Below are 72,089 nucleotides of genomic sequence, written 5' to 3' on the forward strand. Positions count from 1 at the left end.
AACTCCCTGAATGAATTTTGTTGTTGTTAGGTTCATTTTTGGTTATAGCGCTCCTTCTGTGTCTTCTTCTGAATACAATCGTGGCGTTCAAATGTTTTGGTCTGAATGTTCTTGATAAAGGTCAATCCAGAAAAACTCTTCAGTCGCACGAAATTTATAACGTTCTTTTTTCATCTAGTGAAAACCTTTTAAAAATGATTTGATTCGATGTCTTAAACAACTATTACAAAAAGGGTATATTTCCAAAGCAAAAAACAAGGTAAGCATTGCAATACGGACATTTGTACATTTTGCATTATGTGACTCGATTATTCGCTATTATTTTGACTATTTGGAAAATATCATAATGTTCTACAAAAATGAACTACTATGTCTTTACACTTAATCCATTGGATATGTATTGATTGATTGTTTAGTTCTACAAACAAGATGTTTCATTCGTTTTTTTTGTATTGGTTTTGAACTAGCTTTCAGTAACTGCGATTACTCTCATATCTGTACTTTGTGTCTTTAGTGTTTTAGTTAATTTTTTCGATCTGATGTGTTTAGTCCTTTTAAGCTAATTTTTATAGTTTTTTCTGAAGTTGTGCTGTTACACCACTGTTCCATATTAGGGAAGGAATAGGCGTTCGTAAACATGTTCAACCACCCCTGTTTAAAGCCAGGAGCTTGCAATGCAGTGGTTATCGTTTGATTCTGGATGCCATATCACTTTGTTTTTCGTTGATAATTTTGTACATAAATCAGGCCGTTAGTTTTTTCGTTACAATTGTTTTACAATTTTCACGTCAAGCCAGCTTGATTGTATGGATTTTGCTCTTTGTTAATGGCAGCAAGGTAACCAATAGTTGCAATCTATTTAGTCATTTGGTCTTTGTAGGAGGTTTGTTTCATTTGCAATCATATCACATCTTCTTTTTACGGTTAAAAGCTATGTTTTTGCACTTGAACTATCAGTCATGTAACAATTTTAACTTTAATGTAAAAGATGAGCTATTTCAATTGGATGTGGCCCGTGTACTGGAGTAATAAACAATTAAAATTACACACTACAACAGGTAATAATCATTAGTTGTCTCTGAAGTCAAATAGTTACTGTGATTATTGGTGATTTATTTGTGATATACAAATAAGCTACATTTTACAAATGCAAGATTATAAATGTTTGCTTGAAATGTACTACCGAAAACAAAATTTGACAGTACAAATATGCATCTATAAGAGGAATAAATCGTTTTATATTTCAAATTTTAAATTTTAGAATTTAGCCTTCTAATCCAGATTTCTAATTATAAATACAATCTGTAATATACCGATGTAGCTTTCAATAAACAACAAAAAGGTTAGCTTTATGTTTTTACAAAATGATACTAACACTTAAAGACATCCAATAGTAAGCAGAAGTATTCCATGAAGGTCGTGAATATGCGGGATGTATAGAATTGCTGTGATCAAGATTTGAATACCCAAACCATACGATAAAGTCTTTCTATCCAATGGTAGCTAAATAATCCGTTTATTTCTCTTATAATGTAAATAGTAAACTTATTGGGTTTTTTTTCTAAATTTATTGTTGCGATGCGTCTTTAATATACATATGATGTGAAATGAAATGTTAAGGACATAAAAAATAAATTAATTACACAACAGGTGTGACGCTGTAGTGGGGTGTATTCTACAGACAAGCATTCCAACGATATCTACTACATATACAGGTAAAGACTACCGTCATTCAGAATTTGTTTCGTTGATAATATCACTATTCACGTATTTGTATTAGTTTTGTTAGTATTGAGAGACATTGTAATAATAAATAAATATCATCCATTTTATCATAAACAAGGAAAGAAAGAAAGTACTAGGGTTGTAAAAACGACATATTTGACATCACTTTGGTTAATTTTGGCAGTTATATTCCATAAGTGTTACCCACACCATAATGACATTCGTAGACCAATGGATTAGGACGCTTCAAATGTAATATAACTCACTAATCGAACATGACAAAAGAAAACTAAAGGAAAACACTTTTATTGCAGTTCTCCATCTCGAGGTAAAGGTAAAGCCTTCAATATGTACTTAGAACCCGATTCTATACAGTAGGAGGTACAAATAATGCAGACATTGATGAGCACTGGAAATATTTTTTTTTTTTTACAATGTAAACTTAGTGCATTTATGCCTTAGTCAATATACTTTTAGAGTTTTGGAGACTTTCAAAACATATAAACAATTAATTATCGAAATACTTGAGATCTCTACGGTGTTTGAATGTGTTCAAGTGAAAGAAGGATATCGATAAAAATGCATACGATGCGTTTTTTTCCAAATGACAAAGTAATTTTACTATAGTCAATGATGCAACTGATGTCGACAATGTTTCAATCAAATTTTTATAGACAAAACAAGAGAGAGAAATACAAAAGGATACCAATATAAGTACGAAAGGTATGGTACCTTAACAGAGACTTTATTAGAAATTCAAAATGCAAAATAAAAAAGGTTTTTAAGCTTAAAATCATTTCTCTGTAGGAATGACTGAACCAGTTTTATTTTCAAATGAAAGAGTCACTGCAACAGAAACAACAGTCACAATGAATGGTAATTTAAACGATGTCAGTATGTATTTTTCTTTTTGATAAAAGTTATAATAACTGCATTCAAATGTGCTTTCTATAAACACACGAGCATTTTACTCGTTGTAATAGTTATACATTTAAAAGTCTATAAATTGTGACCTATAAATATTCCCCTGTGACTTCTTGCCTGATTAAATAAAATCAAGTGTTGATGTATGAAAATCTTTCAAGTCATTTTCAGTGATAAATCATGAAAATGATAAATGATAGTTTGTGAATGCAAGAAGAGAGGCGAAAGATACCAAAGTTGAAAATAAACAGACAACGCCATGGCAAAAAAAAAGACCAAAAGGTAAACAAGGCAAACACAACAAAGAAAACTAAAGACTGAGAGACACGAACCCAACCAAAAACCAGGAGTGATCCCAGGTGCTCTGGAAGGGTAAGCAAATTCTGCTCCATATGTGACACCCGTCGTGTTGCACATGTAAGTCTAATTCGGTAGATCCCAATCGGGGAAAGGAGGGCGGGTTTGAAACAACTAGCGTTCTTTTTGTGCTCCTGCTTGAGCAGTATAACGACAGAGTGCCGCGCATATCGGTAAAAATAAAGTTGCGATCCAGATTTCGGGCGGAAAATTTTTGTCTCGAGATATTCTCATAGATTCCAGGATTGAAATTGCGTACATCCGACACGCGTTTCGTCTACAAACGCCGCATCAATGACGCTCTAATAAAAGCAATTGAAAAGGCCAAATAAACTAAGAAGTTGAAGATCAAAATTTAGAAATAGATCATAAAATATTCATTGAAAAGCTTATAAACAATATGTTCGCCTACTTATTCCTCTTACTCCAATAATATGTACCTTGTACATGTTGTACATCATTTCACCAATTCCATCCTGTAGCACAAACGAAAGTATAAGTAGTCAGACGTCAGACAAATTTCGGAATAAAAAATTAGTAATTATTTACTGACTAATATGAGAGACTATACAATATCATTTTTGATATATTTGTACTCTCCTATTATATGGCTTGAGATTGTTAACAGGCCATAAGATAAAACACCCACCCGATGAGACCATTATTGGAAGTCATGGTTGTTTAACATTTACGTAGTAGTTGAAAGCAGGTTAGTTAAGTGGAAGAATGCAAAACAGATGAATACACGTATCTATGGTTTTATTGTTGACATCTCTGATTTGATTATTACAATAGGAATAAAATTTTCAGATATAGCGATATCGTGGCCCAAATCCACCATAATCCTGGTGTACAAGTGATGTCAAGGAGAACAGTAAATGTGCGTAATTTGTATTTGCATGTGAAATAAAGCTGATTTTTTTTTCAATTTTCAAATAATCATATTATTTCTTGTTATAAATTCTCATTATAGCAGGAACTTCAAAAGCTGACTGGATGATTTATACACTTTGTATTACTAGTTGTTTCATTCTCACTGCCTTGTGCCACTTGTTTCGTACATACAGAAATCGACACGCCTTAAGCTTCGAAGCAGTAAATGAAGAAGTGATCTTAAAACCTTTAGAACTAACTTTATATAATGACGACATATATGATGAAGTCGATGAGAACTCATTAACATTTGTTACGACGGGATCAAATATTCCATCCCAAGCATCTCAAAATGAAACTATTAACTTTGTTTTTAACGAAAGACACTCTAGTACAACAGATAATGGGAATGATGAAGTTGGATATCTTGATCTGTATTTCACAATGAAAGAAGACAAGAATCGCCAAGTAGAAGTTCGATCATCGCAAACCGAAAGTCTTTCAACTAGTTCTTCCAATTCAGACATTGTTGTTCAAGAGAATATGGAATATCCTAAACCTTACATACCACTTCAGCAATATTGCCAAGACGATTCACATTCGTGTAAAGTAGCTGTTATGGTTCATCAGAGTATCAAACGTTCTCCAGGTATTGATGATGATGCTACAAGTAATATATATTCTAATGTGTGTATACCGCTGCAGAAAGACAGGCAAATAAAAAGTCAGTCGAATGAAAGTCGTCTCTCTTCAGACAGTAAGATAGTACATGAAACAACGCTGCCGTTTATTATTCCATCGACATTCAGAACATGTTATTTACAGGATTGCATAAACATGTATGCCGAATCGGAGAAAACAATTGATGCTTGTGGCGCAATTGACTCCTTCGAAGACAAATCAATTAAAAAGGAAAAATCAAAGACATTCTAACATGACCCACTTCGTGATGACTTTGAGTCTAAAGATCATTCAGTGAAAGAATTTTTAAACAACCTTTTGTTATCCATATAGTTGCATATAGTAGTTAAGATGTCAGTGATTTTGAATCATGTAAAAAAGCGATTGCAATTATATTTTAGACTGTCAAATCATTGTGCAATTCGATTATGTTTATATTTTACAGGTATTCATAAAATCGGATGTTAATCGAGTAATCAAGGTTAAAATTGTGGCACGGCCAAATGAATTTCTTGGATTCCGATAGGTTAATTACACGGCACGAAAAAACTCATATCTCTGGCATTGCTTATCCATTTATTGGCTGTTTCTGTCAGTGCCACAGCGAATATTTATTAGCATTTGTTCATTGAAATAACAAACTTCCACTCAGGGTGTATTGAAATACTTCAGGGTATTAAAATCTCCATATCTACTGATATGAACACAATTAACTTACTTTTAAGCTTAGATTTTCCACTACATGTAGCACCCACAAAAGTCAAGTTAAGCAGCAGAAATCTCAGCAAAACATGGGGATTAATGATATGTTTTAACCATATCGTGATGATCACATATTGCATTGGATGCAAACTTCTGACTTGTTGTCTCGTCAAGCATTCCATTATTTGGGTTTATTATATCATATTGTATCTACCTTATCTATTAAACATTGGTAAACCACTGCTGCCTCAAATCTATCTAAGTATTTTGTTGACACCTGTTTCATTGACAATTGCAACACAAAACTTGTTTTCATTTTTAACTCAGTGCTGTCTTAATAACATCTTGTTGTATTATGTATTGATATACGATTCATGTATATATATATATATTATATATATATAGATTATAACATGGCTTTTTTCATATCAGAGTCCTTATCGAGGGATGATATTGACCATGGGCTGATAAGGGGTCTGGTATGAAAAATAGCATTTTATTATCTTTTTAATATATACATCAAAACTGTTGTTTCGAATGTCCCAGTTAAAATTCTGTTGATGTGTCTGAAATGAAAAAGGACTAAATGTGATTTTTATGTCATTGCGTCATCATATGGATACTGTCATGGTTTAAAATTTATTCTTAACAAATTTAATATGAAACAAATTCATAACAACATATCTGATTTTCAAAATTTTCACTAGATGAGTAACCAGTATTTTTTTTTATTCATTTTTTTTTTTTAGCGTGAGATTTAAACCGGAAACAGTTGATATAAACGTGAAGTAGTTGATAACGTAAGTCATAATATACGGTTAAGACAATTCTTAAAATTAAATGAAAACAGTTTTATCAAGTGGTACAAATATACCATTTCATCCTGCAATGTGGTGTCTTTTCATACATTAACAGCCCAACAGATATCGCTAGCCTGTAACTGTATACTATACAGATATCGCTTTAAAGCTCCGCTCACTGCCGAACTACGTTTGTGTATTGCTGTTGACAAGTGTTATATGAACCTCCGTGACATCAGAATGTGTATTGCAGTCGCATTCCAATGCCATATTTCTTGACCTTGTGTGAACTATAGATTAATTTACGTTCTGTTTGTTTTCATGCGTTTCTTAAAAGCAATATGAAATAAACCCATTGTCTGCTAAAAGACAAACATGAACAGCAGGATTAACTCCATTTTCTACGGCGACATTCTTCAAGTTCAAAACTTGAATGTGTACATGTGTAACACACATAATCAACCATGCAACAATGTCAATTTCAGCATGTTCAGTGAATGTCATGTTCAGTTCAAAATTCTGAAGCGTATGACAAATCATATACTTTTGTTTTAAATCGGACAATGTTTTGTTATTTGTTTTTACTGTTGAAATTAGTTGTTATGTTATAATAAATAATTATTTAATTTGAGCGATGTATTATTGATGACAATGCGAGGTTCTTTTGAATTTTGTGTAATATTACTACGCCTTTAAAAGTAAAATAAACAGAAACTAATATATTTTAAATCGAAAATAAATGCAATAAATGTGAGTTTTTCTGTCTTTCAAAGCAAAAACAATGTACAAAATCCATTGCAGGATAAAGACAATAACTGTTTAGTGTCTTTAAATATCAGCTGTATTTGTAATCGGCTCGAAACAGGAGCAGTGCTGAAGCTCGCATTACACCTGTGTCTTAGCCTCGTACAAATACAGCTGATATTTAAAGATACTAAACAGTTATTGTCTATATTTTCTATAACTTTATAATAAAGCAAATCAAAATAAAGTCAGATAAGGAAAATGAGAGTGTGTATTTTCAATTTTTGTTTTATCATGTCTTATTGTTTTTAACATATAAATGCATTTTGTCTTAATAAATGTATACAAAATATTGCATTATGTCTTTTTTTAATCAGAAAAACAGTCATATATAGACTCAAGTTAAAAAAAAAGCACGACAGTCGATGCTTGAATTATCATGAATATTGCTGTCACTTTGACGTGCATGGTCTACTTTGTCTTCAACTCATATCATGTTTATTCCCATCACGACATTTGTTGTAGATAGATAGTAGAAATAATCAACAAATCTAGACTTTAAAAAAAATGAAACAAACACGTTATAAATTGCATGCGTCCGAATGGTTTTTCTGGATTAACATTCATCAAGAACGCCTAGGGGCGAATATTTGAAAGGCATGGATACAAAAGAACCGAAACAATTGAAGAGCTATATAATCAGAAAGGACCTAAACTGTTTTAAATGATTACAAAACATATTAGAGGAAAAAAGTTCGGCTTACATGATTGGGGTTTTTTCACGCAGGTAAACAGCCAAATGAAAGTGTCTCTCTTGAAAGCAACCAAATATATTTTTATAATGCATTTGAATAAGTTAATGGAAATCAAAAAATGTATTTAAATGATCAATTTATAATAAATGTTTTTTAATATCTCCCATATATACAGGACATTTATACAGAAACATGTATTATCTCTTTCCTTTTCTACTTAGCACGTTTCATACATCGGAACAACACGAATCAATAGTTGAAGCCAAACACGCCTTTGTTTTGATAAAAAAATACTTGTATGTATTACATTGTAATACGCAATAACGTAATCTACGTATACTGAATCCTAAATTCCCAACAGTAGACAAAATATACCATTCGACAAGTCCTAAAAATTTTCATATTAGGCAAGTTGTGACAATAAAACATTCTCTAACTGCATTTCTGTTACGCACAACTAAATTTGATTTCAAGCGCTACATTAAATTTGAATAGCTACTTTAGATTTGAAATGTTTGAAGAGTACCATTATATTTGAAGAGTAATTTAAGTTTTTAAAAAACTTTAAGGCAATTAATTAGTCGATTTTTTTTTACTTATTTCCGTATATTTAGAGCAGCTTCTGTGATCGTCATGTTCGACTGACTTTTTTTAATTACCTTTTTTTAATATCAAATGTTTTGACTGGACGTTTACGTTAAGGAAATGATAATCACTTTATTCTGCAAATTTATCGAACATTTGGTCATTTTTATACTACTTGACAAAAGGTATTTGCATACTAAGGGTACGTGTGTAATTGCATCAAAAAAACATAAACATAAACAATCCATATGCTTGTCTACGACACAGTTTGATTCCTATTTCTTCTACCAATAACTGTGACTAATTATGTTTTACGTCACATAAATGCAAACACCAGACAATACATCCAGACTCCGTCGTCACAGCAAACCTACAAGTTCAGTTCAATACATGCAATAAAAGTACTTAAATATAGTATATTTTACTGCTAAGACACCAGATAAACAAGTGCAGTGCATGTGGAATCCCCATAATTTAAAAAATGCACGGTTTAAATTCTGGCTGAAGGAAGAACAAACATGTGTCATTTTAAATAAAACAGATAGGCTTTTATATTTTTTGTTTTTGTTTTGTTCTTATCTTTTGCTTAAACAATATAAAAAAAGCACAAAATGGCAGTATGGCAACCCAATATTTCAAACGAAACGGTATGGGTCTGGGATTGTTGATAAAGAATAAATACGTAAATAACGATATGAAGGGATGACAACTGGCTTTTAAAATAGTCATCAACAAGTCTGATTTCATGTATTAACCTCAGGGGAAACCCGCCCAAAACTGACATACAAATGGCTTCTTGTATCATGTTTTGTACTGATCATAAGGATGCAGTGTGAAATTATTGAATTATAAAGCGTCAATATCAATAGTAAGACGGTATCATTGCATGCCAGATGCCGTATATCATCAAACACCTTGGTGTTGCTCTCGGTTTGCAAGAGGATTATTTGATATTTGATGCGCAAAAAGTTATCATTGTTTTACCTTGTTCCTGCGTTTTTCTCGTGTTTTGACAGAACCGGTATTGCATAGTTATGTGCTGTATCTTAACTTATTGTTTTTTGTTTAATTAGATGATGACCAAAGACAAAAACCTCGTTAATTATGTTTTTAATATATTTTGAAATATACTGATCTTAAGGGAGTATGATGTTTATGAAAAACATTTGAAGGCGTCACTCTGTAAGATTTTTTCACCATTTCTACTGATTTTAGTCGATTTAGAGAACTGCATCCGGACTTCTGATTTCATTTGACTCCCAAGTTAAGTTTTGTCATTTGGTTGTTGTCAAATCCATGTGTTCTTCCATCTTTCTTCATTAGTATAAAACTTTCATTAAATACATATAACATATACTGACACGCTCCACATGGCAATTTTATTAGTTTCCGAATAATAGATTGTTTAATTTCATATGATGCAAGTGGTTATATCTCGCTAGTTCTGGAATAAAAACATTACTTACTCAAGGTCCTAGGTAAGTTACGTTCTGTCTGAAAGTAATATACAATGTCACAATAAGGTGAAGTGGTAAACATGCTTTTTGGCAAGTTACATTAAAAAAGATATATAAAGTTGTCAACAAATACAGAGCATCGTCCGCATGAGCAGAAACTATACCATATAGTATGACCTCGGATTTATTAAGTATGAAACATTCCAAACCGTTCAAAAGAATAAATCAACAGTTTAGTTTATATAACATTAATAAAGATAAGCAATTATGAATAATAGTATCTAATAAACCGTTGAATAACAGTATCCTGGCTTGAAACAGGCACACATAATAACAAATATGACAAGGTTAAACATGTCAGGGAGCTCTATACTACCCATCTCTCTCCTCCCCCATAAAACCCACCCACCCTTGACTTATGACAGTTTTAACACAACACTTCAAAAACCGAATGTGTAAAAATATGATACAAAGGCTTAAGTACACAGATTGATCTTAACTGCAACAACAAATATAAACAATCAGAGGCCCATAAGTGCCTGAATCGGTCACATAGTTAAAATATTGCATTTTTACTCTTTTTGCTTATTTGTAAAGGTCATTTTTAAAATGTATTTTTTATACCTATTAACGTTTTCGAGAGAAAGACCAAAATTATAAATATAAGTTACAAAAATCACGATTGAAGGGGAATTTAATCCTATAAGGAGCCTGACAGTTTGGTCATGTTGATTTACTTTTGGATCTTATTTTAAATAATTTTTTTTAAGTTTTTATCTCCTCCTATCTGCAAAAATGACAAAAGAAATTAAAACATCACCTTTCAGGAGATCTTATTTTATAAGGAGTTAAAGATTTGCTCATGTAAGGACAAACTGAGTGCTAAGAAAAAATTTGGTAGGTCACACATTCTGGGAATTGGATTGTGGTTACGGCGAATGTAACATATCCATCGTCATCTTAGAAATCGAAATTCCATGATAGTCAACCAACTCGTGATGGTGTTCGTAAAATTTTTTGAAGGGATGATTTGAATTTCAACACTTGGAACTCTTGTGTTAAAGAATAAAACAACTAATTTGGACACGGACTGAAAGAACGTACAATAACGTGGTACATACTTAAACACAATAGTTAGTAAGCATAGCTGAAACGTTGTCAATAATGAAATATTTGGGTGTTTTGGTATAAATTGAATTGGACTTTGATTCAACGTAGAACCTTTATTTAAAGTTTCTAATTAATAATAAAAAGATATGACATTTATATAGGAGGGCATATTTGCAGATTTAGTTTTCTATTTTATGTTTTATGTTATGTTTTTTGTCTGTTTGTCTGTTGGTGTTATTCTTTTTAGCCGTGGCATTGTCATTTTATTTTCGACTTATGAGTTTGAATATCTCTTGGCTTTGTTCATCTCTCTGTTGCCTTGTTTGTCATACATGTATTAGAAGTACCTGTTTTTGTACTACTAAACTTCTGGGAACCAGTCAGAGGTCTGATGTGCAACTAAAAGTATGTTGAATTTTTCAGCACAAGTCAAGGTAAGCTATAGTGTTGACATCAAATAACAGTCACTTTATTTGAACTCAAGACAAAATAGCAATGAATGCCTGAAATTGCACAATTTAACATAGAAAGCAATACGGCTATGAAATAGTGGATTTATTCCTGTTGCTGAAAGGCATATTTTACTAAATATAACGAATTCTTAAAATATGTTAGAAAAACATAAATAACGGGCAATAACTCCTTTGAGGGGTCAATTGACAATTTTGGTCATCTGGCTCATTTAAAGATCTTGTCTTGTAAAAAAAAAATACTTTGCCATCTACCATTTCCTTCTCTATTAATTGAACGTTTCTGCAAAAAATTGAAAAATGAGAAAACATTGTCTTTCAATAGCATAAATAAAGGCAACGGTGGTATACCGGTGTTCAAAAGTCATAAATCGATTTAGACGAAAACAAATCCGGGTTACAAACCAAAATCGAGGGAAACACTATACCGGTGTTCAAAAGTCATACATCGATTAAGAGAAAACAAATCCGGGTTACAAACCAAAATCGAGGGAAACACTATACTGGTGTTCAAAAGTCATACATCGATTTAGACGAAAACAAATCCGGGTTACAAACCAAAATCGAGGGAAACACTCGACAATTTTCTCCAGGATGTCTCATTTGTATATCCTATTTTGCTGGTTATTTTAACGTTGATTTTTTTCTATGTATCATAGAATTCGCGAAAAATGCAAAGAGGGGTAAAACATTATTCCAAAGCAACAAAAAGTCATTTATAAAAGATCAATTCACGATTTCTGCTATGTTGACTTATTTATAGATCTAACTGTTCTTGTCATTTCTACCGTGTTAAATGATAACAAAAGCTTTTTTAAGGTGAGCTAAAAAAATACTGAAGTGTATCAATGTATAAATGTAAGAGTACTTGTAGTTACTGAAAGCTAGTTCAAAACTACTTTCAACTTAAGTACAACCCTTTTTCATCCAGAAAAAAGTGTAAATAAGTACCTCAACTAATTAATTCATAAGCAGTCTAAGATAATCATGACATTAATATCCGTTGTATCTATTTAGTAACGATTTAGTGAATGTTTCTAGTTATTCAAAATCCCCATTATTCAGATACTTTAGTTCATAATCAACATTGATAACGTTCAATAAAATGAAATACATACCTATAGACAGGGGCATATCGAAAGGATTTTAAAATGTATACACCATGAAAGGGGATCACAGGAACACCGTTAGATTATTAAAGGTACTTATTTTCTTCTTTACTACACCAATGTGCGTTTTCTCATTTTTATTCAATGGAAGTCAATGGCAGGGTAATCTAATTTTCATCGATTGCGGCATCTAGTAGAATACATCAAAGTCAGGCCATTTGTTTTGTCATATTACGTTTTTCCATGGAATTGTCAGTTAGTTTTAGACTTAAAAGTTTAAATGTCCTTTTGGTATCTGGTACATCATGTACATCTCATTTTAATTCTTTCAACTTTAGTCAACGGGGCCTTATATTGATTACTACACGGTATTGGTTGTTTTGCATGATTGAAGGCCATATGGTGATTTACAACACCATAGTTGTTCAAATTTTCTTCGATTTGTCTTCTTTGAATAATTGTCTTATTGATAAGCATACTACCTCTTATTATGATTAAATTGTAAGGGTGTTGTTAAGAATCACTTGTTATGACATAACCTATAAGAACAAATGCTGAATGAACATAATAATATTGAAGCTTAAAATAAGGTGCAAAAAGTCTTAGGTCAGTCCACGTTCAACACAGTACCAATTTTGATGAATAATTATAGTTAAATTATAATTCAAATGACACTATTCTTATAATTCTTCCGCATTTTTTTTTTTTTTTTTTTTTAACATTTTACGTATGCATTCCCGACGACAAATTTGTTTTCCCATTTCCAAAAGCAATGAAGTATCAAGTGATATTTTTCTTAATTTGTGACGTTGAGATTTCATCACAATTAACGGGAAATGTATGCAACTATGAGGGGTAAGTTTTTATAAAGGTAAAGTATAATTATACTTCGACGGCTAAATCAATTGAGCACGGATCCTTATCTGCAATAGAAGAGTGACGAAAGATACCAGAGGGACAGTCAAACTCATAGATCGAAAACAAACTGACAACTCCATGGCCAAAAATAAAAAGACAAATAGACAAATAATAGTACAGATGACACAACATAGAAAACTAAAGACTAAGCAACACGAACCCCAATAGATATACCATGTACTCCTGTCAAATACAGATATTTGAAAATTTAAATGTTCACAGTCACTTATTTTCACTTCCCAGCCATTTGATTCAAACGCATCTGATGAGTATTATTTAGACGAAGAGCGCTTCTGGTATAAAACATATACACACTCGCATGTTTTATGAGTTTTTTAAGTAACAAATTGTCAATTACTAAATCTAAATATCTCTACGTACAAAACAAGAAAATTCTTTTCAATTGGAGTACCGATAATGTAATGTTTTAGATATTGCTAGTTAAATTTTTCGAATATAATAAAACAAAACAAGGCACCTTGTCATTCGTCCCTTGTTATCTAATATATAGTTTTTGGCTATATAACGTCCAAGGCCTCGTCATCTCAATTTGTCAAAACCACCTGTTTTAGTATTTAAAGAAATTAATTCGTGTCAATTATATCATATTGAAGGCGATGAACCGATTCCAAAAATGTTCAGACGTGTCTATAAGCAATTATGTTTTACAGCAGAATCGCATTGAGACTTTATTGTATACGTATGCACCGACAAACAAGTTCAAGCAACAAGTAATGTGTCTTTCTATTGAGCTAAAATTTCATAAATGTGTGTAGTTGCGTAGTTAAAACTCTAATGTTTGAGATTACGATAGCGTATAACATAAAACACTAAATTGATAAATAAGGTAGTTACAAGGGGAGACTAGTCAACTAACTAAAAAACTATAGATAAATCCTTGACGGCGATAAAAGGGAAACAAATTATCGAATAGCATTAAACACTGCATTGTCAGTTTGTTTTCGACTTATGAGTTTGACTACCCCTTTGGTATCTTCCAATAGTTGTTTATGTTGCTATTTTGTTTTGGGTTGGTTTTTTTTTGGGGGGGGGGGGGGGTGCTAAGGGGGTGTAGGGGTAGGGGGTGCTTTTGAAAAACCTTTACTTGAAGTCAAATATTTAATATTATGAATACTATTCATTTTTAGATTGGAATATTGCTGCTCTGACAGCGAAGAGATCAATGATACATGCATTAGTAAGTTCTATAATTTACTTCCGTAGTGAAAACCTGAGCATACGTTAACTTTATTTCATCTTGGTCACTTTCTCTCTTGTAATGACCAACCAGTTCTTATAGTATCGTAATCCTTCCAGTCACCTGCACTTATGCCCTGTCTTCATTTAAAGGGCATTTTTGCATTGCAAATTTTCCGTGCATTAACCATCAAAAGAAGAGACAAAAATACCAAGTCGCCACTGAAAGACCATTAGTCTGTAAAAACACCATGCAGACAAGAAAAAACGGCAAATCATGATACATAAATTGCAATAAGTTTGAAAACCCCGTAGATATTTTGATTTATTTATTTTTCTGTTTTGCTTCGATTTTGTGTTGTTGTAAGTGCTAAATATTGTTATATGCATTTCGCTTACTGGATATTTTGTATTGGTTGTATGGTTTTAAGCTTAGTAAGTGAACCTTGTGGTATGATCATTTACGTCGTTATTATATTAGTTTCATATTATACTACATGAAAGTACCTATACTTAGCGATAAACTATATGATTACACACCTGTCTGGTAAATTAAACTTTGTCGAATGGCAATCAATGTCAAATATACGTTTATATTGAGCACTCCGTATAAACATATATATTGCTATTTGTCGAATTCTATCAAGTATAGCGTGTCTCTGTTTTCTGTATTCATTGTATCAATTTTTCATGCATTATTTATATGTTTCACTGCTATCGCATACTAGTTTGTTATTAAATGCAAAGCCATCTAGTGATAATTGATATACATTTTAACAGCCTTTGATGACACATTGTACAATTTAAACCGCAACATTTTCTACTTATCAGATAATATATACAATGTACCAGTACTCAGATTAAAAAAAAGGAACGCAAAATGGTGTTTTTTTATTAATTTTATTCGACGCACTAAATGACCTTTTGCAGCAATATTTGAATGGTATTTTATTGGCTAATATTTCACACATGAATGTCATATTGGAAACTGAATGACAATTAGAAAAGAATATTCCCTTACAATAAATTGGTAATTTTTCAGTGACCCATTTAGTTACATAAATAAGTTGGTCCAATGATTGATGTGGGTTGGAGTTGATAGACGCGTATATCAAGTTGGACCCAAATATGTTTTATGGGTTGAAATCTTGCGACTATAAATCCACGAAAATACTGGATTGTTGTCTCGAATAAGGAGTTAGAAAATCTAAATGGACCCCCGGTGTATTGAGCCAGGCATTGTGCTGCTGAAACAAATCCTCTGTCGGTCAATAACATTGATCATATGTTGCTTCAATATATTTTCTCTATAACTTTGAGTAATAAAATTGCCTTTGAGGCAAACTAGGTTTGTTTTGCAGTTAACGCTGTATGAAATTGCTGTCAACATCCTGACGATTTCACCGCTAAATATTTTAATTTCTTGTACGCAGAAATAGACGGAACGTTCATTTTGGCACCTGTATTCGCGGGTTCGTTCATCGTATATTTGAGGAAGAACAAATTACTCATTGCTTAATTCAATTCGGGTATGGTTCTGAAAAGTGAAGCCCGCCAATACGTGACAAATGCTGATCTGTCAACCTTTGTCAAAATTGGTCAATCATAAAGGTTGCATGGCCAAATTCTGCGTTTGTGACGCCTATTACGGACTGTTAGGGCAGAAATTCTCAATAAATCCGGGATATCAGGAGTAGGGGTGTTAGGAGAAATGACTGATAGGTTACTGGGTAATTAATCGAAGAATGTATCGTGGAATATATGAACATCTTTCATCCACTCTTACAGCAACTTTAACCTGACCTATGTGCTTCTTTTTAGTTTTTGTCTATTATTCATGTTTTTATTATTAATTTTCTATATTTTGTTATTAAATATATCAAGCTTTTATTAACGTTTTAAGATGTTAGTTTTATTTAAATAAATTCTTTTTGGAAATATAAAAAATGTCATTTTAAAAAGATATAGGATCACTTTCCTCAGTATTTATGTCATTAAAAGGGATTTATTCCCGTGAACTCCTGGTAAATTTATAAAAAAAAACTGTATTACAGATTTATTAGACCTAATTATTTCCAGGTTGACCATATTGTGCCACATTTTTGTCAGGATTGAAACCATTCATGTTTAATATTGCGCTGCGCTTAAAAATTAATTTCAGTACATTTGTTATCATATACCCCTTTACAGAATCGTTTGCGAGTTTGTTTTTTCAGTGGTTTAAATGTTTTTGTCTTTATCTAAAGCAATCCACACTCTTTAGGAATGTTTCCATGATCGTACCATTGCCTATTTATCATTTAACTGATTCCTGCAAAATGATAAAAGAAGAGTCCACACAGAAAGCTAAAGATTGAAAAACACGAACATCTTTCGTACATTGTGTATTTCTGTTTTTCAATTCTTTCCCTTTGTCTTTTTACAGGGATATTAAAGATCTCGAATAGGGTACATTATATCAATAAATTGGTATCGTCGTGTCAGTCTTGTTTTGTGTTTGAGTACAACTTCTTAATGTATTTTATTTCGGTTTATATACCAAATTCAACCATTGTCGAGAATATCTTTTTAACGAATTGTCCACTCGATTTTGTTAACGATATGAATTTTATAAACTTTGTTTATTAAGGTAAATCATAGTATAAGGAATTGACAAAATATCTGCTTATTCACTTAGAGTGCAGAAAAGGAACGAAAAAAGACGCTGGAGGTCACTGCGTGTCATGTAAAAATAATACGTATGGTGACAAGTGTATTGATAAGTGTGTTTGCGATCAATTTCATAGGTAAGTATTTCTATTCGATGCTACATACATGTACTAGCAGAGAATATCATTGAGGCCAAAACAAAATGTTGATTTCTTGTTTTCTGCATACTTTTAATAGTATACATTCTCCGTTTATAAATTAAGAAATTACTAGGAGTTCCAAATTCCTTCGATAAAGGAGAGGCGAAAGATACTAAAGGGATATTCAAGCTCTTCAAGTCTTAAACAATCTGACAATGCCATGGAAAAAATCAAAAAACGATCAAAAGGCAAACAACATTCTATAAAACACAGCATAGAAAACCAAAGACTGAGCATGTTGAGTATTTTCCGGCTTATGATAATTTGCTATAATTGACTTCCTTCTGCAATCGTAGATTAATTTGTTTCCCCATTTCCTGTTTTATTTCCTTTGTAAACATGTTTGATTGTTACTCCTATATTTTATCCATGCAGTGTTAAATGCTGGTTGGTAACATAAAACAATAAAGAGTGACTGAGCAGCACGAACCCCACCAATAACAAGGGGTGATCGTAAAGTTGACCTTAGATGAATTTTGTTATTTTTGTTCGGTTCATTTTGGTTATAAAGTTTTTGTTTTTACTTTTTAATGCATCTTTAGGTTTCAAATGTTCGCTTTTGAGAGTTCGTGAATGAAGGTATATCTAGACAAGCGCTTCAGCCGCACGGAATTTATATAATGTTATTTGCATTTACTGAAAACCTTTTTCACAATAATTTAATGTTTTGTCGCAAACAACTATTACTAGTTTCAGGTAAAACTCACTTAAAAACAAAGTAAAAATTACAAAACGGACATGTGTACAATATGTTATCCGTTTATTCGGTTTTATTTTGAATATTGGAAAAATATCATTATCTTCTACAAAAATCAACAACGTTATTTTGACACTCATCTTTTAAAAATAATTCTTATGAAAAGTATCCTAATTTTAAGTAAAAATGCATTGTCTAATATATGATAATTGTAAACTGGTAAACATGGTAAACTGGTTTTTAACATTAGCCAATGTCTGTGTACTCGAACAACAAAATCGTGCAATGTTAGAAATGTCCTGGCGTTGTAAGTATTCGAAATGTATAAACTATATACGATTGGTTTGCTTTCATTCGTTTGTTTGATATGGAAAAAGTAAAATCTGTGTTTGATCAACAATGACGTCTTTACACTTACTCCATTAGATGTGTACTGATTGATTATTTAGTCTTATATATATGATTTTGTTGTTAGTTGTTATTGGCTTTGAACTAGCTTTCGGTAACTGAGAATCCTTTCATATCTGTACTTTGTGTCTGTAATGTTTTAATTTGTTAGTTGCTTTTGTGATTGGTATTAATCTGATGAGTTTAAACCTTTTCAGCTGAATTTCATATAAAAATAAAAAGATGTGGTATGAGTACCAATGAGACAACTCTCCACTGGAGATCAACTTACGCAGCAGTTAAGAACTATTGGTCAGCGTACTGCCTTCGGCAATTAGAAAAACCCATAACGGATATTTAGCTATAAAAGGCCCCAAAATGACAAATGTAAATAAGAGGCGAAAGATACAAAAGGGACATTCAAACTTAAAACTTAAAAAAATAAACTGACAACGTCATGGCTAAAAAAAGAAAAATACCTACAGACAAAACCATTCAAATTAGAAAACTAACAGCCTGTTCAGTTTAGATAACAAAACAACAAATATGATATATAATTACAAAAATAAAATAATTACATAAATATAATTACAGCAACAAATGACAACCACTGAATAACAGGCTCCTGGCTTTGGACAGGCACATACAGAATGTGGCGGCGTTTAAAATGTTTGCTAGTGCCAAACCCTCCCCTTAACATGGGACAGTGGTGTAAAAGTACAATATAAAACAAACTATGCAAAACCAGTTGAAATAGGCCAATAGCAACTAACACCAAAAATCATGTATCTAAATTAAAATATGAATAAGTACACACCCAACTTCCAATGGCTTTTATGTAAAGACGTCATTAACAGTCAGAGATAAACATGGCCTTGTGCTATGCCAAAGTATAATTTGTTATTATGTTGTGCTGTTACACATGTTACACAACTGTCGTGGTTATCGTTTGTTGTTGTATATCACTTTTTTTCGTTTATAATTTTGTACATAAGTCAGGCCGTTAGTTTATCTCGTTTCAATTGTTTAACAATTGTTATGTCGAGGCCTTTTATTGCTTGCTACGCAATATTGATTTTGCTCATTGTTGAAGGTCATACGATGACTAATAATTGCTATCTTCTACGTCGTTTGGTCTTTGATGGACAATTGTCACATTGGCAATCATACCACATGTCCTTATTTTTATGGTAGCTGTGAATTGTCAGGTTTTAAAGGGATCTATGCGATCAAGGTTTAATTACTGTAAATTCAGAAATTATTGATATCACTCATAATTGTTTTTTTTTGACAATACCAAAATTCTAGATTAGTTATCGGATTTTCGGGAAATGCTTCATAGAAATATATGTATCATATATCACAATGCGAATTTGTATGTTTGTGATGCTCACCCAGTCGCATTGTTTATATTAATAGAAATCTCTCAATAGTTCATGAACTAACAGTATTCAACCCATACGATAGAGTCCTTCTATCCTATAAAATCCAATTGTTCCGTTTATTTTTCTTATCAATTATGGCAAACTTATTGATTTTCATAATTTGTTGTGTGATGCGTCTTTAATATACCACCCGATGTTTAGGAAATAACTATCACGTATAAAATTACTTACACTTCAGGTGTGATCCAGAAGTAGGGTGTGTTCCAAAGACAAGTATTCCAACGATACATACTTCCTATACAGGTATGCACTTAGTAATCAGTTTCAAGACTTTGTTTCGTTAATCAATTTTCTCAGAGGTCAATATAAAATAAAAAATAACAACAATACCGAACTCCAAGGAAAATTCAAATCGAAAAGTCCCTTATCAAATGGCAAAATCCAAAGTTCAAACACATCAAACGAACGAAAAACAACTGTCATAGACTTGGTACAGGCATTTCCTTATTTAAAAAATGATGGATTAAACCTGGTTTTATAGCTAGCTAAACCTCTCACGTGTATGACAGTCACATAAAATTCCATTATATTTACAACAATGTGTGAACAAAACAAACAGACATAACAGGTAATAATGTCAAAAATAGGGGTACAGCAGTCAACATTTTGTTATAATCTTAATTACTATAAAAACAAAAGTTTGGATTGTTAATGGAAAGAACATCATCAATATATCTGAATGTGAAATTAAATGATCTGGCTTCTTTGATCTTCTTGTTTCTAGTATGTTGTTGTTCAAATTGAAATTGATCTTCTTTCTTCTAGTATGTGGCTGTTTAATTGAGAAAAAAAACTAAAACGTTAAAAAAGTGTTTCCATGAAAGTTTACTAATACTATTTTTTTTATATTTTACAAATGTATTATCGAACGTAAAGTAAAAGACCTTGTACAAGTATATGTGCCTTTGATTAATACTCATCAAATGACTATCATCGGACAAACGTACATATTTTTTTCTATTTGTTATTTTACTGATACATGATTTCCTTGATAGAGGGTTTCTGCTCACAAGGGAGCTATTACAGTAAACCAAGAGTTCCAGGTGGTGAAGTTGAAATCATCCCTTCGTAACATTACAGACGCCATTACGAGTTGGTTGACCGTTATAAAAATATCCGTTTAACAGATTACAAAATATATGTTCCAAATGTCGTATCTGCAATCCCGTCCCCTTTTCCCGAATGTGACCCGACCGAATTAGACTTATTACCGGGTTTATACTAGCATGAGCAACAAGATGGGTGCCACACGTGGAGCAGGATCTGCTTACCCTTCAGGAGCACCTGAGATCTCCCAGTTTTTGGTGGGGTTATGTTGCTCAGTCTTTAGTTTTCTATGTTGTGTTTTGTGTACTATTGTTTGTCTGTTGGTCTTTTTCTTTTTTAGCCATGGCGTTGTTTGTTTTCGACTTATGAGTTTGAATGTCCCTTTGGTATCTTTCGCCTCACTTTTACAAAGATGTGATCAATGAACTTTATAAACGAGCAAACGCCTGTGGAACGTTAACGTTATGCTATTTTCATGAAAAGTGGGCAATTCACAAGTTTAAAGAAAAAAGATAAAAACGAACAGACATTCAGCAGTCCATTTAACACTTTTCCGGACATATAAGATATTGTAAGAAAGCTCCTTCCAAAACCCGGTGGTAAATCCAGGTGCTCAGGACAGACTATCAGTTTACACTCATAAGACATACCCGTCGTACAAGTATATTCAATAACAAACAAAGTTATGCGATGTCGCATTCGTGATGTCACAAAGAATGAAAGAAAAAAATGAGTGTAACAACGAAACAACCAGACATCGTATATTACTTATTGGTCTTCTATAAAAGATATATTCCCAACGATGATGACATTCGTAAACAAATTGATGACGAAGCTCCAATTGTAATATAAATCTATACATCTATATGATCAATGATCAAAATAACAAAAAACAAACGATAACGCCATGATTGCTGTTCTTCATTCCAACGTCAAAAAAATGCTTTAAAAAAAAACCCGAATTCCAAGGGAAATTCAAGACGAAAAGTCCTTTATAAAATGGCAAAATCCAAAGCTTAAACACATCAATCGAATGGAAAACAACTGTCATATTCCTGACTTGGTACAAGCATTTCCTTATGTTGAAAATGGTGGATTAAACCTCGTTATATAGCTAGCGAAACCTCTCACTTGGAAAACAGTTGCATAGACTTCTATTTTATTGAAAACAATGTGTTAGCAAAACAAATAGAATTAGTACTCCCGACTCGATGCCAGTTCCAAACAAACAATAGCATCGTATATAAGTATGTTCCACATCTACCTTAATACATGTAGCAGAAAGAATGTCTAATAGCTACACAAATAATTCAAACAGTCCTTTAAATGAGTATCTTACTAGCCATATGCTTACACAATAGTGTACATCGTACACGCTTAGTGTGTATTTAATTTCATTCTACAAAGATATTGCTATAAGAAAAACCCTAAGAATTAACAGGCCACATTGAAAACCTGCTTCTTTTCAACGAATATAACCATTAGGCTATTTCTATGTAAACACTCATCAGTGCGACTATTCTCATAACTTGGTGCTCCAGATACATGTTTCGTCTACATAACCCTCATAATCGACACTCTATTCAAAACAGTAGAAAGGACTAACCAATATCAAAGTTGAAGAGCGTTTGAAAACAAAATATTAACAAAAAAGCAGTGGAAAATATGGGCCAGTTTTGTCTTATGTCAACATACATTAGTATCTCGAGGGTTTTCAAAAAATTGAAACAAAAAATTACGGAACATTAAATATATCTTTGGAGTTTTTGGTGCATGTAAACGTATTCCGCAACAATATGGGTTTTCCAAATTTTAAGAGACATAAGATAACGGTATTAAAATCTATGATCCAACTTCACCAGGCAACTTTCTATTGCGAAGATGGAACACATTATGACTACATTTAAGCCTGATTATTCCGTCTATTCGATAAATCTATGAATATATTGTTTGTGTAACATTGAATAAAAAATGACAGTACCGGCCAGCATTACATCTGTTTTCCAATTTCGGGACAAAATCGGTTATAGGAAAATACAAAAAGATACATATTTAAATAATCAAGACATAGGGATATGCATATGGAATCGACTTGATCATAAATGCTAAATGTAAATAAATAAAGGTTTGTAAGCATTAAATATTTTTCCTGTAGGAACTATTGGACCAGTTTTACTTCCAACTGATAGAGCAACTGCAAAAGAAGCAACTGGTATAATGAATGGTTAGTAAACCGACACAATTATCTATTTGTTACTTCTTGACATTCTTATAACTGTATTAAGGTTTGCACATTATAAGCAACCGATTTTTTCATTTGTTGACAGCAGATGGCCATCATGTGAATAGATTTAAAAGTCTATGCATTGCTTTTTAACTGATACCCATGTACTTTCTTGCACGATATAAATTATATCCAAAGTCTTGAATTAGAAAATAAATGTAAGAATATTTCAAATTTAGAATAAAAAGCATGATATTAATAAATGATAGTCCGAGTTTGCTTTAAAGTCTGTCGGCCATTGTGTGGTCTTGCAGGGGCCGTATTACTACAGAACGCAGTGCATATAGAAAAAAGTAATACCCACATTTACGATAGCATGTTTCTGTCTCGAAATCAAGAAGATCTATTGTCAAGTAATTAAATCATACAACGTTCGCTTTCTTAATATTCTTCCTCTACGAATATGTACCTTGTAAATGTTGTAATAACCAACTTCCACTCTTGAGCACAAACAAAAGTATATTACGTCAGAACGACAGAACGACTTCTGACTATATAACGATTATCTTTAATTATAAAAAGCTATCAGTGATTAAATAATGTCTTTTTACTTATTTTTTCACTGTCCAATGATATATTGGGCTTAAGATTGTAAACATTCTGTAAGATATTTAAGTCACCGTGTACGATCCTCATTAAAAGTCAATGTCGTAAAACATTTTTAACAAAAATACCGAACTCCAAAGTGCGTTCAAAAAGGGGGAGAGTCAATGAAACCTGACAAAAGCAAAAGTAAGACTATATCAACCAACAGAATGATATATAGCAGTTTACAGACAAATAAAGGAAAACGCCATGATAACTCTGCTTCATTCCAACGCCAATAATTGCCTTCAACATGGAATTAGAACTCCCGACGCGATGTCAGTTCCAAACAGACCATAGCATCGTATATAGCTATGTTCCACAACTATCCGCAATGCCAAAAAAGAATGTCTAATAGATTCTCTAATAATTCAAACAGTGCTCTAAATGAGTATCTTGCTAGCCATTTGCTTACAAAATAGTGCACATCGTACACTCTTAGTATGTATTCAATTTTATTCTACAGAGATATGGCTATAAGCAAAATCCCTAAGAAATACTTCTTTAAGTTTAGTGATGGCGTATAAGAAGACCACATTGAAGACCTCCTTATCTTACATGACTATAACCAATTTAGCTATTTCGACGATTCTCATAACAGGGAACGCCAGATACATGTTTCGTTTACATAACCCTCATAATTGGCCCTCTTTTCCAAACAATAGGAAGGACTAACCAATATCGAAGTTGAAGAGCATATGAAAGCAAAAAAGCAGTGGAAAATGTTGGTCAATTATGTCTTATGTCAACATACATGTCCTTTAGTACCTCCTGGATTTTCAAAAAAATTGGAACAAACAATTTTACGAAATATTAAAGATAGCTTTGGAGTTTTTAGTGCATGTAAACGTATACCGCAATAATATTGTTTTCCAAATGACCTTTCAAAATGCATAAGGTAACAGTATTAAAATCAATGATCCAACCTCAACAGGCAACTTTGTATTGCGAAGATAGAACACTCTATGACAAAATTTAAGCCTGATCATTTCGTCTATTCGATAAATCTATGAATATTTTTACCATAACATTAAATGAAAATTGACAGTACCAGCCAGCAATGCATCTGTTTTCCAATTTCGGAACAAAATCAGCTATAGGAAAATAAAAAAAAGATACACATTTAAGTAATCAAGTCATAGGGATAGGGAATCGACTTGATACCAATTTTCAAATGTTAAGAATTAAAGATTTGTAAGCATTAATTTCTCTTTAGGAACCATAGAACCAGTGTCACCTCCAAATGATAGAGCAACTGCAAAAGAAGCAACTGTTATAAGGAATGGTTAGTAAACCAACATAATTGTCTATTTATTACTACTTTGCATTCTTATAACTGCATTCAAGCTTGCACATTATAAGTAAATGCTCATTATATTTGTTGACAACACAATGTGATACATTTAAAAGTCTATCTATTGCTTTTAAGTTTTATACCAATGTTACTTTCTTGAACGATAGAAACTAAATCTAAAGTCGTGAATGAGGAAATTGGTGTAAAAATATTTCAAATTTGAAATAAAATCATAAATCTAATAAATGATAGTCCGAGATTGCTTAAAAGTCTGACGGCCATTTTGTGGTCTTGCAGGAGCCGTGTGACTACAGAACGCAGTGCATATAGAAAAATAATTAAGTTCTAACCCAGATTTACGATGGCATGTTTCTGTCTCGAAATCGAAAAGTGCTATTGTCAAGCAGTTAAATCATACAACATTCGCTTTCTTAATAGTTTTGCTCTACGAATATGTACCTTGTAAATATTGTTATCACCAAATACCACTCTTAAGCACAAAATAAAGTATAAGACGTCAGACGTCAGAGTAACTTCTGACTAAATACTGATTACCTTCATTTGTAAATATCTATTTGTGATTCATATTTTCACCGTCCAATAATATATATGGCTTTAGATTGTAAATATTCAGTAGAATATTTAACCCACATTGGAAGTCAATGTCCTAAAAAAGAATTAACAAACATACCGACCTTCAAAGTAAATTCAAAAAGAGGGAAAGACCTTAAAACCTGACAAAGCAAACGTAAGACTATATCAACCAACAAAATAATCGATAGCAGTTTATAGACAAATGGGAAAATGCAAACCAGATTTGTTTTTTTATGTTTTGGAAAATATAAGGATTTCCAATATAATCCTGTTTTTGCTGTTGTCACTTCTGATTTGGTTACAACAGCCGAAATCACATTTTTGAAACATTATCTCTGTGTAGAAGAGATGCGGAAAGGGAAAAGTAAATATTCGTGAATGCGTATTTGCATGTTCTATTAGGTACATTTTGTACGTTTTTTTTAGCTAATCATATATGACTTCTTGTTATTTGTACTCATTATTGCAGGAACTTCAAACACTGAATGGATAATTTATACACTTTGTATTACTGGTTTTTTCGTTCTTACTGTCTTGTACCATTTGTTTCGTAAATACAGAAAGCGACACGCCTTAGACTTCAGAGTAGTAAATGAAAAAGTGATCTCAAAACCTTTAGAACTAACTTCATATATTGATGACATCTATGATGAAGTCGATGAGAACCCATTAACATTTTTCACGATGGGATCTAATAATACATCCCAAGCATCTCGTATTGATGATATCTATGATGAAGTCGATGAGAACCCATTAGCATTTGTCACGATGGGATCTAATGTTACATCCCAAGCATCTCATAATGAAACTATTAATTTTGTGTTTGATGATAAACAATCTAATATAGCAGGCAATGAACACGAAGAAGCTGGATATTTTGATCTGTATTTCGGAATGAAAGAAGGCGCCGATGAACAACAAGAAAATCGAGCATTGCAAAAAGAAAGCATTTCAACTAGTTCTTCCAACTCAAACGTTGTTGGTCAAAATAATACAGAATATCCAAAACCGTACATACCACTGCAGGAATATTTCCAAGAAGAATCACATGCTTGTGAAATAGCTGTTATGGTTCATCAGTGTATCGAGCGTTCATCGGGGTCTGACAAGGATGCTAAAATGAATATATATTCTAACGTGAATATACCGCTGCAGAAAGACAGGCAAATGAACAGTCAGGCTAATGAAAATCAGCTGTCGCATAACAGTAAGACAGTACATGATACAACACTGCAGACAGCTCTTCCATCGGTATACAGAACTGGTTACTTCAAAGATCACATAAACAAGTACATCTACTATGCATCTGATAACAATATTGCTAATTGTGGTGAAATAGAATCTTTCAAAGACAAAACATTTGAAAATAGAAATCCAAAGACACTTTAACAGAAATCATTTCGTTGTGGTTTTGTGTATAAGGAAAAGTTTAAAAAAGAATATTTGAACTGCACTGTCTATTCAAAGGAATAAAACAAACAGTAACTATCATGCTAGTTCTTTTAGATGTTATGGTAGTTAAACATGTTAGATGTTTGAGTCTTTAAACTTAATTTGATATAAACAGAAACTTTCAAAGACTGGTATTCTCAGTCTTGTTTTAACTGTAAATCTGGATAATTATATGTGTTATGTACACATAGGCTATGAATAGGTGAACATTTTTTTTATATTTTGTACATTATTGCGTATGCAGTTTTACTTTGCATTCTAGTATCCACAAGTAGGTGTTATAGAAAAACAAAGGATATTGGGTATCTATCCATGACACAAAATCAGTACATTCACAGCAAAAAACACACAAAAAGCAAAGGAACAGCGTGTTTATATCTTACTCTATCCATTTTCGAAAATAGCACGGCTTCAGACTAAGGCTGCAATACATCTAATATTAAGGTCGTTACTGCATATTGTACAACTAAAGCTGCGCTTAAAAGATGTCAATAAGCATGTGTTACCTTATTTGATTTTTAGTAAAGCTAAATCAGCAAAAATTTCGTTCAGAGGGTACTCTACGAAACGGTGCACTTGAAAATCAAGGAAAAATGCGATAAGCAAGTAACACAATATAATTATTAAGCCCGCCGCAGTACTTTTGAAATAGTCATGCCCTTCGTTTTTACAATTACACTTTTGTATCCGAAACTGATCCCTTACCGACTTAAATAGTGTAAAGTAAAATCACAAAAATACTGAACTCCGAGGAAAATTCAAAAAGGAAAGTCCGTAATCAAACGGCAAAATCAAAAGCTGAAGCACTTCAAACGAATGGATAACAACTGTCATATTCCTGACTTGATACAGGTTTGGCAAGCCACAAAACCAGGTTCAATCCACAAGTTCTTATGTAGAAACTTGTGGATTGAACCTGGTTTTGTGGCTTGCCAAACCTCGCACTTTCATGGCAATGTTAAATATAACACTAAAATGACTGCGATTGTTTTAATCAATTTCTTCTCGCCTGATATACATTTGCAACTTTTATCCCTTTTAACCAACGGAAAAAAATTGCGGATAAACTTTGGGTGATCGTCATTAGTGCACTCGAAAGTACAATTTCAAGAAAATATTACCGGTCTCGGCTCATGAGTTACTGCTCATGCTTCGATCACACCAGACCCAACCATGTTCATGGGAGAGAAAGAATTATCGACACCGTGAAATAACTGTCTATAATCAAATGATTCCCAAGATCTCTATAAAAATTGAACAAAAACAATTAACTCAGAACCCGGTAGTCATTTTACCTGCGTCGCTGAAGGCGAAAGCAGGTCTAGTATCCGCTCGACACTGTCCGTCCGTCCATCCATCCGAAATACCTTACATACAAAACTTTTCTCAAAATTTTCCTGGCCTTTATCGAAGGGAATGATTTTATATTTGGTCTGCAGCTTTATAATTATGAGTTGTGGCTTGTAAACAATGTTTACATCTGCAGCCGTGCAGCCACTTCCTGTTGCCAATAGTTTGAAATTTGACAAGATAAATTTTCGGTTTTTTTTTTTTGGCTTGTTTGGAAGGGAATTATTTGATATTTGGTCTGCAACATAATAATTATGAGTTGCAGCGTGTAAGCAATTTTTACATCAACCATGCAGCCACTTCCTGTTTCCCGATAGTTTGAGTTTTTACAACACTCATTGTTTAAGAAAAATTCTCTTTCAATGATAGGGAATGGTCAGGTATGATTCAGTATACATCCAACATCAATCAATTACATGCAGTGACGCAGATCCAGACCTGGTATTGGTCTTGTTTAATGAGTTGAATAGAAAGATAGTAAAATTTCAACTTTTTGAGTTCACCTATTTAACATTTCTACAGAGTCAGACGAATATTCGACACAGAGATGTTCATTGATAACGCTGTTGTATTTTTTAGTATACTAGTATTCTTGATTTTTTTATACCAAAAACGTGGACAAGATTGTTTTCCCAATTCGGAAAATATAAAAGATAATAAATATATACGAATCGGAAAGTATTATTCCATGAACAATAAAAAGTTCTTCAGCACCCCTACTCTGTATCCTCATTCTCTAAAAAAGATATGGAAAATGAATGTTTTAGCATAAACATTAAATATTGTCTACATGCTCCTAAGTTTGATCGCCCTTTCTTTACACATAGCCAACGACAATACGATTTATTAATGTCTCATGTAAAATTTATCTAATGATGTTTGTCCATTCCATCACACTCCGTACATTAACAGCATTTTGAACCTGGATAATACCATATACAATAATTAATGTGTACACTTTACTTCATATATTTCTTAAAAACCCCGTTGTTCAACTGTAGAAAAACACTTTGCTTTGGAACGACGATTTATATATGCGCTTTGAGACGACCCAAGATTTAAGTACTACATGAAAGTGTAATTGTAATCCTAATGGTAGGTGTATGACAGTTTCCGCAAATGTCTATTAATTACTATCGTCCCTCCTATCCAAAGATATATTTGCTTCCTGTTTTATTGAAAATAGGACCATCAACTGCTTAAAATACGAGAAAGATTTATCAAATAATAGACGGATTTAAACAGTTAAATTGGAAAAAACAACACGTTATAATTTCATGCGTCCGAAGCGCTTTTCTGGATTTACCTTAATCAGGAAAGATCAAAGTTTCTTTAGTTTCTTTATAATTTCAAAATTTATATATGGGCAATTTTAGAAGGTTTGTTATAAATATTGTCAGTACCGAAGTATTTAAAACAATAAGATTTATATGCTAAGCAAATTTTAACTCACCAAAGAATGTCAAATTTTATGTTGTGGTTTTCTTAATTCTCCTAGAAATACATGCATTCTAAACTAAAATGTGCTCTCTGATGACTGCTTAAAAATTTGCTCTTTAAATAATTCCCTTTCATAACTAAAAGTTGTGTTAACCCTGTCTTACTGATCATTTTTACTGTTTAAAGATTCTCTCTATGTACTGTATAGTTGTTTGTCCAAAATAATATAAAAAGGGGGTGAAAATCGTCATTGAAGGGCAATAACTCCTATATGGAGTCGACTAACAGTTTCGAATATGTCTTCTATTTGCAGATCAATTCTTGTCGATCATTTTTGCTGTCTACAGGTTCCGTCTATCTATTATAGTTTTTAAGTTAATAGGCAGAAAAAAAACGCAAAAAGACGGTAAAAATCGTCATTAAGGACAATGACTCCAATAATGACTCTGACGATTTTGGCTATGTTGACTTATTTGTAAATTATGACATGTTAATCATTTTTCTATTTAAAGTTTTTTTTCTCTTTCTTCCAAGGTTTTCAAGCTTATAGTTGCTCTAACGTCTGACTTTATATACTTTTATTTTTCTAAACAAATATGACTTTCATTGAAAGGCAATAATTTCTGGACGAAGTCGCCCGACAGTTTTGATGTAAAAATACAGTTGGCAGATCTAATCATACTGAATATAACGGTCCCTTTCAGATTTTCTCTTTCTTAAGCGGTTTTAAAGTTAATCAACAAAACTTGCTTTTTACCCATAATTAGTTATAATTTATAGCCATTCCGGCCATGTTGGTTGGCAGCCTAGACCATCGGACATACATTTTAAACAATATATTGTAATGGGAATTATGGCTAATTTTGGGTCCAATTGGCCCAATAGTTTTAGAGGAGAAGACGTTTGTTAAAGTTAACAAACGACGGACACGAATACGATAGACAATGGACGTCATGAGATGAGAATAGCTCACTTGACTCTGTGGGTCAGGTGAGCGAATAAAGAGACTGTGTGATAAAAAGCTAAATAATAATGAATAATTTATAGATAAAAGAATAAGAAGACACTAAAATAAACTAAATGTAAAAAGGAAACAGAAAAAGATAACAGAAATTTGAGAATGTGTGTTTTAGTGTGGTGAAACTAATGGTCTAAAAGACCGTTTATGTTCGCCTCTGCTAAATGGCGCTACCTCAGAATAAATACTTTAAAAATATTAACAGTTGACACTTTACAAAAAACTTACATGATAAGATATTGGATATGGCAAACAATTTTATAAAGATGATAAAAATCATACTTCAATTGATTTTTACGGATATATTTAATGTCGAAAATTTGGCTTTTTTCTAAACAACATAACTGAAACGCCTTGTTATTTTATTAGGAACCCGATCAATTTACACTTCAATAAACCCCCTATTGCGTTCGTTTTTAGAACAATTAACCAATGTTTTGAAGAGGGGGGGGGGGATATCTGTTTCGCATGTGATACTTGTCGTGTTACAAAATATTTTGATAATGTATATCAAGTGATTAGGCATCACGAAATAGCGGATTGATAGTTGACTCCTATTTAACCCTAAGACGTCGCCAGTCAGTAATTTTTCTAACCCTCAAACTTGAGCGAACTTGAATACGTTTTTCATGATACAGGAGAGCCAAGACTGTTACCGATATTAACAGCACAGACATTGAAAAATTAAAGAGAACCAAGAATAACACTTAAACTTATGCAGCGTGTCTCCTATTACCCTGTCATCATGAAAACTTGTCATCTATTTAACATTGTTAAAAACTAAAACCTTAATTATTTGAAACAAGTAGAAATTTTTCATAATAATCATTTCCTCGGCTAAGAAAATTCAATAACTAAAGATATATGAGATTAATTTTGGGTTTATTTGGATTAAAGTACCTTTTTATATGTAACACCTTTTAGTAATTATTTCAGAACAGATCGATTATGATTGTATCATGTTTTGATTATGAGCAAAAACAGGAATACTGAATAAAAGACTTCGTTTATAGGCAAGTTCTCAAACCGGACGCCAAATAAAGTATGATGTTGAATTTACATTTGCTGATTTAAGGTAAATAATAAAAAAAAAAAAGGTTAAGTCACAGAGCCTTTTACAACCAGGCTCTAACTAGGGGCGTGTTTTATTGGTCTCTTCTGCACATCTCCAGAATGTCTTCTGGTGAAGAGTCCAAAAAAATGAATCAGGACCTCTTCTGGAGATATTCTACGGAAGATCCAAAAAACAAAAATTCAATTTGCCGTCGAATATAGCAGATTTTTGTTATGTTGGGTGATATAAATGAAGTTTACGATGATTTTATAGAAAATTAAGATACGTCCGGTAGACATGACTGTAAAAGTGTGCTCTGTTCGTGACATTTTTCTTTGTTCTTTCTTCTAACTCAATTTTGCTAGACAAATCACCATTTGATTTTTAAGAACTATCTTAAACTGCACAAAAATTCGTCAATGTTTGTCTCGAATATGATAAAAAAAGGACATCTTGTCTATCCAATTTTTTTTTAAAGTAACCAAACTGGATTACTTTTGTATAAAGCAAAGATATCGGAAAGTTCTCAAAATCATTTTTCTCTGGTGGTCCTTGAAGAAAATATTCTGGTCCTAACTATTATTTCTATATCAAAATTTCGATGGTCAAAACCTTCGGACCACCACTTTTCAAAAATTTTCATTGTATATGGATCTTCATATGCAAGTATACAATGTATACCAGACATTTCTCAGACTCTTTTTATTCTTTTTTTTTTAATAAATCCGTTGGTTGTGTACTGATTGATACTTCAGTCTGGGAGAACAAGATTTATTTCAGTACTAGTTGTAATTAGCTTTAAATAATTTTCCAGTAATTGCAAATACTCTTTTTTCGGTGCTTTGTGTCTATTGTCTTATTGTAAGTTTTTTGTGTGTGTCTCGTACCGATTTTTTGAGTTAATCTAATTGCAATTGATTTGTGCAGGTTGTTCTTATATTGTACTATTACACCAATGTCCCAGCTTCGGGGAGGGTTGAGCGCTCACAAACATGTTCTTGTACTGTTACACCACTGTCCAAGGTTAGGGGGCGGGTTGGGCTGGATCCCTCTAACATGTTTAACCCCGCCACATTCTGTATGTATGTGCCTGTCCCAAGTCGGGAGCCTGTAATTCAGTGGTTGTCGTTTGTTGCTGTGTTACATATTTGTTTTTCGTTCATTTTTTTGTACATTAATTAGACCGTTAGTTTTCTCGTTTGAATTGTTTTACATTTGTGATTTCGGGGCCTTTTATAGCTGACTATGCGGTATGGGCTTTGCTTATTGTTGAAGGCCGTATGGTGACCTATAGCTGTTAATTGCTGTGTCATTTGATCTCTTGTGGATGGTTGTCTCATTGGCAATCTTCGTTTTTATATCAACCCTGCCATATTCTTTGTGTGCCTGTCCCAAGTCAGGAGCCTGTAGTTTAGTGGTTGTCGTTGGTTCATTTCTCGACTCATATTTGATATTTTGTAAATTATTTTGTTATGTATAATTAGGCCGTTAATTTTTTCGTTTGAATTGTTTCTCACACTTTTCACGTCGGGCCTTTTATAGACGACTTTTAATACAGTATCGAGTTTTGTTATTGTTGAAGGCCTAAATTACTGTTGCCTATAATTGCTTACATCCACTTCATATTTAAACTCCGGTGGATAGTTGCCTCATTAGCAATCATACATCTCTTCGTTTTTTTATTATATACCTGACTTTTAAACTCGTGTTTTCCTGAACCGAGTCCTGAACATGCATGACATATTTGTCACTGGGCGTTAAAAATTAGCAACAAACAATCAATCAATTTAAACTTGTGTTAAATAAGAAGAAAAACCATATGATATTTATTCATTTATTGGGGTGGGGGACAGGAGGATTTCATATATGAATATGGTTGCCTGGTTAGAGCTGAAAAATAGGCATAATTAGCGACAGATTAAAAAAGTTAATAATGCCCTCTTCCCTTCCCCATCCTTCATCTATAATTTCAACTGACCACCACGGAATAGCCCAACTTAGTGTTGAAAGTAGCGTTAAACACCAATCAATCAAAATCCTTTCCCTAGAATATCAAATTGTCGTCCCTTAACTGTTATTGTCCGTGTAGTTCTTATATTTATCCAGCTTATCGTCCTACAGGGATGTCCTACTAAGACTGTCATACCATAAAAACGTTTATAACACAGCTCACATTCTAATATATCTGCATTCATAAATTTATCAATGTCAATTAGACTAAACGACGCCATGTTTGTTATGTGCCTCTGCCGTCTAAACTACCTATCAAAAAAGAAGAGGTGGAAGAGAGCCAGAAGATCTTCCCTATGCAAAAAAACAGAAATGGACCTCTTCTGGCTCACTACCGAAGAACAAAAAAACACGCCCTAGAAGTCGCCACTTTTAAGATACATCTAAAAACCCAGACGATGCATAAGATTCAATCTCAACAATTAAAAACATCGTATCGAGGTGATGAACAAATGAAAACAATGTCCTTTCGAAGGATAAAAGTTATGACCCGGGCATGAAAATATATATACAATATATGTACATTGTCGGAAAATATAAAATTTATTTGTATGAGCTTTAGAAACAGGACGAAAAGCGAGGCTCGCCGAGCTTTTCTCCTGTTTCGTAGCGAGTACAAATAAATTTTATATTTTCCGATAGTGTACATATATTGTTTTTATCCTGAAATTTACACACAACACTTGAAACTTTAGTTTTTAAAATCTAAATCATTGTCTCTATTTTTTCAAAGAAGTCGACATAGTTTAAACGCGGACCGCGAAGAGGACCCCAAAGTGAACTGGTACGCAAAAAGAAATATCCACATTACCGCTTGCTCAACATGGAAGAGGGGTAACAGGAGACTTTATTTGTACAAGTACAAATAAAGCAAAAATTTATTTGTGTACCTGTTATTTGTAAATAGTTGGCTGAATGCAGGATAAATATAAAAACAAGTACTATCTAAAAAAATATATATACCTGACGCCTTCAGAAGGGAGTATTATTTTAAACTTAATTTTTATGTCTATTTGATCATGTTTAAATAAATTACCTAAATTTGACGTCAAAATCTGACAATTCTGAAACTTGAGTACACGCACTTGTATCGAACAAATACATGTACGTGCCGTTAATTAATTTGTAAAGGGATGTAGACAAGTGAAATTAAAATAAAATGAAATATAAACAATGTAGCATATTACAACTTAAACAAAAAACGATTTAAGTACATTCTAGCTAATAAAGCTTAAATTATGGATTTACTGGATTGATTTAAAACCAAGATTTATCTCTACAGTCGATATTAATAGGCATACATGATCAAGATCGCACGATCGCGATGGCAGTGAAATGAAAACCTGCAAGTTTGGGAATAATTCGCATTAGTGATAATGACCATTTCAATACATTCGTTATGTTTATTTGAATGTTTTCATCTTAAAGATGTAAGATTTTTGTCTGCAAATTAGTCTTTTTATGTAGCGTGTAAATATCTTTTGAATTGTTTAAATGTTAACGTACTCTATAACCCCGCGAAAAATATAGAATGGATGATGCGTTCTAGTATAATAGTTTGTATTGAAATTCAAAATTTTCCACTAGTAAATACGTTTCTGTTGTAGTATAAGAATAATAGGAAGATGTGGAATTATTACCAATTAGACAACAGGTCGACGTACGGCCTTCAACATTGAGTAAAACCCATACCGCATAGTAAGCTATAAAAGGTCCCGAAATGCAGATATCTATATTAAAAAAAATCATATACTGTACATCACTAAATATTAAACAACGTAGGTTCAAACATCGACAGTGACACTTTTGCCCATTCAGAGAGCAGACCAGCGACAACGCACACACTGTTACCATTATGGTTTAACATCATTAAGTTCAAAGGTTACGAATTCGAAACTATATCGACTGAGTCAAAACATGCCAAGAATACGGACCTTTTAGGTCAAAGATAGACGTCTCATTAATGTTATGATAAAAGCAACACCATTGTGTCAAATAGATATGGAAAGTTTTGTTCGGACAAGGTTAAAGAAGAAAATAAAAAATTGAAGAAGAAAAAGAAGAAGGACAAGAAGATCTCGCTTCGTCGAAGGGGGTGTATAATAAAGAAAAATGTGAAAATAAAAAATGTAAAAATAAACATAACTTTTATAAGTAATACATGTTAAAGAAGAATTTCTTTAAACAATCCTTTCCTTTATAAAAGAACATTCCCAGACCAATGCTTTGACAATATTGTCCGCATATACAATTAAATTATTGTGAACAAATGGTCGTCAAAATTTTGATGAAAATTGAAGACCCATCAAATTGGTATATGTTAGTTATAGTTTATAGCTGAGTATCCATTGAATCTAACTACTGGTGTCATTCCCGTATAACTAGCTTATATCTTCACTAATTGTAAAAAAGAAAAAGCCTTCAAGAAATTAAAAAGTAGAACACATATTGATCAGAAACAAGATATATATTATATGATGGATTTGGCTTTTATTTATATGTCAATTTTGGTCATATAGCTCTACAACTGTTTCAGTTCTTACACATCCTTGACTATCAAATATTCGACTTTGAGCGTTGGTGAAGGCGTTTTTTTTTGTTTTTTTTTTATTTTTAGTAAATAAAGATTGAAAACATGACAAGAAGGCCCAATTGTTCAATACATGCACTATGTCAGTGTTTAATAGAAGTGTTTGATCAATTATGTAATACAATACACAGATCAAAATATATCGATGATAAATGCCTAAGATTAATGTAAAAACACATATTTTTTTTAATGTGATTTTTTTTTAATTTGGAAAACACAACACTTTAACTGATCGATGATTGAAATATAATATAAACGTGAGATAATGTGATAAATTCAAACAAGCATGACCTAAGACTGTTTTTGTATTGTTTGATGTTCTCTAAATTTAGATTATGTAGCCATAACTTATTAGTTGAACATGGAATAACATAAACCTTGAAAACAGACAAATGTAATTTATGCAATCTAGTCATAGGTAATAAATTCCATTACATAATGAATGTGTACATTTCAGAGAAAAAAGAAAAACATATATTAAAGAAAGTTTGACTAGAAGGTCAAATAGTTTACCCTTACCTTTAAATATGTCTTTTACAAACAGGACAGAACTAAGAAGAAATCACTGTATTGTATTTCAAGCGAGTCATACTGCATATGTCTATGTATCCGCAAAATACGGAAAAAATAATTAAAGTATTTCTAAAATCATGCTGCCTTTTGATAATTGAATCAAGATTCATAAGTTTCATGAAAGTTATTACAAAGTTATTGATATCTGAAAAACTTAAACCCCAGACTGGAATCTGAACGTTAACTGCTAAAAAAAAGATATTATGGGTAGAATTTCATCAAAACTTTAGCATGGTATAGATGCTTGACGGTCGGATGTTGATGTCGTTTTGATGTTATATTATTGTTGATTGAGCACTTTCCTACTTATGCTTACCCGGCCCATATCTATTTAATAGCGGCATAAGGCACCAGCCATTCAACTTTTATGTATTTGTGTTTGGGGAGGGGCGGGCATTGTATCTTTGATTTTAAATAAATTTATTCAAAATTTCCTCGAAAAATTCAATATGTCTCAGATAGTATGTGCAACAATAGTTTGTTCCATTGAACATTAAGACGGAGAATGTAACATTGAGTTCCAAATACATGTCTTACGCATGTATGCTCATTCTCATTCCATTCTCAATTTTATGCTGTTGAAAAATAGTATTTACTTTAAAGTAGAAAAAGTGTTTCGCGAAAGAAAAACCTATGGCCCCTCACAAAAGATAAACAGTCGGTCTCTGAAGTATACGGAATCCACTATAATTTACAAAAGATTTTCAAGCAATCTATTACAGTTTTGCTAGTTGAATTTGTTAGAATTATTGGACTGATTAAAAAAAATGAAAACAACACTTAATCAATTTCCGGCGTCAGAAGCGCTTTTATGGATTCACCCTCATCAACAGCGCTCAAAGCTGAATATTTGAAAGCCAAGGATGTATAAGAACCGAAACAGTTGAGGAGCTATATGACACAAAAAAACAGTATAAAAACAATAAAATCAACTTTTTTCTGACATTGACCTAATATTGTATATTTTATCTAGTTCGATTCACAAGATGATGCATGAGTATTGATTTATTTGCTAAAAATAACAAAAGTTAATGATGCAAAAATTAAAGACATTAAATAGGACATAATCAACTGACTATGAAATGCCTCATTTCATAATGTCTGGGACAAATTAAAACTAAATGAGTTATTTTCTAACATCAATTTAGTGATTTCTATCCTAATTGATCTTAAAGATATATAGCTTCATAAATTCAAAGAAAGAACATGTTTGCATATATAAATACTGGTAAATATGGAATGAGTCTATCACAAAATTTGACAGACTACTAATTGTACTATGGAGAAAGCCACCTTTCTCTTTTTACTAGGACTAGGAGTAGTTAGCTTTTATGAAGGTAAGGTTTAGAAGATGTTTGGTAGTACTATAAAAAAAAGGAAAAACCGGGTATGGTTTGCATGCAAATTAAACTTATTCTTAAATTAATTTCTAAGCAATTTTATATACTTAATAGAAAAAAAACACAACTTTTTCCTATGCGAAGTGAAAGGGATATCATTTTGCTAGAAAGCAGTTGGTATATGTGGAAAGATGAAAAGGGAGAACGAAAAAGAACAAAAAGACGGAAGAAAAAACAAAGTGAGAAATGGAACAAAATAATGGAGAACAATGACTTCGACAGTTCTCCCTTTAATTTCGGTGATGCATACGTGTACGGATTTTGAAAAATCCTAAACTTTCTACAACTGTACAGTTTGTAGAACAACTGAAAATCATGAACTGCAGTCTCTTTGACATTCTATCTTGTTTCTATACTGCATCTATTAAAAATGAACTTGGAATATAGTATGCCACAAATACATTTAAGTATGCCTTATTTCTTAAATTACATCTAACAAGTTTTAGCTTTCTAAAAAAGCTTTGGAGTGCCTCGCTCTATCATAATTTTAAGTAAGAAGTGGCTCATGTAGTTATCTAAGTACGTGAATGGTGTTATTTATCCCTTTGTGCATATACTCAAAGTGTGATCTTATAAGCCCGTCTTAGATGGGTTTATTATGAATACATCCTATAAAAACTTAAATTTGCTTTAACCAATTCCCACGAAAATAAAACGGAACATTTGGATCGATAGACGAAAACTTTCTTTTGATTCTGATGTGTCGTCATTTCAGGGATACCGTTGATTTTGAAAATTTATGATTTGTCATTCTACAGTTATGGGAATTATGCTAAATATTCTACATGGCATACTCTAGATCTAGAATGTTTTGATTAACTACAAACTTTACACTGGTGTTGGTATTGGCGAATCTAGACTCGCTTTGGATTTAGATATTTTATAGTTTGTCGTTCAATAAAGTTATAAGACTTTTAACAGTCAATTTTGACGCAATATTTATTTTCATATGGATATCCTCATGCATGTTTTAATTTCCTACGCTGCAATGTTACTAAGTTGTTATTAGATGCATAAATATTTCAGATCTTCTCACAATAATTCTAATGCACGAATCGGGGGTATCATGTGGTCTTGACATAGCTGGGTTTTTTTATATATCATTTTGTTTTATAACATGGAATATACATGGAATTCTGACAATTTTCTTGAAGATCACTGGCAGTTATATGTATTTTAAGTGTTGGATTATATGCATATATAGTCAGATGAGCACTCAGAAACTAATTTATCTTTGTCCCTCTTCTAATTTATCAACACGAATTGCCTCGACATTATATAGCCAGGTAAACCAGTAAAGGCAAAATCATTCATTGATCGAGTATCAGATTGGATCGCGAATACCCATACTGTAACTATGTCCGTATCTAATATCTTCTCCTGTCCGGGACATGTTCCCAATTCTATATCTAATTCTAGCCAATAGAATCTTTCCTTCATCAACAGGCAACCAATGAGAACCAATATTTGGTACGTTAATTCAAGATGGCGTGAATATCGCATGAAACTGATAACTTCGCAAAGCAAAATTGTCAATCAGGATTGGTTGAGAACTAAGTTTTAGGAGAAAATGGACGATTTAGATTTTCCCGTTGTGAACTTTCCATTTCTTAATAGCAAAATTCCAGCAGCGCATATGAAATAGGTATCTCCCAGTTGATACGATATTCCAGGGCTTGCGTTTCATATAATGATCTTCTTGATAGGGGGCAAATGCTAACATGGAAGATATTGCCTAGATGGTTCCAAGTGGTTATGTTGAATCATCCCTCCGAAAGATTTAAGGACGCCATAATTATCATTTGGGTGACCGTTGTGGCATATTTGTGGTGCATAATACCACTTGCCGATACTACAATCCTGTCCATGATTGTGACATTACCGAGTTCGACTTATCAACGGGTTTTCACTTACATGATCAACACGGCGGGTGCAACATTCGGAGCAGGAACTCATGACGTGCTACGGCACCTCAATTAACCAACGGTTATTATTGGGGCTTGTGTTTCTCAATCTATAGTTAAGTTTTTGCTGTTTATCTTTTTGTTATTTAATTTTGGCCATGGTAATGTCTATTTTACGGACTTATTGTTCCCTTGGTAGTGTCTCTCTCTGTCTCTCTCTGTCTCTCTCTCTCTCAATGATACGAATAAATGTAAATACCGTGACTACGTCCTTAATCTTGCAACCCAGCAACCAAATAAAAACAAGAGACACCAAAGCTGAACATGCGGTCCTAAACAGAGAGTCAACTTCTAAATCGTCAAGAGTCTTGGCAATTTGTTAATTTTAATAGAAATGATAAAACATGTATTGTCAGTTTTGTCAGACGATAGAGAAGATACGTGTACCGAAGGACAATCAAAAACACACCCCACCACAGAACATAGTCATATATGGAGTCCGTAAAACTATTCAAGGGTTAACTTCAACTTTTAGAACCCCTTAGTTCAATGGCTTTCTTTAAAGCAGCACCGCCATATTATATTTCCCGGTTGATAGTATTTATTTATATTCAATTTCAGCTGATGCAATATGTTCGATATCTTGTAGCTGGATTGGAAAAACCTTCATCAGAATAGAAGATAATGCCAACTTCAAGTTCTCATGTGAAGATACTTCTACATACACGATGTCCTTGGGAAACGGCAAGAGTTCAACGGAACAATGCGTGTGGTTGTCGGGTGCATTTTTGGTCGTAAGGTAAACATAAGTTTAAAATACTGATACGTGTAATTGTGGAGTCATATTGCAAAATATCAGTTTTCCGTCTTCAACTTGGTTCTTCTACTCGGTGCTTATCGTAATAGGGTGAATGACAGTCAATGTAAACTCAGATAAGGGATAAAAAAAGAGTGATAGAAATGATATGTAATTTATGACATTCATTTGTCAACTTCCGAAGCAAGGTTGTCGACTGTTCGAACTGTCCCGAAGTTCTCCGTTTGACTGCCGAGTTTATGAGCTTCGGTCCTTGCTTGGAAGTTGATTCATTTGTGTGTGTTAAAAATGTATCTTCCTATAAATATATTTAATATTTGTCGTAATTATCTGTGTTTGTATGTTTATTTTGGCTTATTTCATTGATCAATTTATTAATATAATAATTCTAAATAAAAGGACATGTGAGGTTTATATTTATGAGACAGCAAACCAACGACTCAAAAATTAAAAATTAAACTTATCTAGGCGTCAATAAAAAAAAGTTTGGGGAATAATTCATGTTACACCGGAAAGAACCCTGAATCTTCATCGACAAATAACTACAAACAACCACGTGCACTGACGAGGTATCTTACATAGGACTGACATATAATCACGTCGCTGTATTAAACAAGATTTTCTAAATTCTCAACTCTTCGATTGTAAATCGAGCGGTGGAATGACAAAAACTCACTTAAAAGAACATACAACACACCTGTTTCGAGGAAGCACTTACTGTACATGTAAGTCTGTAATAGTGGTTTAAAAAGATAAGTGTCCTCATCATCCGTTTTGTATGTTGATAAAGTTGCTACTATTGAACAACGTATAATCGACCTCTATTGATGAATATATTGATATCTTATATCCAGCGGCAAATATTACAGGCATATCAGGACGAAAATAAATGTGTGTTTTATGAAAATTAACCCTGCTCTATACTAAAGACCGAAACGCTGAACTGGTTTTGTATCGTGCTGGTTCATAAGTTAAGGAACCTCAGGAACATATACAGTCAAACATTCTATAAAGATCACCTCTATTTAGGCTTATCGACCTGTCTTGTCGGGTCACCATTTTCTTGTATCTTTGTAGTAATACCTATTTTGAGCCTCAATTAAAAGGTCACCTCTCTTATAAGCTCAGTTTTCTCTGGTCCCCGTGTGACCTTCATATACAGGTTTGACTGTATGTCACTCTATCCGATCACACTATTCCGATTTCGAGCCGACTAGTATTTGCTCGAACTACTAATCGGAGAAGCAGCAGATACCAACTTTTTAGAAATTGGTTCGAAACAATATCCTTCTTCCGCACTCGAGGCAAGCACGCTACCACGAAACCACCTAGTAGGCGATTAACTTCAGTAAATAGAACATATGACCGCCATTATACCAAAACCCCACTTGTTCTTCCTACTTATAGATACCTTCGATCTTAATGCATACACGAGTTCAAATATTAATAACGACAATGATTTCTTCTATAAGATAATAAACTTTCAACGGTATTTAACACGCATTGTAAAAGTGAACGATGATTCGTATTTCAGGAGGAACCAACATGAATACAGATGCTGGAAGATAACACATGATGATAATGTCCATGTATCTACTTTTGTAACGCCATGGCGTGAGTATTTTAAGACAAAGAATCTTATCATGGCCCAGTCAGATATAAACGTTTTGGTGATTTCACATACAATATACAATGTACACAAGCTAAGGTCAAATGCCGCTGAAGAAAAAAAAGAAACTGACGATAATCTGAGGTTGAAGTAGTTTCAAAATTAATTGATCACGTGATCGGTAAGTTTACAAAAAATAAAGTATAGGAAAAAAATGCATTTCTCATCTTCGATAATCTTCGTGTTTTCTCGAGAGAAAAAAAGTGACACAGCATATCATTAAACTAAGTACCTTTGATAAAAAAAAAATACGAAATGCATCTTACTTTTTATGTATGTTTAGTTAGTGATTACTATTTTTATATTCTCTACTTTTCACACGATTTCAAAATCGTGTACACACTTGAGTCAAGTGGAATTTAATTTATTGACTCAAAGTAAAATAGGGGGGTAGCAGGAGGATATTTTCCGGATTGATCATTTATTTTCATCTGTTGCTACGCATGCTTTTTACCACGTTTATACACATTTGTTTCCTACATTTTGTATTGCAGAATATGCATTTTCATCCTGTTTTTTGCAAAGTTATTTGTTTTCAGTTCTTACCAGGCCAAGTTATTCATTTTCCAAAATCCTCCTGTTCCCCTTCACCCACCTCATCCCCCCTTAAAACCTTAAAACTCAATTGGTCGTCCTCTTACAATTAAATAAACAAAAACAATAGAAACGGCATAGTCATTAGAAACGATAATTAAATGTGTGTTACCTCCTCAGCTTTAATATCAATTTATCACTAAATCGGTTTCAGAACTAGTGCATAAACCTTTAAAAGGACACAATAAATTAAATGCTTCCATAGACAAGCAAAAACAATATTTAAAGAAAGGGGAATAGCGCCTTTAATCTTTAGTCTTTAGTTTTCTATGTTGTGTCATCTGTACTATTATTTGTCTGTTTGTCTTTTTATTTTTGGCCATGGCGTTGTCAGTTTGTTTTCGATCTATGAGTTTGACTGTCCCTCTGGTACCTTTCGTCCCTCTTTTAAAAAGGATATAATGGAAGGATAAGCTTGATGTCTAGGTCTTACTTGCAATTATTTCGGCAAAAGGTAAATTCAATTTAGAAGACATATGATTCAAAGAAAATAAAAGCTTCTTGAAATGAAAAATCAACATATTTGAAATGTCCCAACAACAAATATAGAAATAAGAAGATGTAGTATGATTGCCAATGAGACAACTCTCCACCAGGGACCAAATGACGTACAAGAAAGCAATTATAGGTCACCGTAGGACCTCCAACAATGAGTAAAACCCATACCGCATAGCATGCTATTAAAGACTCCGAAATGAAAAACAGTAAAACAATTCAAACGAGAATACTTACGGCCGGATTATTTATAAAACAATTGACGAAAAACAAATGTGATAAACAGCAACAAACGACAACCACTCAATTACAGGTCCCTGACCTGGGACAGGATCATTCAGAATGTGGCGGGGATAAATATGTTTGCGGGAGCTAGCCCAAAAGTTGCTAAGACACTTTATGAACGCTCATAAACACGTATCGGAAATTTAATAACACATTTTCCTTTACGATTAAAGTAAAGGACGAATGCAAAAGTGTAAGGATCAAATCATCAATTTTGAGTTTTCATTTAATGTCGTTACACAAGAAAAAGCTTAAAGCCACAGACCTGTGCTAGGGGTCGTCTTAAATTTGCAGTGAGGTGAGTTTTTGCTGTGTGTTGAAGGACTCACTGTGATTTTGAGATGAAAAATAGCAATAAAGCACTGTGCCTTTGCTAATTGTGATTTGCTATGCAAGTACTGCTTGTGTGTCATGGATGAATATCCTATATCCTTTCTTTAATATCAATTGAATGTAAATTAAATCATTTGGATCATACGGCTTAAAATTTGGAAAAGTCCCGAAACTCGAAATTAATGTAGTAATAAAATATTTCAGGATTTTTTAAGCAGCCACCGGCAACAATATGTGACGTCTGTGGTGGATTTCAGAAGAAAGCAATAATTCATTTTGGTAATTATATTATTATTAAAGTGATAAATTTGCGGAAGAAGAAGAAACTACATGGTCTCACAAGTCTTACAACTACAATACAAAAAAGAATGTGTCCATAGTACACGGATGCCCCACTCGCACTATCATTTTCTATGTTTAGTGGACCGTGAATTTAGGATCAAAATCATTAAGATTAGAAAGATCACATCATAGGGAACATGTGTACTAAGTTTCAAGTTGATTGGACTTCATCAAAAACTACATTGACCAAAAACTTTAACCTTAAGCGGGACAGACGGACGAACGGAAGGACGAACGAACGGACACACAGACCGAAAAACATTATGTGGGGCATAAAAATGGGATGTGGTATGACTTCTTACATGTATGACACAAATATCCAGAGACCACAGGATAAACAAAAACGCATACCGTATAATTAGCTTTAAAAGTGTCCGGTTGCCGTATGACAAACAATGAATTGGATATGCATTCATTTCTCCGATATCAATGTTTAACTGTTTTTAAAAGTGAAATCTAATTTTATTTGAACAACTGTTTTACATAGAATAAACAAATCTGGTAAGTATATGTATTTTTACACAATAAAGTCCTCAATTCTAATTAAAATATAGAACTCTGATTTCGTAATCTCCATAAGAACCAGAGTTCTATATTTTGATAAGATTGTAAAGTCCTCCCACATTTTGATATTTACAATGAACCTATGAACCTTTAGATGGTTTGATGAAAATACAATTGTTATAAAAAATAAACCAATTCTAAAATGGTATACTAGCCTCTTGATCTTAACAAAAAAATCATACCGTATCGATGCATATCTTAGTATGAGAGTATGGTATAAAGTTCGAGTAGGAAAATTAGTTTTTTTTTATCTCGTTCGAATGCTTGCAATTTGATAGTACAATCAATACTTGCTGCTACATGTATTCCGGTGAGACAACGACACTAAAGATTCAGGACAAATACTAGTCGGTTTAGAGTCGGAATGTCCTCTAATGGTAGTCTGTTAGTTTCTATGATTGCATGTACGTACAAATCCGGCTCTGTGTGGTGGTCTAATAGAACTGATATTTTGCTTATTTCATTCTGATATAATTTTTTTGATCTTTGTAATCAAATTACATGAAAACGATTGCAAAGCTGTCCGCGCGTAAACAATTAATCTAAACGTCACATGCACAAATTTAGTTACTTATTATTAACCATTTGTTTTTCAGTTCAAGGAAGTAAACCAAACAGTGAGTATTTTCATGATTGTATTTAAGTTTTTCTAAGGAGGTAGGCATAATAACTCCTATTTGTTCAAAAAGTGCTTGTACAAATTAAAATTAGTACAAAATTTGACTAAAAATCACTTATAACTTGTACAATAATTTATAATATGGATTTGGTAAAAAAAAAAAAGCATTGATACACACTATAGAATTCTTATTTAATGGCTACACAATAAACCTTATTTACAAAATACAAAAAAAGTTCTGTATCATTTGTTTGAGCATATGAGTGAATTGTGGCATCTGGAATTTCACAACATCTTTTGCCTTTTACATTAGCATTTACACGAAAGAAACCCCCGCCACCATCTCTTTTACAGATTGATAGTATAGAATAAGGCCATCTGAATTGAAACAAATCCATAGTCGCACACTAGCCTGATCAATGACATTGTTTGAATAATTCTACCCTAAGTTAAGTCGCCGATAATAGTGTGAAGGGTGACATTATGTTAAAAAAGTAGCTTACAATGAACTTGCTTTTAGCAATAACAGTCAGAAGTTTTACAATATATTATGTATATTCCTTACGTAATACCACTGATTGTATGTTAACCTCTTTATTTTATATTGCTGGGTTGCTGTACAATTGACGTATACCACAGATCTCATTTATTTTTAAAATTGAACCTTACGTACACCATGTACACAAAGCAGCTGTTGTATGAACTGAAATAAACAAAATTTACTAATGCCCCCTTTCTTGGTGAGTTTTTCGATTTCAGCTTCTAGGACATCATCATATTTCTTAGCAAGTATCTATCTTGATCATTTTTCTTCAAAACTGTTTCGGCATACTTCACTTTAGCTATAAGCCCAATAAGCTTGTACTTGGTACATACATATAATTGTGCTTTGTTATATTATTTTCTGCTAGTCTCAGAACTTCTTGGACAAATTTATCCTGCTAATCAACAATGCAGGCCATGTTTAAGCTATTACATCAGTTGATTAAATAAACAAAAGAGTGTTCACAAACTCCTGGGATATATATCTTTGGTAATTTATTAAAACAATTGACCCCAAAATAATGAACAGTTGAAAAGTGTTGAATACAAAAATGTTATCCTCCAGCCAATTAAAATGTATAACTATTAAAAATATACAAAAGGTCATCATTTCCATCGTGTTAAATTATCATTTATCCTTTGTACAAATTATAAGTGAATCTTTCTATGTTGTGATGTTACACTATTGTTTCAGATAAGGGTGAAGGTTTGGTACCATTAAAACGTTTAAACCCGCTGCAATTGTTTGCACCTGTCCCAAGTCAGGAATCTGATGTTCAGTAGTTGTCGTTTGTTGATGTGGTTCATAAGTGTTTCTCGTTTCTCGTTTTTTATATAGATTAGACCGTTAGTTTTCCCGTTTGAATGGTTTTACACTAGTAATTTTGGGGCCCTTTATAGCTTGCTGTTCGGTGTGAGCCAAGGCTCCGTGTTGAAGACCGTACTTTGACCTATAATGGTTTACTTTTATAAATTTTGACTTGGATGGAGAGTTTTCTCATTGGCATTCATACCACATCTTCTTATATCTATTTAGTCAAATTTGTACAAGCATTTTTTTGGACAAATTACAATTGTACATGATATATTAGGCATGAAGATGGAATTGATTGCAGATTAGTTAAACTATCTATCGAAAAGAATCGTAAGATACAGTCACAGAAATAATTATTTGATAAATACGCCTAAACAAGTGACAACTCTAGGATAGATCCATGTATTGGATCACCAGTGAAGGCGATACACGGCTTAAAACACATATTATATTCATAATCACTCTAAATATCAGCACAACAATGCTAAATTGTTCTTCCCTCGCCGGGATTCGAATTCATACTATTTGGATATTGAGACAACACCGCCTGCAATGTGGCCAGCGCTCTAGACCACATAATTACTCTAAATATCAGCACAACAATGTTAAATCTGCAAATTTGCGGAAGCATATATATGAAGTTGGCTAGCTCAGAAGGTTCTTCGTGTATACAGTTCTTCTCATGTCAGCAGCAAGTAAGATAGCAGTGTGGTATCCTAAATGCAGCTAACACTTAATTATATATTATGACTACACGAATATACTTCTCAAAGTGTTCAACATTTCTTTCAATGCCAACCATATATCCTTTTGTTTACTTATTCTTTAAATTAACATTTTTGGCTTCCGGGAATGTGCAAATACTTTTGTTCTTTCTACTAAACCTTTTTCTTTACATTATCTAGAACACACGATTGAACGTCGTAAGTATGAAATATTTTATTGCAATTTAAGGATAATTATCAATTATATTTACTACATATTTTAGAACTATCAAAGGAGAGTTTAAGGTAATATATATATGTCGACTAAACAGCAAACATACGACAAAAAGTAATAGGAAGTTCTTTTTTTATTATAATTGTATAACTAATATTCAACTTTGAAAAAATAACATTGATATATTTTGTGCAAATAAGTTTAGATTATGACTAGTATAATACATTCTCTTATGCCTAGTTCACACATTCACGGATTTGACGCCGGATTAGCTACGGATACGATCCGGCATCATTCGTGGCACTCTGTATTGGTCCGTAGATGTCCGTATTGTAGCCGTAGTCATGCGTAGTAGTACTTGTATATCTGGGACAATTTTTGAACATGCGCAAATTTGACCACGGATCAAGCAACCGTAGTATATCCTTACTAAACCGTATTAGAACGTACTGATCCGTTTTAGTCCCTATTAAAACCGTATTCATCCGTACTTATCCGTAGGCCCGAAGGATTTCTACGGTTGTTTCCGGAGAACTACGTATTAGTACGGTTACATCACGTATTTGTTAAGAATACAGTACGATATGTTACGAATTTGTCACGGAACGGCACTATTTCATTACGTTGCAATACGGATAGCTAGGGATCAGGCAGGGTTCTCAACGTCTTTTACGGTTTACTATGTTACAACACGTCAAATACGAAATATTACTGTCCACGACAAACTGGCATCAGGCTTCTGTAGAAATATTCCCTTCTTATAGGGCCCAAGGTAGTCTGTGTATTGCCGTAGAGGTATACATAACATTATCCAACATGAACAAAAACTGATGCTTGCAATTAACTGACTGGCATTGGTTATTGATATGGCACAAAATGCCAGAGCAGTGGTCGAGATACCTGATGACCGACGTAGACGTGGCCGAAGTCAGAGGACTAGGGACTTGCTTCTCCGAAGACCTATCCATGGCCAGTATAAGGCCCTCATGGCTGAACTTTGTACGGAAAATCCAGCTGCTTTTAAGAACTAGGTAAGAATAGACACAAATATGATTCAAGAACTGCTACATGTCGTTGGTCCGAGGATTACGAAGAACACCACCTGGTACAGACAGACCGATAAATAATTTAATAAAACAAAACAAAAAAATCATCGATTCACTGCCATAAAGAAATGATAAATCACAAGCTTAATTAGAAATGATTGACGGCTTAGAAAATGTGGTTATTTGTACTATTCCGTATCAGACCTTTCTTATTCGTACTATTCCGTCTCAGACCTTTTTTATTCGAACTAACCCTTACTTATACCGTAGCAAACCGCTGTTTATCCGCAGTGCATACGCCCCAACACTTGTCGTTGCGTATAAACCCGTGTCATTTCCGTATTAAACCGTGTTGTACCGTAAGAATCCGTATCACTCATGCCGCCAAATGACCCCTTTCCTACTTCACCCTTGGTAGATACGTCAAAACCCGTAGTCACACCGTTGTGCACCCGTATTGGATCCGTAACAGACTACGGAAACTGTATTCCCGGGATCATCCGTGTGATTTAATCCGTAGTGGAACCGGCGAGGTGATCCATGAATGTGTGACCTAGGCATTATGGTGGTGACATGTTATCTATTTCCGGCATGAAAAGGTATTCTTATATCATAGTGAACGGAGTCTGATATGAATAAGCGATACACTAAATGCTTTACTTTAAAAGTCACATTTTCTCTTGGCAACAGATATTTGGATTATTAAAGATAAGCAAAACACTCACATTTTCACCCGAAAATATTCTTTTTATCAAATTGATTCTATTCTAAAGCGTAGAAAAAGCGTGAAAAACGTACGTTTGATAAGAATAGAAGTCTGGGTTCCGGACACAATATTTTCAATACCGTACATGATATATTATTTGAAGCTTGCGAGAATAAAAAATATTTCACCAGGCAAAGATATTTTTTACCATAAGAGAAATTGGTTTACAAACTTTACAGAAATAAATATTGCTCGATATCAAATCGCGGTATCTAATTTCAATAATAATAACAAAATCTCTAAAAGCTCGTTTAATTTGTCAATATAACGGAACTATACACTATAAACTATACAAGTGGGAGGTTAAGATAGCTAAAATAAAACATGGTTAAACCCACCTTTTTCTTTGTCAAATGCCTGTATCAAGTCAGGACTTTACACAGTTGTTTTCTATTCGTTCCGTTTCAAGTCTCAAGTTTGATTTTGGCAGTTTTATGGACTCTCCCTTTTTGAGTTTGGTATTTTTGTTATACTTTTCTTATTTTTATGTTGAAATTAAATAACTAGACTTCATATCAAGCTTATCCAATTCTCACTCATTATAAAACTTATAGTTCTTCTGCAAAAAATAAAAAGATGAAGTATAACATTAGCCGTTTGCAGTTTCCTATAGTAACAAACAAAAGGCATACCCGTAACACATTAATTAACGAGCTGTAAACACCGATTTATGATCTGATATTGTTTCATATGTGTTACCCTTTTTACGGTTCTAAATATGATAATGTTTATGCAAATTTGAGGAGAGGCATGTTGTCAAGCATTTAAGGCAAACATAAACAAACTTAGATGAAATATTTTTGTGTAAATGTTACATTATCTGTATTGTTTATTGTTTATTTGTTTTATTTAGTAGCAGTTTTATTGTTTGGATTTTATACTAATAGATATCTGATATCTTATCTTATATGTGTTAGAGGACGACTATTTCATATTCTAGGGGAGGGGGGGACAGGGGACGATCTTTTGCGGATTGACTATTTTTAAAGTAAATATAAATTTTCGCACTGCAAAGCGGAGCATTTTTTCGCATGCGTAGCAACAGGTGAAAAAAAAAACTCCTATCCCCCCTCCCTCTTCCAGAAAATCAAATGGTCGTCCCTTACTCATACATTTTCTGATCGACATTACTGAAAAAAAAGTCACGACATCCTACCAGCTATTTAAAATGAAACGAACGTACGTATTTCATAGTGAAAAATAATCGTTCTGAAAGAAAAACACGATTCATGACTAATTCATGGATTTTATAAAAGTAGCAACATCTGGCCATTCCCTCGGTGGTCTCGTAATTTGTTCGCTCGCATCGAATGCGGGAACTCATGGGCTCGATCACATGCATGGTCAAACCAAAGACTTATGAATTCATATTCATTTCCTATTACCTTATTAACGTTTTGATATGCCTATAATATTTGCCACTGGACGTTAACATCAATTCATTGTTATCATCACCATTTGTAAAGAATGTAAATATTTCCCAAATTGTCGATTTTTCTCTAAAAATTCAAAAATTCGACAGAACATGAAAGCTTCCTTTGATGCTATATAAAAATACGTCTTTATTAGTTTCATCATGTGACATTTAACATTCATAATTTTCATTCTATATTCTCTGTTTTTCTTTTTTAAACAGTGAGCAGGGGACGTAAGTATATGACAATCTTAATAAACTTTACATGCATTTCTCTTTAGTCATATTAATTTATGAAGAATATGAGGATCAGTGCATGGTTTTTTTGTAGCTAACCAAATTTTCGTTTTTTTTTTTTTTTTTTTTTTTTTTTTAAATAAATATATTTACCTTATTGACATGTGTCGCATTATATTTTTTTTTTGTGAAGGCATTTTTCATATATTAATTTCAGTATTTGTAATTTTAATTTTTATTTCAGTTTCATATTATAACATTTTAAGTGTTTAATATTTACTGCACAAGATACGCATTTCGACAATCAATGTCTCGTCAGTGATGCTCGAGTACAGGATATTTGAAAATTCACAACCTAACCAAACGTTTGAGTGCTGGTAAACCAAACAGGATCAAAAATTATAAGCAGAGCTTTACGCGAGCTCGAGGCAGATTCATTCCTTATTCTATAATGATTTCCATAATTTTATAACAGATATTTAAATTTATAATTTAAATAATATCATAAAAATAAACAATATAATCTGTTTGTAAAATGACATTGATGTGGTAAATCTAAAGTTATAACTCTCTCATACAAAATTGGCCTTAGACGACTTTTCCTGTCCTATCGAGACTCGTAAGGTTTTCATTTTGTTAAACGTTTTATGGTTCGATTTTCAAAGGTAATAAGGATATTCCTGAGCCATGTGCGCAAGAAAATGGTGCATGCATCAATCGTTTTATTTAACTCTGGTTGGCTCGGTAGCGCTTCCAGTGCAGAGTTATTGGTGTTTCCCATTAAAATCAGTAGCTACTTAACTATTTACCGGTGTGTGTACAATTTAATTTTTATAAAAATTTAGAACCCCTTTTTCAATAAATATAAAAATGCTTAAATAAACTAAGTAATATAACAAATATTAGAAAAAAAATCAAGCTTTAATAAACTTCAAAATGACATAATTGTAATTCTTTGATTTAATGTGATTTTTTTCAGGTATTGGTTGCAATAGACCAAAACATTGCCCGATCGTCAATCCTCATGTGGATTGTCCTTGTCAAGGATGTGAAAATCCACAAAATGAGGAAGGAATGTGCTGTCCTCAGTGCCAGAAATCATACGGCTCATTATTTTATGGACACTAGGTGTCAAGGAGAGAGGCATACGTAAAAATAAAAGTTTGATAAAAGCGTGTTTCTTTGAATCTTCCAATAAGTAGCATAATATCGAATATGCTTGAAATGTTTGCCACTGGACGTTAAACAAACACCAATAAATCAATCCATTAGTTATATATATAAATACATTCTACAACGGTTCTTGTATTTTCTTTTATAAGTGCATAGGCTTATCACGAGCAAAAATCGCCTACACTGTAGTATCGTTTATTAGTCGTAAGTTTGGTGTTTCGTAATCATAACATAGTGTTTGGACACGTTATACTTTCTCTTTAATCTTTTTGTCCTGGTCTTCTTAAATCCTCTCCAAATTGGGAATTCATATTTGCGTCTTTGTATTTTCTTATCTATTTCAAATTTACATGCCCAGCAATGCATGATACAAAAAAGGATAAATATTGGATCGTAAAACATGGCACACCAACAGCTGACTCCTTCGGAGATAAAGACGTACAAATAAAAACAAATAACAAGTCCAGATACTTGAATGGCCTATATTCACTTAACCATTAATCATTTGGTTGGGGTTAATATGTTGAATTGTTTGCTTCAACAAATTTGTGGCATACTAAACAACATACAAATTATAAGTCACTAATGGATATGACGTTTCGCATGTCCCTGGTAAGTTTATTCATTGCTAGTTTATATTTTGTATAAATATAATATGTTCAGTTTGTATAAACCACATCTGTGATGGCGATCATGAATTGTGATTGATTGATTGATTGATTGATTGATTGATTGATTGATTGATTGATTGATTGATTTACGCCGCATCATCACAGAAGGTTACTTTGGGACGAGACTCATTATGTTAATGAATAATATTCTTGTTTTGTATCGAATTTTAACTGACAGTGATTAAGGGGACAAGATAATTCAAATGTAAGAGGAAGGTATAGAAGCGAGAAAAACATAAGCAAACCGAAAACACCAATAAAAACCTCAACCTTGCGAATTATGAATAGATGCACTTAATTTGTAATCTCATGTGGTATTTTCGATGACACAACCGGGCTATTTTTTTAAAATGTAAAAACAAATTTTACTCATGTGATACTCTAAGGGTGCGTTCAAGCTTAGGCTTAAAGAAGATTGGAGCAATTTTATAGAGATTCAATCCGATATTTTTTTAAACACTTGAAGGCTTTAAATTACTTTTGAATATAAAATGTAATGCATGTCAAAAAATGGATCAATTGTAAAAGATGAAAAACGAATTTACGCAAAACATGTTTTACATAGGTAGTGTGAAACAGCCTAAAACAGCAAAGAACAAAGAACAAAGTATTAAGGATGTTCGCTCCTCTTATTTTTTAATGCTTGCCAGATATTCGGAATCTTCTGGTTTTATCCATGTAGTGCTATTAAAAATTTTGTCCGCTAACCCCTACTTTTCTTTTCACAATTTCATACCATATAGTTTAAAAAGCCATATTTGAAAATATTATAAAATTCTCGTTATTGTTTAATAGTGTTTGAAAGAAAAAAGGTGCCAATGTTAAATGAATGAAAAATCTAGAGAGTATCATTTCCCGCGATAATGTACATTTAAGTATAAAAACAAATAACGACATGAAATTGATACTATAGTTAGAAAACATTAATGTGAAACAATTTCAAATGGGTTGTTTCAATTACAATCTTTTCATATGAAGAAAACTCTAAGCACATTTGTAAAATTTTTACGAAAATAACATTTAACCAGAAAGCGACACAACTCAATATTTATTAGTAGAGAAAACAAGAATATCGCTTACAAATAAATTTGTAACAATGTATCTATAAGAAAAGGGTTACACTATCTTAAGTAATTTTATTATGAAATAAGATTATTGATAAAATAAAAATAGCATTACCAAGTCGAAGCAGTCCTTGGCCTTGTGCCGTTTCCTTTGTTGATAATGGATTGAAATTCGTCAGTTTGTCCATCTCTTGTCACGGTTCTCTTCGATTTACCACTTAAGATTCGCCAGAAGGAATTAATAAATTTGACTGTATTTACAACACAAACTCTAATATGAGTATAGACAAATGTGTGGACATAGAAACGTTTTAAGGCATGACAGAAACTAGATAAATACATTTTAAATGCATTATACATTGTATGTTCCAAAAAAATTAAAAATATAACTGAATATTGTAGATTCCTTTTTATCCGGTTAAACTGAAATATATTTACCAAATCTCAATTCGGTGCAAATTGACGAAAATTCGACAAAAATTAAAGAAATGACCTTAAAGATTCATAATATTGTTGTTCTTGCTACAATCTACAAGTCCTCTCAGAAATGGTTTTGAATGTTTCGAATGAAGCCGGAAACGCCTCACGAATTTATCATTAAAGATCAGGAGCAAACAAAAATGGAATATTTAGTTTATACTAAGTTCCATCATCTATCAAACGTGATCCCGTGCGTGAATCAAGAAGAAATATGCAATCACATTTTTTCAGCTTTCGAGGTAAAAATTAAAATTCGCAATAAATGGAGAAAAGATAAATCAGTTATTATGTAGTATGTTGCAATACCTTTCTGGTACGGAGTTTTTGAGTAAATCATTGATTGAAGAAAACTCATCTTTTATTTATTATAATTATTGCGTAATCTATAATGAATTTTAAAACTGATTTTGAAATTTCGGAATTTCTAGAGTCCGTTTGGCTGTGCGAGTTCTTTATAACGTCCAGTCAAACTCGAAAAATACCAAAATTCCCTTACATTAATAGCATTAATTACCCTGAGTAATAATCCTTCGTTGTATACCATCATTAAAATAACCTCTTCAATGTGTGAGATTGTGAGTTTGAAGCTCGATTGTGGTAGGTGCTTCCTCCGTCAATAACAACTGGTTGCCACAATATTTGCCAATAGTGCTAACAGTGGCGTTAATCAATAACAACCCATCAATCAATCACTGTGTTTTTAATTTTTAAATGCCATCAAAATATCCTCCACACCTTTTAGATTTGTATATGACATCTTTGAAGTTCTTGCATACTTGAAATGAGCACCACAGATTGAAGATAGATTAGGAATAGTTTATGGAATTTTTGGGGTGTGACGCTTAATATATTTCAGAATCAATCTGTTATGACAATATCCTACACGGTGCTATCAAATCTACCTCCAGCAGAAAAGTTATTAAAATAAGGTAACTTATTTCTTTTTAATGATACATTTTTTTTCAATTTTTAGTTCGGAATTTCTAATCTTAATCAAATTTTAGAAATATTCGTGCAGGATTGTATCAATTTCGTTAAATGAGATATTGCTACAGTTTCCATTAAGAGCCTTCAAACTAGACATGTGCATCTCCTATTATAGATACTTTAGGGACTCATTTCCCAATTGTAAAACTTGGTCATTTTTCAGAAACATTATTAAGGATGGGTTCGATTTTTTGTCATCAAATCCTCCTTTTGTTTTATAGTTAATTCCATCACATTATGTAGAATGTAGAAAGCTCACTCCTGGGGTTTTTTTTTGTGGGGTTCGTATTGCCCAGTCTTTAGTTTCAATGCTGTGTTTTTGTATACTGTTTTATTGCCATGGCAATGTCAGTTTATTTTGACTTATGAGTTTGAATATCCCTTTCGTATCTTTCGCCTCTCATAGTGCATGTATAAGACATTTGTATTAATGGTGTAAATAATTCATCTCATAAAATTACATGCAATTTTGCATTGCAACCCGACAGTTGAAGCATTGAATGATACGATATGATATGTCTGCCCCTGGTGATTTATTATCTTGGATGTCAATTTACCCTTCCCAGTCAAGTGAAATTGTCCTTAATATGTCATTTATAGAAATACTAATACATCCATGGTACATTTGTAATACCGATTAAGACAAGAAGCAAACCATATATATATATATATATATATACAAGTCTAAATTGAAAACAACGTTCAAACCTATGATTGCGTTGGATAAAAATCGCAATTTTTATACGTGTGCATGCAAAACAAATTTCTTGTTAGAGGGGTCTAAATACAGCACAAACAACATTTTCCAAAAGACCAAAAAAGTGAAAAGAATATTTTAACAAATCGCATTTGACTAACAGGTCGAACAACTGATGTTCTTAAACCTTGCTGACTGCCATTGACGATTGCCAAATAAATTGATCACGAGATGTAACATGGATCTTAATTATTAATTTAATACCAAACAGAAAACAATAAACTTGCGGAGAAGATGGTATACCGCAAACATGAGGTATACCATCTTTTCCAACGCAATCATAGGTTTGAACATTGTTTTCAATTTATATATATATAGCCACATGTTTTATTAATATGAAGCCATTTTGATAGCTCTTCAACTTCGTACTTTATTTTGGCCTTTATTACCTTTTTTATTGAGCAGCATTGATGAGTCTTTTGTAGACTCAACGCACGTCTGGCGTACAAAATTTTAATCCTGGAATATATGATGAGTTTTTTTTTATAGACAATAATGTTGTGGTCATGACAGCTTCTAATGAAGAATCTAGGTCATAAAACACAGTAAAAGCATACCAATTGATGAACAAAACTAATTTTTCGCATCACTTAATTCGATAGCTTATTAACCGTAATGAGCAATATTATTATTGCGTTGCCTGATCTATAGTTATAAATTAACAAACTAAGAACGCTTTTAAATCCTTTTTAGAAAATAGCAATATCATTTTACTAAACAATTTGACACACTAACGATTTAAGGCGGATGTGATATTATCCATAAAACCGTCCGCTTTGGACACACGACATGCATAAACATGATAAAGTGCTATTTTCAATTTGTATTTGAATGTGAGCAGAATCGAATTCAAAACGTGTTTTTCTTAAAAAAAAATTGCAGAAGGTTTTGTGTCGCCTTAAGAGTTTTATTATCAGTAATGAATTATTTTTGTTTGCAATAAGATTAAATAACAATAATTGTTCACAGAAAACATCTGTTTTCATTCCTCCGAATAATACAACAGAATTTTTCATAGAATTTAAAGTTAAGTCGTTTCTTATTGTCATCAGGTTCCAGAAATAGATCCCTTAGGAGTCGATGGCAATACAGCAGACATCTGTCATTTAAGAACATTTTATCGGTAAACCAAACGACGCCTGAAAAATGAACTGAATAACAAATTTATTATGTAAAAATTGTTTCTGTACTCCTAACAACAAAACTATTATATTTAAGTTTACCTGTGTACGTTACTTTATTTAACGACATTTTGTTCTAGGTTAAAGCTGTCATTTTGACATTGAAACAGATTTTTTATTTATATTGTGTCATAGATCAAACTTATTCGTTCAGTGTATATTTACTTGTTTTTGTGTATTGTCTTTTTAATCGAGTTAAGCCATTTCAATTGATATTTTATTGTGTGTCTTTTTATGCTGTAATGTTATACATCTGTTTCAGGTTAGGGTGAAGGTTGGTGCCTGTTAAAACGTTTAAACCCGCTGCATTTTTATGCACCCTTTCCTAAGTCAGAAACCTGTTGTTCAGTGGTTGTCATTTGTTGGTGTGGTTCATTAGTGTTTCTCGTTTCTCGTTTTTTATATAGATTAGACCGTTGGTTTTTCTGTTTGAATTGTTTTAAACTAGTTATCATAGGACCCTCTATAGCTTGCTGTTCGGTGTGAGCCAAGGCTCCGTGTTGAAGGCCGTAATTTGACCTATAATTGTTTACTTTTTACACATTGTGACTTGGATGGATAGTTGTCTCATTGACACTCATACCACATCTTCTTATTTATATGATCAGCCAAATTACCTTATATTGTACTTGTCGTTGACCGAAATAGCTTCTGTGTTTGATCTACTCTTCTCTCAATTTTCGTACATATAAAATTCAGAAGAACGTTCTCAACCTTTTGTTTTATCAATACGCGTGTGACTACAAAATATACTCCGTATTTGATTAAACAAACCTTTTCTTTTTTGTTTTTGCACGTATCGATTTTTATATTTGAACTGCGTCGGATAGAAATCGACCTTATGCAAGTGTACGTATACATGCACATGTTTAAGACTTTGATTGACTTTGAACAACAACAAAAATAATAAATGAATTTTGGTCTGTTTTATAGGGTTCTTATATAACAACTCAATTTTCAAATAATTACAGACTTTTCGTGAAGATTTTTCCAAACACGAAATATGTTAACAGATGTATTGATATTCATTTGCATAATGTCGATTTCTATCCTACGCAGCTCATTTGTAGAAAATACGCAGATAAGAATGAATGATAGCTTGCATAAATCTTAAAGATATGTATGTTTTCTGAAAGTTTTTTCTTTAAAACATATTTTTATAGTAGTGCATATTTTTAAAACAACATTTATCAGCATCACAGACAATATGCAAACTCATAAGTCGAAAAAAAAACTGACAATGACATAGCAAAAACATATTAGATTATAGCATGGATAAGTAGATTTACGACACAAATCGTTTTAGCTGAATATAAAATTGGTTATAAACTAAAGACCACGCGTTTCTATAAAGAAGTATGTTTTAGTTCAGACTTTCTGAAAATCAATGAATGTAAAGATATGTTTGCATTCATATCCAAAAAGCGAAATAACAAAAATACCGAACTACAAGCCTTAGGAAAATTCAAAACGGAATGTACCTTGTCAAATGCTCAAACATATCAAACGAACGGAAAACAAATGAATATGACGTGGTACAGACATTTCCTTATGTAGAAAATGGTGGATTAAACCTAGTTTATAGCTAGCTAAACATCTCACTTGTATGTCAGTCGCATAGAATTCCATTATAATGACAACAATGTGTGAGCAAAACAAACTGACATAATAGGTAAAAATGTCACAAATTGGGGTATAGCAGTCAACATTGTGTTATAATCTTAATCACTATAAAAACAAACAACTATGTCAACAACAAAAAACAAAATGGCATATATACACTCTATAGACAAAGCACATATGCAAAACTAAAGACAAGAATACAAAAAATGACTATCATAGTACAATAACACAATGGCGTGATGTATAAATACCGAGCCACGCTAAAAGGATATTACTAAACAGTAAATGTTAAAAATATACAATGACAAATAAAAAGAACACTATAACACGTGTTCAAGATGATATATAACACTAGTACCTAGAATCTATATTTCAATACAATCATGTAATATTTATGAAGTTGATACGGAATATTGGTCTTGGTATCTTTCGATGAACCTTTTTAGGGAAAGGACGACGCGTTCCTTGACATAATCCTGGTTCATCAACTTTCTGCTCAGCCACTGGTGAAAAAACCGGCTAGGACGGTCGTCTGGGTTACCAAGGTCCTCCTCTGCTATATGGAACACTGTTGCATTTGATTTGTATGTTCCACCTAATATCCCCCGGGATACCCCTAATTTGACTTATGTACAGCCAGAAGGTAATTATTACTTTAAAAATTCAGATACTTTTCAAAAATTAAAACCATGTACCGTTAATCTTTTCGACTGTTTAAAGATACCTGCTTCAAGTAAATCAATTATCATTTCTACTTGTAAACATATAAAAGGAAAGAGTAGCACGTGTAAGACATGTAATATGTTAATCACGACTCTAGATTTCAATAGTAACTGAACAGGAAAAACTTATTTAACAAAATCTTTTGAACTTCTGGACTGTTCCACGGACAATGTCGTTTACGGAACTGAATGTACTTTGTGTGGAATACTTTATGTTGGTAAAACTCGACAAACTTTGCGTAAAGGATGAAGCAACACCAGTCTGATAATAAAGATCCGCAATTTAGGGTTCTTTATAACCAATTTAATCAACCGGACCATGATCCTTCTTTATCTATTAAAGTATGCATCATCGAGAAAATTTATCACCACACAAATAGCTCTATACTGAGTACTCCTTTCCGAAAAGATAGAGAACATTTCTGGATAAGGGAATTAGGTACTGCAATACCATATGCAATGATAACATTAAAGGAGTAGGAAATTTGTCAAGTCCAGCCTGCAGTGATGTAAATATAATGAGCTTATTTAATACTACTTCGGACATCAGCGTAGTCATGGTCAAAAGCAGTACCATCGGCCCAATGTAAAAAAGTCTTCTAAATCTAGATCGCCCTCTGGGAGATTTGATGATCTTCGTTCATATCTTCATCATCCACTAGGGTTACATTACATTAGAACTATTCTTTTTTCACTGCCTGTTAATTTTCTAAAACGTTTGAGAGACATGCACTTGACAAGGGATCCATAAACACATTTTATCCAATATACAGACTGGTCAGTATAATTTGTGATATAGCTCTTTTCCGACTTTTTAAACCAATTAGATCGAAACCTTTACATGATGAAAAGAGGAAATTCCTTTCAGTTCAGTTTTCAAATAAAGGAATTGATGCAATTAACATCAGCAACGTTCTTCATCACAAGGAGGTAACATCAAAATCAGTCTGTTCCTATTGTATTCTACAGTTACACCAAAACCATTGCACCTAAAAGTATTCAACTATAGGCAATCATTGCAGGACCTTGATTTAGAAGAATACCTAAAACAAAAACCTGTGACATGTGACTGTTCTCACTGGCCTTATATTTACAGTCCCTCTGGCCATGTTATTACTGGGGATCTAAACATAATTCAGCAAGAACATCTCCAAAAGGTTATATCTCATGGCTCTAAGTTCAGAGAACCCCAACACATCAATTAGAACCACAACTTCAAAATAAATCTGACTACGCCAGAGCATGGGCTAAACGAGAAAGAGTTGAACTGGACACTTTGTCAGAATTGGTCAAAACAATCAGGTCTCTGATGAAACGTCGAATTTATAAGTTGAAAAACTGTGTGAATGATCGACCAAAGTCCGTTTTCAGAGACAAAGAAGCTGTAAAACGTCTACCATCTGTTCACGATAAATATGTTGTTGTTCCTGCGGACAAAGCTTCAAATAATATTGTCTTTGTATATAAATTGTACTATTACGAGTGTCTTGTAAAATAACTAGGAATAAATTAGCACTCAGATAATCCCACATACAAAAACATATCATTTGACAAGGATGAGATTTTGGCGAATCATAAGTCTTTCTTGGCTTCAATGAACATTACATAAAACAGCAAACCTGAAGACTTATCTTGTTTGTATTGGATACCTAACCTTAAAAAAAAATCCTTACAAACAACGGTACATTGCTTCTCATCTACATATTCTACAAAGGAATTGTCCATTAGATTGACAAAAATTATGTCCGCAGTGAAAGAGGGTCTGCAGAAATACTGTGAAACTGTTTATAGACGTAGTGGTAATAACCATATATTGATTCTAAAAAAAAAAACTCTAGAGAACTTCTGGATAATTTTAAATCTTGATCTTTCTTTGAAATTAGTTCTATCAAAATGTTTGATTTTTCAACCCTGTATACCACCATTCCCCATAATATATCTCCCAGTTGATACGATATTCCAGGCCTAGTATTTACTATCATGATTTCCTTGATAGACGGTTGCTGCTCACAAAAAAGCTATTAAACCAAGAGTTCCAAGTGGTGAAGATCAAATTATCCTTTTTTTTGTTTTACGGACGCCATCACGAGTTGGTTGACTGTTATGGAATATCCGTTTCACCGATGATACCGGATATGTTCCTAATGTCGAAACTACAATTCCGTTCCCTTTTTTCCCGAATGTGACCTACCGAATTAGACTTATTACCGGGTTTGTACTAACATGAGCAACACGACTGGTTCCACATGTGAAGCAGGATCTGCTTGCCCTTCTGGAGCACCTGAGATCACCCCCAGTTTTTGGTGGGTTTCGTGTTACTCAGTCTTTAGTTTTCTATGTTGTGTTTTGTGTACTTTTGTTTGTTTGTTGGTCTTTTTTTCTTTTTTAGCCATGGCGTTGTCAGTTTTTTTTCAACTTATGAGTTTGAATGTCCCTCTGATATCTTTCGCCTCTTTTCTTCAGTGGTTGTCGTTGATTCATGTCTGTCATATTCGTTTTTCGTAAATTGTTTTGTTATAAATTACGCCGTATTCTTTCTCATTTGAATTGTATGATTTTTTTCATGTCGGTCGATACAAAGCAGGAAAACATCAAATAAAAACACAGACCGGACGTGGCAGGGAATTTATACATCCTTCACAACAAAATAGACACAAAGTACAGATCCAAGAGTACTCTCAGTTACTGACAGCTAGTTCAAAGCCAATAACAACTTATAAAACATCATGTATCTAAGTCAACCAATTCAATTAATACACATGTGTGACCAGACATGACATTTTCAGGCTTATAGAGGTACCAGGGTCAAAATGAGTATTTTTTTTGCATTTTGATGAGGTATACATAGATTCAAAGCACCCGGACAAGTTATTTTGCTAGATTCTTCAAAATAACAGAATTATGGTAATTTTTGTTAGTTTCGATTTTATTAAAAATTTTCAATTTTGTTTTCAATTTCTTCACATGTATGTTCATCTTTTATAGTTTTTTTTGTGGGGTGGGGGATCAAGTCCTTTTTAATTGATCAAAATATAATTGTAGCTTTAATAACTAAATAACTGAAGAATTATTTTAACTCGGTTGCCATCGCAATAATGTTCCGGAATCTGCAATAAAAATAATAATGACTTAAACTTTTTCTTTTTTCGTAAGGAGTCATTAAGAACGATTGATAATATTCCTCAGACACATGATGCACTACTACAACATACAAAACATGTAGCTTCCCAAGGTAGTGTTATTTGGGGGTAATTGTTTAGTCGCAAATCCTGGTATGCCATCACCAGATTTAATTGTTTGGCAAAAACTTGATACGTGGGTACCATTCTGGTCAGGGCTTGTAGAAGCTGCAATGTCATGTCAAGAGCTCATCCACTGTGAATGTACGAAAGGATATCGAGGGTCATGTAAATGCTTGCAAGCATCATTGAAATACAAAGCATGTATTATGTAACTGCTCACCAGACTGTGAGAAACTGATTGAGACTGTGCTAAATTTTCATTATCCTGCTTTTTGATCTTCTTTCAGTTACCAATAACATGAATATTTTCTATAAAGTTGTTATGCCAAATAGTTATTTTAAAGACGCTATTTTTATTTTCGCTCACATTTTGAAAAAAGAAATACTTGTCTTTGTAGGGTTTCATACATATTTTTCATTACTAGTAAATTGAAAGATTTTCTGAAGTCATGAAAACATTTACTATAACTGTGTAAATTTAGACCTTGTCAAAGACGCCATTTTGAATTGTATCGACCATTTCTATTTTATACTTTATGCCACTTCTTACAAATAATTTGTTGGTTTGAATTTGTATGCAAATAAATGTTTCTTTATTTTTGTATCATTTTATACCACATCACAAAAAAAAACGTCAAATTGTTTACGGTACCATTTTGAATTTTGTAAATAAATCTATCCCCCTGGTATAACTAATACATTGTAGGCCTGTGCCTACATCACATGATCAGTTTCACAAATTTGTTAACTTTTTTTTAATTTTGAATTTGGACGCCATTTTTTTTAATTATGCATTCATAAAGTCCCAAAAATAATTATTGGGATATCTTAAATGTATTTCCTCACATTTGTGATATCTACTGAACTCTTGCATATAAGTAGATTTCATCAAGTGTATTATTAGTTACATAGTGTGCTTGTGACCTAATACGATATATATGGGGTCAGTAAATATCATATGGGGTGAGAGCGAAACTCGAATCCCCATATGGAATTTACTGACCCCATATATATCGTATTAGGTCACTAGCACACTATGTAACGAATTTATCTTACCGACTATCTTAACATGTGGTATTTAGACTAGTGGCCTATCAAAGTGATCAAGTCTTCAATACCGTTAGTATTAAGAACCTTTACTTCCATTGATCTATACAAAAACAAATGCCAACAATAACAACTTGTTAGCTTTAAATTGTTTTATGAACTTATTTCAATAGTTAATCATCAATTTCTTCGTCTGTTGAAACCTTTAAGATTTTTCCTCAACACCGTGTTGTTTTTATAAAGGGACATAACACCAATACTTACCGTGTATTGAAATAAGCCCCGCCTACTAACCCAATATGGAATATACACGTTTTCCACGCGGTTGCTTTTAACCAATCATATTCCTAGAAATGTATAGGAGGTAAGATAAGATGTTGTATTCCCAGTACCTTATGTCGGCCATCTTAATTTGAGGGCCATATTTGATTTTTTTTGTTCGCGGCTTCATATCTAAATTTTGTTTATACCCCTTACTCTTTCACTATGCCAAGTTTCATGCTTTTACCATACAGTGATCAATTATTCTTATATCCGCTGGAATAATATATATCCCAGTTAATACTATATTCCAGGGCTTGCATTTCCTATCATGATTTCCTTGAAAGAGGGTTGCTGCTCACAAAAAAGGTATAAAACAAAGAGTTCCAAGTGGTGAAGTTAAAAATCATCCCTTTGTAAGTTTTACGGACGCCATCACGAGTTGGTTGACCGTTATGGAATATCCGTTTCGCAGATGATACCGGATATTTTCTTCTTTTCTTCAGTGGTTTTTGTTGGTTCATGTCTGTCATATTCGTTTTTCGTAAATTGTTTTGTTATAAATTACGCCGTATTCTTTCTCATTTTAATTGTATCATATTTTTCATGTCGGTCGATACAAAGCAGGAAAAAATCTAACAAAAACGGACGTGGCAGGGAATCTATAAATCCTTCACAACAAAATAGACACAAAGTACAGATCCGAGAGTACTCCCAGTTACTGACAGCTAGTTCAAAGCCAATAACAACTTATAAAAAAATCATGTATCTAAGACAACCATTTCAATTAAAACACATAATTATAACATCCAATGAATTTAGTATATGTCATATTTGTTTTTCGTTTTCTAGTATTGTTTTGTACATAAATTAGGCCGTTAATTTAATCGTGAACATTGTTTTAAAGTCATTTCGGGACATTTTATAGCTTGCTATGCGGTATGGGTGTTACCCACTGTTGAAGACCGTACGGTGGCATGAAGTTGCTTACTTCTACGTCATGTAGTCTCTGGTGGAGAGTTGTCTTATTGGCAATCATACCACATCTTCCTACTTTAATAAATGCAATGGTAAAAAATAACAAATGTCGTTTATATTTATTTGTGATTGTTTTTTTTAAATGATACACTAGCTACAATAAATTTTGATTACAAATAGCAAACGACATATATATAACTCTTCCCTATATGCAAGAACGCATATGATCCCTGATATATTGTTGTATACATTATTGAGACAAATTCACATTTCTAAATAACAACATTGACATGCTTTCTTGCAGGCCTTTCGGAAATCTTGTTTGTACCATGCGTAAATAAATGGGTTAATGACACTATTTAACATTCCTATGAACACTAGCCAAGATGACGCTTCTTTGAGGTTGGTATTTTTGACATAACCATTTGCATAAGCAAATGGGAAGGTCATGTATGGTATCCAACATACTGTGAAAGCAATTGTAATAAACAGCATGACTTTAGCTGATTTGATGTTTTTCTGCATTTTCTTGTCATCGTTTTCAAGATGCATCAGTGGTTTAATTCGCTTATGGAATTGTCTTATCTGAACGAAGATTGCAAAATGAGCCAAAAATGAGAAAAAGTTCAGAAGACAAACTGTCAGAGCAGTGGTCCAAAAATACCCAGATGTGAAAACAAGACTGTAGCTACAGCTTATTCCTGTTCCCCAGTTATTCCACCCTAAAAATGTTGGTAGTGATATAGAGAAAGATATGATCCAAGGCAGGATGACAATTATAATAGATAATTTCTTTGTTAAGATCTTTTTGTACAAATCCTGATGACATATAGCTACATATCGATCAACTGATAAGAGAAATACTGTCACTTGCGACGCTACTGTCATGGAACCTACTATTTGAAACCGTAAAAGACATGTTCCTATATTAAGATTAAGTTGGCGGTAAAATACAAAGAAAATCTGTACGCCTGAAGATATACCTGTGAAAAAATCGGCAATTGCCAAATTCAGTACGAAGACGTTTGAATTATCTTTTAGGTTCATGAATCGCAATACAACGCATATCACAAATAAGTTGCCTGAGCAGGCAACTACAAATACAATCTGTTGGAGACTCAGGAATCCAATCAACAAAGATGGCAATCCTGGTGTACCACTACTGCTGATGTTGTTGCCAATTGTAGAAATATAAACTGACGTCGTGTTTAAAGCCATATTTGAAACTGAAATATAGATAAATAAACTTGACTTCGATAATGTTTGTGGTAGAATACTAGTATGTTACATTCACTTATACTGTGTTCAGAACTAAACTGATTTTCTGATCAAACATTGTTTCATTGCTTTAAATCTTTTACGGTAATTTACAAAGAATAACTCATCATTCAGACTGCCCTTTGGTAATATTTCTGAATATAAATGAGTAAAATATGTTTATGTTTTGTCATGTTCATATACTTCAAATATATGTGCTTGTGATAATTTTTTTTTTGGCGCTGGTCAAGAACTACAAGGAACAAAGGGGATAGAAGTACGTCAATCTATATAAATTTTCCTGTTCAGATAAATTGACGAGTTAGCATATAGTATTCAGCACTTCCTGCATCGTTCATCTTGACTTTATTATTTAATTTTCAAGTTTACAAAAAAAACATAATTCTTAGTGAATTGAAAAAACATACAAAAAAAGAACGCAGAAATACTAAAGATTTTCAACCCCAGGAATGAATAACTAGTCAGTGAGCTGTCTACTGGAAAAACGAATCTGTAGGTTAGGTCTTCAATTTTCTACATTTAGCCGTTTCATTTTTTTTTAATTAGTCTAGTATACACAGTTATTAGCCTGGTATCTGCTGATGTGTTTTAGTTAATAGCGCATTTTAAATAAATGCCAAAACCAACCTACTTCCGCTTGTCAGGAGTCTTTCAATGAAAGTATGATTTATCATTAAAAAAAATGTGATTTGTTGCCATCTCCCAAATAAACAAATAAATCTGGAACCTCAATCAGGCAAAATAGGCGGGTTTTCGAATTGCAGCGTGATTGGAGGATTTTGGAAATAATATTGTGGACAAATATTAAACATAAAACTTACCTTTTTCTAGATTGTTATGAAAATATTTGCCAAAACTAGGTATTAAGTGGATTGAAACGACTCAAATATATAATGATATGCAATTCTTATCTGTAAAAAAAGGATTTTTATAAGTTTAAAAAACTAAAACAAACAAATTCGGTGATTCAATTTATAAATTTTAGACTAGAGAGACAGAACTTTCGACGCTTATAACATAAAATAATTATCAAACAAAATCGACGGATAGGTCTTTCTAAAAGTCTCGATGTAATTTGAAATTGTATACTGTTTGTGGCTAAGGAGAAGGTATATTTTGAGGCTTTATTTGGCTTGCAAATTCACCAAAAATACAACATGGTATGATATCAAATTGAATCACATTCTATAAGCATCAGAAGAAATACTTCTGAAAATGTGAATATCAACCAAGCTTTGAGGACACAACTTGACATTAATGTTATTAAAGTGACGTCATGAGCGAGATTTTTAGTTTTTAAGCAAACTTTGGCTGAATAAACAAAGAGTAAAAGCGTTGTCATATTTAGTTTTGTCAGTTGATAGATAATCACAGAGTATAATTACTACTTAGATATCTTTTAGTTTTTCGGAAAATGACTGTACCAAATCAGGAGAATGACAGTTGTTTTCCATTCGTTCGATTGGTTGATATAGTCTTATGTTGATATAGTCTTATATGTCCTTTTGATTCTGTTGACAGTTTTGACCTTTCAACTCTTCACACTACACTTCCACACAATCTTATCAAACAAAAGTTTTTCTATTTAATTAAATGATCGTTTTGTAAATCTGAGTGCAAATATATTTGCTGCAATTCATTTAAAGCCTTCTTCTCTAATGAGAAAGGTAAATATGCTAGATATACTTACTGGAGGTGTGAATGGATGATTGAAGCTGTTAATTTTCTCCTTGATAATATTTATTTACGTTTCGGCAATAACGTTTATCGACATGTTGTAGGTATTCCTATTAGCACCAATTGCGCCCCTTTAATAGCAGACTTGTTCTTGTACTGTTATGAATCACCGTTTATGACCAAACTCAGTAAAGATCCGTCTAAATTGCATTTAATTGATAAATTCAACAAAACTTACAGTTATCTTGATGATATTTTTTCGTTAAATAATCAAGAATTTTCTAAATATACTGCCGAAATTTACCCAAATGAACTTACTTTAAATAAATCAAGTATAAGGGTAATAACTGTCCTTTCCTAGATTGAGATATTTCAGTTTTACTCGGGAATCGCTACACTAAAATTTACGACAAAAGGGACAATTTTTCGTTCCCTATTGTTAATTTTCCTTTTTTGGATGGTGATGTTCGTTTGGCACCATCTTACGGTGTTTATATATCACAACTCGTTCGCTATGCCCGTGTCTGTTGTGACTTTTTTGGATTTTAATGAACGTAATCTATGTATTACTGGTAAATTATTAAGTCATGGATTTCGTTACCACAAATTACTTAAAACCTTTACTAAATTCTTCCATAGATATAAAGATTTGGTTTTGAAGTTTGGTTGTACCTGTAGAAAACTTACTTCAAACGGGATAGCACATCCTCATTTTACGGAGATGTTGTTTTCCGAGCCCGGAAATTTAGAAACGATCCCGGTAAACTTATCGATCCTTTAAATAAACTTATTCGAAAAGGTTACCAATTCAACACTGTAATTAGATCTTTGATTATTCTTTTTATTGGTGTTTATATTGATTAGTAGTAAATTAAAATCAAACTAAATATCTTGTTATATGCATATGCACATTCATGGCTCTACAATCTGTCGATACCTGTATTTGGCATTGCACAAGGTCATGTTTTTCTCTGACTGTTTATGACGTCTTAACACTAAATCCATTTGATGTTTGATGTGTACTGATTGATAATTTAGTCTTAGATGCATGATTTTTTTTATTAGTTGTTTTTGGCTTTTGAACTAGCTGTCAGTAACTGTGAGTACTCTCAGATCTGTGCTAAGTGTCTTTTTGTTGTTAGGATGTACAAGTACCCTTCCACGTCCACTTTGTGTTTTTGTTGGATGTATTTCAATTTGTATCTATCTGATGAGTTAAGCCTTTTTCAACTGATTTGTATAGTTTGTTCTTATGTTGTACCGTTACACCACTGTCCCAGGTTAGGGAGAGGGTTGGCGCCTTCAAGCTAGTTTAAACCCGCCATATTCTGTATGTGCCTGTCCCCCCAAGTCAGGAGCCTGTAATTCAGTGTTGTCGTTTGTTGCTGTGTTTCATATTTGTTTTTCATTAATTATTTTGTACATAAATTAGGACGTTAGTTTTTTCGTTTGAATTGTTTTACATTTGTCATTTTGGGGCCTTTTATAGCTGACTTTGCGGTATGGGCTTTGCTATCGATCTGTTTAGTTAAACACGTTGGTGCCACATGTGGAGCAGGATCTGCTTACCCTTCCGGAGCACCTGAGATCACCCCCAGTTTTTGGTGGGGTTTGTGTTGCTTAGTCTTTAGTTTTCTATGTTGTGTCATCTGTACTATTATTTGTCTGTTTGTCTTTTTATTTTTGGCCATGGCGTTGTCAGTTTGTTTTCGATCTATGAGTTTGACTGTCCCTCTGGTATCTTTCGTCCCTCTTTTTTAAACTGATTTGTATAGTTTGTTCTTATGGTGTACTGTTACACCACTGTCCCAGGTTAGGGAGAGGGTTGGCGCGCCTTCAAACTAGTTTAACCCCGCCACATTCTGTATGTACCAGTCCCAATTATGTCAGGAGCCTGTAATTCAGTGTTGTCGTTTGTGGCTGTATATCACATTTGTTTTTCGTTCATTATTTTGTACATAAAGTAGGCCGTTAGTTTTCTCGTTTGAATTGTTTTACATTTGTCATTTAGGGGCCTTTTGTAGCTGACTATGCGGTATGGGTTTAATTCATTGTTGAAGGCCGTACGATAACCTATAGTTGTTAATTTCTGTGTCATTTGGTCTCTTTTGGAGAGTTGTCTCATTGGCACTCATACCACATCTTCTTATTTATATATTAATATTCGTCACAAGAAAATATTCGTTACTATTTCAATGCTTACCTTATTATGAATATTCGTCACAAGAGATATCTTCATATCTCATTTTTATGGTCTTTTGAAAGCAATGAATAATTAACCCTCGGTTGACATAATGAGTTTGTAGCTCGTCAATTCGATTATAAAATGTATAATGCTGATGATGGTTAATGGAATTTAAGACACAACTCTTCTCGGTTGTAATAGGCGAAGGCTTAGATTAAAGATTTGATTATCACAAATCTAGTTTTGACGGCGACATATCTTTCCTACAATTATAGCTCAAAATGTTAGTAATTTTGATATAAAATAATATAACAACAAAATTAACTCCAAGTTAAATAAGAAATGGGGAAGTTCATATACACAAAACATGTTTGTTGTGTCGACATTATTCCTGAACTGACTTATTGTGTATTTTGTTCTTGGCCATTTTTTGTCAACTGATCGATATATGAAGAGGGAATATTAAGTACTCTGATATAATCTATTTTACCTCGCCATACGTTAATGTACCTGTCCGGAACCTCGTCAGAAATTTTATTTGGGATTAATTTTTATATTTGATCATTTTCCTTTTCATAAATTTAATGTTGATGACATAGTCTTTTTCCAACATATTAAAAACGTGTCTCGACATAACAATTTAAACCTTGACCTTTGTAAGAATCTGATGAATCTGTTTGGGAAGCGAAATACAATGGACTTCCCTAAGGATTTAATGATTATCAAAAGAGAAAATTAAGTTGACTTTAAGGCTGGGTTCAGCTGTTGCAATTGTGGGATTTCTATAAAGTTATGATTTCCGTACAAACAACATCAGAAGCATTATAATAAAGTAAGTCAGAAATGTATCATATATCTCAGAGAAAATAGTTGACCAACTTCAATTCCCATCACAATTTCAGTCAG

The 72,089-nt window shown here is 32.8% G+C and overlaps 3 protein-coding genes across 3 annotated transcripts in view; all 3 read left to right on the forward strand.

Moving 5' to 3' along the window:
* Positions 1 to 5,161, forward strand: part of LOC127709497 (uncharacterized) — a 5,379-nt gene extending 218 nt beyond the window's left edge. Inside the window, exons 2-4 of the mRNA XM_052215100.1 lie at positions 1,651 to 1,715; positions 2,533 to 2,619; positions 3,980 to 5,161. Coding sequence (XP_052071060.1) covers positions 1,651 to 1,715; positions 2,533 to 2,619; positions 3,980 to 4,812 — 985 coding nt within the window. The 3' untranslated portion in view covers positions 4,813 to 5,161. The remainder of the gene's footprint in view (positions 1 to 1,650; positions 1,716 to 2,532; positions 2,620 to 3,979) is intronic.
* Positions 5,162 to 19,971: 14,810 nt separating this feature from the next.
* Positions 19,972 to 27,259, forward strand: LOC127709498 (uncharacterized). The gene is made up of 4 exons (XM_052215101.1): positions 19,972 to 20,028; positions 22,988 to 23,056; positions 24,918 to 24,986; positions 26,059 to 27,259. Exons 2-4 carry the CDS (start codon positions 23,050 to 23,052, stop codon positions 26,976 to 26,978), a joined length of 996 nt encoding a protein of 331 aa, XP_052071061.1. The 5' UTR covers positions 19,972 to 20,028; positions 22,988 to 23,049; the 3' UTR covers positions 26,979 to 27,259.
* Positions 27,260 to 38,345: 11,086 nt separating this feature from the next.
* On the forward strand, positions 38,346 to 52,999 carry LOC127709500 (uncharacterized). Its single transcript, XM_052215103.1, has 8 exons — positions 38,346 to 38,413; positions 41,002 to 41,179; positions 42,732 to 42,811; positions 44,778 to 44,852; positions 46,076 to 46,096; positions 48,361 to 48,378; positions 51,843 to 51,854; positions 52,837 to 52,999. The coding sequence occupies exons 1-8, from the start codon at positions 38,356 to 38,358 to the stop codon at positions 52,983 to 52,985; spliced, it is 591 nt and encodes a 196-aa protein (XP_052071063.1). The 5' UTR covers positions 38,346 to 38,355; the 3' UTR covers positions 52,986 to 52,999.
* The last annotated feature ends 19,090 nt before the right edge of the window (positions 53,000 to 72,089 follow it).

The sequence above is a fragment of the Mytilus californianus genome, unplaced genomic scaffold, assembly GCF_021869535.1.
Source record: "Mytilus californianus isolate M0D057914Y unplaced genomic scaffold, xbMytCali1.0.p SCAF_7, whole genome shotgun sequence".
Classification (NCBI taxonomy): Eukaryota; Metazoa; Mollusca; class Bivalvia; order Mytilida; family Mytilidae; genus Mytilus; species Mytilus californianus.

Coding starts and splice junctions, on each gene's coding strand:
- LOC127709498 (XM_052215101.1), top strand. Junction 24,987..26,058: donor AGCAACTGTTATAAGGAATG/GTTAGTAAACCA, acceptor TCATTATTGCAG/GAACTTCAAACACTGAATGG.
- LOC127709500 (XM_052215103.1), top strand. CDS start 38,356: ATGGAGAAAGCCACCTTTCTCTTTTTACTAGGACTAGGAGTAGTTAGC. Junction 42,812..44,777: donor TACTTTTGTAACGCCATGGC/GTGAGTATTTTA, acceptor AAAATATTTCAG/GATTTTTTAAGCAGCCACCG. Junction 44,853..46,075: donor GAAAGCAATAATTCATTTTG/GTAATTATATTA, acceptor TTTGTTTTTCAG/TTCAAGGAAGTAAACCAAAC.